Raw genomic sequence first — 72,089 nt, forward strand, 5'->3', positions numbered from 1 at the left:
GTTGTTTAATTTTGTAGAAAAAAAGCAGATCACAGACATGACAGAAAACTAAAGTCATTTCAAATGGCAACTTTCTGGCTTTAAGAAACACTATAAGAAATCAAGAAAAAGATTGTGACAGTCATTAACGGTTACTTTTTTAGACCAAGCAGAGGAAAAAAATATGGAATCACTCAATTCTGAGGAATAAATTATGGAATCACCCTGTAAATTTTCATCCCCCAAACTAACACCTGCATCAAATCACATCTGCTCGTTGACACTGACCCTATGCCATGACATTGACCCTATGTGTCTTTTTGCAAGGAATGTTTTCACAGTTTTTGCTCTATGGCAAGATGCATTATCATCTTGAAAAATGATTTAATCATCCCTAAACATCCTTTCAATTGTCCAAAATATCAACGTAAACTTGTGCATTTATTGATGATGTAATGACAGCCATCTCCCCAGTGCCTTTACCTGACATGCAGCCCCATATCATCAATGACTGTGGAAATTTACATGTTCTCTTCAGGCAGTCATCTTTATAAATCTCATTGGAACGGCACCAAACAAAAGTTCCAGCATCATCACCTTGCCCAATGCAGATTCGAGATTCATCACTGAATATGACTTTCATCCAGTCATCCACAGTCCACGATTGCTTTTCCTTAGCCCATTGTAACCTTGTTTTTTTTTCCTGTTTAGGTGTTAATGATGGCTTTTGTTTAGCTTTTCTGTATGTAAATCCCATTTCATTTAGGCGGTTTCTTACAGTTCGGTCACAGACGTTGACTCCAGTTTCCTCCCATTCGTTCCTCATTTGTTTTGTTGTGCATTTTTCGATTTTTGAGACATATTGATTTAAGTTTTCTGTCTTGACGCTTTGACGTCTTCCTTGGTCTACCAGTATGTTTGCCTTTAACAACCTTCCCATGTTGTTTGTATTTGGTCCATGTTGTTTGTATTTGGTGTTTCTTAAAGCCAGAAAGTTTTGTGTCATGTCTGTCTTTTTTTCTACAAAATTAAACAACTGAATGAACATCCTCCGAGGCCGGTGATTCCATAATTTTTGCCAGGGGTTGTAAAAGATAGCTTTTCAGTTAGCTGATTAGCTGTTATCAAAGCTAACTTTTTGGTTAGCTGTGTTTGGTTAGCTGTGTCACTCAGTTGTAAAAATACGAGGTCTATTAGAAAAGTATCCGACCTTATTATTTTTTTCAAAAACCATATGGATTTGAATCACGTGTGATTGCATCAGACAAGCTTGAACCCTTGTGCCAGAACATGTCCCGTGAGGCTTAATCACGGCATTGCTTTGCGCCATGCGGCACCACCACGACACGCGGAATTCCTCTGCACGTCTGTCTCAATGTGCCGAAAAAGTGCTGATGTCCACGTCTTTTCACAATTCCTGTGCTAGTCAGACAACGTCCCGGATAAAACACAGTGTCCAGTTTGGAAATGAACGGCACATTCCACTGTTACAGGAGTTTTTGTCATGGAAAGAGGAGCGGCGGCTTCGCGCGGTGCCGCATGGCACACAGCAACGCCGTGATGAAGCCTCACGGGACATGTTCTGGCATGTCCAGGCACATCCACAATTTCTCGAATAATCACTCGATGTAAAAACCACCAACAGCTGTCTGAACGCCATCTCAAAGCCGTCCTGTGAGACCAAAATGGAGGTGGTTTTGTCTCGCTCCAGTAGCGAATCCATCATGACGCGCGAAGCCTCTGCTTGGCTTTCCATGACAAAATCTCTTGTTAAAAGTGAAATCTGCAGGAAAATGGTTGATGTCCAGCTCTTGTGAGAACCAGAGAAATGGCACACGATGGTCACGGATCCAGACAGCCATCCGTTTAGAAATGAAATGGTTGTTCAGCCTGTCGATGGCGGCTTCGGAGCGCGGCGTGCCCCACAGCCGCTGGGAGCCGTCCTTAAAGCAACAGTAACAGTCCTTATTCTCTACCAAGCCCGTAACATTTTCACTGAAAGCCAGATAAATTTTTCTAATGGTTTCCAGCTGCCAGTCTCTAATAGTTTCTGAAAAAATTATGATGGAAAAAAAAGCCCAAATCATTCCGCCATTTCCTGACAATGAAAATCCGCCGAGGGGGTGGACCACTCCTCACTCAAAGCCTGCTCACAGGCGAATGACGCAACCGACAGGCGTGGAAAAACTCACGCATGCGCACAAGGGTTCAAGCTTGTCTGACGCAATCACACGTGATTCAAATCCATATGGTTTTTGAAAAAAATAAGGTCGGATACTTTTGTAATAGACCTCGTATAATGAATTTTTTGTTGTTATGCTATTTATAAAGATGAAACATTCCTGAAATGTGTCCATTTCAGCTCTACCTGTGTGAGAGCTCTCCTCAGTCACATCAGTAGAGGAGATGTCAGCTTCTGTTTGAGGAACGTAGAAAAGTTCATCACTGCCAGTGGGTTTATAAGGCAACAAGATAGGGATGGCTGTGGACAGACAAATAACAGCACAAAAACCAATTTGTTATGATGATTGTTATGAAATAACATCGTATTTGTACTCTGATTGGAAAGCTGGTTAATAGGAGAACAACTATTCCAGAACAGCTGGTCAATCGCATACTTTTGTTTTTAATGACTGATGCAGCTGCAGCTCATGTTGAAACATGAGGTAGAAATCACAAAGTATAGCACAATCTCATCTTCTACATCCTCAACTTTAAATACTATCTTCATTTGTGATGTGGTTAAGAAATACAACAGCTTTTTAAAAACTGAAGTCTTACACATTTATATTATAACATAATATCTACCTGGTGTTTCACTGATGAAAGGTCTTGGTGACACTGCAGTCCTGCGAAGTAACTTGAAGGATTGTGGGGATGAGGAGATTATTCCTCCTTTAGGCACAATGGTTTTAAATGGCACAGATGTTTCTGTTCTTTCAGTCCCGGTTGTCTGTTCTGGATCTCTGGACTCACTCAACTTTGGCCGAATGGACAAACGTACACCTTTGTCCGGACTGCTGGCTTTAGAGGGCCAGTGCCTGAGTTTGTCAAATTCTGAAAGTGCCAGGCTTGGATTAGCAGTGGCATGACTGGACTGTACATCAGCAGCCACACTCTGATCAGTAGCTTTAGGTGACAGTGTAAGATGGACACGTGAGATGTGGCCTATCGAGGCTGGAGTTTCAGTGGTTGACACTCCTGTGGCTTGCTGCACTCCATAACCAACACCAGAAACTGAGATGTCCTGGATCATTAACTTATGATTTTCCTGTTGAGATTGTATGTTCTCTTCCTGTACATTCATATGCTCTTTGTCTAACGCTGATGATAAAGTATGACCTCCTTCATACTTGTCCCCTATGGTGTTCAGATAGCCATTTACTAGCTGACTAACTGTAATAGGTGCTGTACCAACACTTTTCTCTTTATCTAGGATGGTGCCGAGCAGTTTTGGATCTGGCTTGACAAGAGGTATTGTGGATTTGGTGGGGGAGTGGGAGCATTTAGAAGTACTAATACCGATGGATGTGAAGGTCCTTGGGTCTGTTCTGGCAAGGATTATCCCTTCTCTGGCAGCAATTTCCAGCACTTGGGATGCGAGGTCTTGATAATGGGGGTGGTACTGTTGCACCCTGGAGTCAGAGAGGTTCATGCTGAACTGCAGCGGCTGAAGGGACGGCTGGATGTTGACACCGCTGACAGTATTAAATGTCCCTATAGGCAGGAGTGACTCCTGCTTCCTAAGACCTCTGAAAGTGGATGACATACCGCTGTCTGTGATTGTGCTTTCCTGGCTCTGGAAGAAGAAGAACAAAGATGTCCATCCATGTCAAAGTAAATTAATTTATCTGATATAAAGAATGCCCCACCTCCAATTTTTTGAACTTAAAAAAAAAAAAAAGTAACACCAATTCAAAACTAATGTCAATCAGTTTAGGTGCAATATGCATGGACAATGGAAAAAACAAACCTAAGGGATAATACTGAAACTGTAATAATTCTATAGATTTAAAAATGCTGGGCACAGTCGACTACAATGAGTGTGCAGAGTAACAGGAAGTAGAAGGCAGCAATCGGAAAAACCAACTAACAGTAACGGTCACAGATGCGTTCTCTCACTTCACTTCTAGTCACTGCAATTGGTACTATAACCCCAACATCATGATCCATAGTGGTGGGCACAGTTCTGCTAATCCGTTAATTATCAAAGCTAATGTTTTCATTATCAGATTAGCTTTTCAGATAGCCTTGAAAACCATCAGCGGATTATAATCTTTCGATAAATTTAGGTCCGATAATTTTTAGACCGCTAACTTTTTTTTTTTTTAGCAGGAATGGCTTAACAGTTAAACATTTGTGAAGTCTAAAATTAAAGATTTTAGTGCCTGCCTGCTACATGTTTTGTAGCAGACAGACAGCCAGCCATGAAAGGCACAGCTCAATCCTCTGTAAACAGAGAAGAGCTGGCTAGAGTAGAGAAAGGAAGCATGAGAGGAAAAAAAGGATCACTTCTCTTTTCACCATACAGACTCACTGTCATGTCATGTCATCTACAGGCATACAGTTTTGACTTATGGTTAAAATTTTAAACAAATTAATTCCAGACAAGTTATTTAAATTAACGTCACATCTGACGTTTTATAAAGTGAAAATATCAGCTATATGTTTTATTTTTAAATTGATGCACTAATTTTGAAAGTTTAAGCATTAGACACATGCCCTCAGTGCATTCTGAGTAAATTAGTTTCCCTGACATGAGTGGTTGGCTGCCATCTACTGGCCAGTAGATGGCAGTGCCCTATTGAGACATCCCATAATCCTTTGCACACCAGAGAGTTGCTGCGGTTGAAACCAATGTCTATGCTTGAAACAGCATAGAGAATCCACATGAACATTATACAACCAAAATGTATAACAAGAGCCTGCATGCATGAGACCCTGGAAACTTAACAACTCTGACGTGCAAACGATTATTGGCTATCTCAATAATGCAATGAACACTGCCATCTACGCTAAAACAAACATTCAAAATAATCCGTGTCTGCTACATTTAATCTGCATGGAATTTAATAAATGCAAACCGAATTTCAGACTTCTTATTATTGATTTGATTGCAACCACTTCACTGCCAGTTTACTTCCGTGCTGAAGTGAAACTCCGCATTTTGTTATTTTCTTTTGTTGAGACCTTAGTGTAGCCTTCAACTATTCAGAGGGTTTGGTGTGTGTTGTTTACAAATAAGTGTGCTTTTGTAAAATATGCATTTTTTTTCATTTGTATTAAAAGACATTTGCAAAAACCAAAAGTCTGTTTTTTTTTTATTGTGATTAGATAACTGTCTGATATAACCAGAGTCAAAATGCAGAGAACACTGCCATCTACTGGCACCCAGATGCTTAGTTTACCCATAATCCCTTTGGGCATCTGTGTTAATGTTACAAAACTTCAGAATTAGTGCATTATTTAAAAATAAAAGATACGTGTTATATTGTAACTTTGTACAAATGACAGAGTTGACATCAATGGAGTTCTTCTACCCAGATTAATTTGATTTATAAATCAAAACCATAACTTAAATGTGGTTTCTTTTTCAAGACCTCTGCTTCACAGCGGGACTGCTGTATGCTGATAAGGGTAATGAGCTGTTTTATTAATTTATTTTTATTTATTTTTTTTTTGTGGCAGCCTAGTGGCCAGGCCGCTTCTTCTGGGATAGAGTTGAGCTCAGCTCTTCTCAGTTGCTTTACTGCTGCAAAATAAGTAGCAAACAGGAGCCTCCAGCAGTGGGCAGGGTGTCATTGTGTTTTCAATCAGAAGCAATCGCTATCGTGTTGAAACTCAAAATCAGCTTGTTAGTAACCAAGAATGTACTGAAGACGGTACTGAAGGTTATCGGTTAGCTGTAGCTTCCAATAAATGTTTTGGTGGGTTATCGGTTTAGCTTTATAAAAGATATTTTTTCAGTTAGCTGATTAGCTGCTACTGAAGCTAACTTTTTGGTTAGCTGTGCCCACCACTGATGATCCATGAAAGAACAGAAAATAAATCCACAACATTGGGTGACAACAGGGGAAGCATATCTGTTGACTAATTACTGCTAGCATTGACAAAGAAAAATTTGAACATCGTGAAAACATTCAAAAAAAATTTCGTCAGGTATTCCAGAAAGTTAAAATTTATATATTCTATACTCATTCCATATACCGTATTTTCCAGCATGTTTTTTTTTTTTTTTTTTACAAGTTTGAGAGGACCTGCGATTTATAGTGCAGTGCAATTTATATACAGGGAGGGGGGTTCACAATTCACAGAATATTCTGAATTTTCACTGTGTGTGTGCGCAAACGAACAGACATTCATGTCTGTGTGTGTGTGTTATTGTTACGATGCACACAAAACAGATAAATGCTGCTGTGAGCTGATTTAAAACTGAACTCAGTGGACCACGCTGTCACTTCCACATGGAATCCAATAGAGTCCAGCACTGGGCTAGAAAATGTCCTTAAAAAGTCTGTGTGATAATCCACATTCATTCATCTCACATATGATCATGTGTTTAATGTCTTTAAAAAAGTTTGTGCTTGTAGCAAATACATTAATCGGCTCTTAGCTTCCGATGGCTAAAGCAGTGTTATTTTTATAAATATATAAATGAAACAACGGGCTTCCAAACACTGCATGGTACATTCATCTGACATATGATCCAGTGTTCAATGGCTGAAAGAAGCAGTTTACTTGCATTTTGTGCCCTTATGGCATTAGTTAACTTGTTAACACCGTATGTGCCTTATAAATAAATAACATGGCGATTAAATCTATTTAGCTGCTTTTTGCATGAAGTGATAAATGCAACTTATACTCCGGAAAATATGATAAACTGAAATGCTCCAAGCTTTCATTTTAAATGTTGATAATTACAGCCTGCAGTAAAAAACAGAAAATGTGTATCTCAAAATGCAATGATATTTTATTTCACATCACCAATGATGCAGGATAAGTATCACAAATCTCTTCAGTCTGGTTCAGTTCACACTACCACAATCATAGGGAAGACAGCTGACTTTTTTGAGTTGTTCAGAAGACACTCATTGACACCATCCACAAGGAGGGTAATCCAAAGAAGGCCATTGCTGAAAGGGTTGGCTGTATAAATGGAAAGCTGACTGGAAATGAAAAGTGTGGTAGGAAAAGATGCACAAGCAACAAGGATGACTGCAGCCTTAAGACTGCCAAACAAAGCCACCTCAAGAACATAGGAGACTTTTACAAGGAGTGGATTGAGGCTGGAGTCAGTGCAACAAGATCCACCATGCACAGACATGTCCAGAAAATGAGCTACAAGTGTTGCATTCCAAGCGTCAAGCCACTCCTGAAAGAGAGAATATCGGAAGAGTCTGACCTAGGCCTAGGAGAAAAGAACTGGAGCATTGCTCAGTGGTCCAAAGTACTCTTTCCAGATGAAAGTAAATTTTCCATTTAGAAATCAAGGTCCCAGAGCCTGGAAGACTCAGAATTCAAGTTGACTGAAGTCTAGTGTGACGATTTGGGGAGCCATGTCATCTGCTGATGTTGGTCCACTGTGTTTTGTCAAGTCCAAAGTCAACAGCCCTCTACCAGGAGATCTGAGAGCACTTCATGTTTCCATCTGCTCACAAGCTTTATGGAGATGCTGACTTTGCTTTTCCAGCAGGAACTGGTATCTACAGCAAACAGCTGCCCTGTGAGTAGTACTAGTAATTGGTTTACTGACCACAGTATTACTGTATTACACGACCCCATAAACAAGACTTCATAGATCATCTGAGGAGTACTGTAAAGAGGAAGATGAAAGACACCAACAGTGTCACAGGCTGATCGCCTTCAAAAGGAGCCGCAAGTAAGTATTCAGTGCATAAATGAATATACTTTTCAGATGTTCTTAATTTCTGTATTATAAATCATTTATTTGAATAGACCTTCTGAGTTATTCTAATATTGTGAGATATTTTCTATTTTTGTTTTACCTATAGGCCGTAATAATCAAAATTAAAATTAAAAAAATGCTTGAAATGTTTTAGTTCATATGTAATGAGTCTTCTTTGTCTTTCGGCTGTTCCCGTTAGGGGTCACCACAGCAGATCAATTGTTTCCATCTCACCCTGTCCTCTGTATCTTCCTCTGTCACATGAACCACCTGCATGTCCTCCCTCAGCACATCCATAAGCCTCTTTTGGCCTCCTCTTCTCCTCCTGCCTGGTGGTTCCATCCTCAGCATCCTTCTCCCTATATACCCTGGGTCCCTCCTCTGCACATGTCCAAACCATCTCATTCTCACCTCTCTGACTTTGTCTCCAAACCATCCAACCTGAGCTGTCCCTCTGATATGTTCATTCCTAATACTCATATGTAATGAGTATACAACACAATTTTTCATTCTGAAATACCTGACAAAAATCTTTAACTTTTGCACAATATTCTTTTTTTTTTTTTTTAGTTCACCTGTACTGATCAAGGTATATTGCTCAGCTCAAGTAATGGCAGTACTGCAAAATGGCTCAGCACACGGCACAAAACAAAAACAACTGTTGTCACACCATGCACAGAACACACCAGTTACCTTACGAATGACATCTATACTGTCCAATTAGAAGCAGACACCAAAACAAAAAGGAAAAACTTTTTTTTTTCAAATACTGCTGCAATTTAAAAAGAAACACATGGCAATAATTAACTTGCACTTACTTTACAATACTGTAAGGCCAGCAAAGACAAACAAAACTATGATCATCATTAATTTGTGTATGAACTGTAATGGAGCTCTTCATCAGTTGTATACCTTTACTGTGTTTTTTAACAACAGTTCTCTCTTGATTTCTTCAATCCGCTTTCTGTCTTCTATGTCCAACTCTAGAGAGTCTCCCTGCTGCCTTGATATTTTCAGTTTTATCCAGTCTGCAAAATTCAAACACTTTGAGTGGATATACAGATTTGGCATTGTGTATTTTTAAAGTGTATCAATGTATGACATCAATGAATGAGTGAGATCAGAGCAATTTTGACCAACACAACAGCAGGTTCTTTATCTGAAGTGCTAGTCGGGTTCCTTGTGCAATTTCATTGGAAGTTATTTGAAAATTTGGTAAACTATACATTTTTAGAAAGTTTATGAAATGAGGAATCCAAAAAAAGCAACAACAACCAATGTTTCCATTTTTTCAAAGGTTGTTATGACTGCCATCTTGGATTTCCAAAATTGCTGACCTGTGGAAACCAACTTTTCACTTTCTGGACTTCTGGTTATTTGTGAGTCAATTTTGTGGTGCACAGTTAAATAACAGCAGCATATATAATATACACAACAGACAATGAGAAATATGTGTATCTAATTAGTAGAGACTCTCCCCACCAAATAATAATTACACCAAATAATAATTTGACTAATTACATAAGGAAACTGACTATGGAAGTAAAATGACATACAGCATCAACCAAAGATTTTGAGCACTGGGAAAATGTAAAAAAAAAAAAAAAAAACACTGTGTTCGTTAGTGGGTCAGCAACAATAACAACAAAACCCTCAAATTTACATCTTTTTTCCCACCAACATAACTGTTTATGTTTTTTTTAAGCTTTTTATTCAGTATGAAAGAAATTTACAATTTAGACACTTCAACAGTTCAAATCAACAGGTGGGTCCACACAAAACCTTGTTGGAATTTACGAAGTCTGACGGCTGAACGTGTTATACAATTACCAACATCACATCTTTCTTTGTATGCCCACACAAACATTCATAAGAAATTTCTTACCTTTGGAGGTGTTCTCCTCTGTGTCAGTGATGATGTACATACTGGACACCGTGGTGGCTGGAGAGTCATTCTGCAGTAATTTGGCCACTCTGGTTGACAGTGGGGATTCTCTGGCAGCCACTCTGGCTGTCTGCGAGAGCTCACTGCTACCATCATTCGTTCCCTGTTCAGTGTCTGCCAGGGTAGGAGAGGAGGAGCTACTCTCTGCAGGAACTGTTTGTGTAATTTGTTCTATCTCCTCTGGGACACCTGCCTCTGCAGGACTCGAAGCAGCCTGTGTGATAATAGCTGCTGAAGGCTTGAGTGGCAGCTGAGTTGGGATGGTGTTATCAGGGGGTACAGCACTGCAGCCCTCAGGCTCCGTCCGCCAAGTTGACTTGGATAGGGTGAGCATCGGCCACACACTTCCACTAATCATACTATCCTGTGGCTTCATGTACGTCACTGTCACACCTGGTATGATAGCATTAGACTGTACTGATGACTGCTTTCTCTTGTGAACCGTGTAAGGTTGTGTCACTTTCTCAGAGGTCAGTATGGAGTCAGACGAGGGAGAGGTCCGAACCATTGAGGCAGGACTTGTGGGTCCCACATCAGTAGAGGAGGAGATAAATGATGAGTCCTTTTGTATGTCAGTTTTCTTCCATGACAGTAATATGTTATCAGAGGACAGACGGGATGCTGCTGGGGACGACACTGGAATCCCAGCAGGTACACAAGTTTCTTTTTGACTGAGTGTAAGATGGGAATCCTCCAACTCCTTGGTACCAACAAGAGAATGTTTTGCCTTTTGTTGCATGCTCACATGCATAGATTGATCAGGGTCTCTTTCCGGAGCACTTGGCAGTTTAACCAGGTTACCTTCAGTGTTGTTTCCCACCTGGGTGGTATCCTGAGTGTTAATAAAACTGCTGTCACTCTGCAGCACAGGAGGAGAGGCGTCATCAGGCTGGGTGCAGGGTGTAAGTCTCTGGTCATTCTGGTTCGGCGCTGCACTTGAAGAACGTGACACACTGATTTGTTCTGGGATTGACACAGTTGGATAAATACTGTCTTGGCTCAGTGATACAGATATACTGGTTTCCACTGACAGGATACTAGACCTGGAAAAGGCTTCTATATGGGAACTGCCAACTACAAATATAAAAAGGGAAAGCATTTAAACAAAGTAAATACTGAATTCCCTCAAGTAAACACCTGGCCTTGAATAGGGGCCTGCCTGATTTAATGGCCAGTTCACAACTTTGTCTGAAAAAATAAATGCCTGCCTTAAGTAAGCGCCTGGGCTGTTAATTTATATTTTTTCTATAACTGCACAATGACACTGACAGGGTGTGACCCTTCCGAAGTTCTCTGTCGCGTTGGTGGGTGTCATAATGCAATTTACAAACAGAATAGTAGGGGAAGTGACATGGACAACAAGGCAGGACTTTCTTTCTGCCTGCACTGCCCTTTTCTGGACCAATATGTCCCCCAACGAGCTCCACTTCTTGTAGCAGGCCACATTGCTATAAGAAGGTATAACTTGACATGAACTGTTCTTAATTCTCAGAGAGGACTGTCGACAATAAAAGACACTTTCATTACACCATATTTCACTCCAGTGAAGATTATTTTTTGGACAACCAAGCTTTGCAGAAATCTCCAAAAAAAACTTTTTAATCTTTAATCTGAAAATACATCTGAGGACTTCGGTACAAAAGTCTCTATAACACTGTAAAGTTGGTCATATTCGCAGACATTTCTGCCAAGTGTTCCTCTATATGATCTATGATCGAAATGTAATCGGCGTGCGTACTGCTAAAACATTTAAAATATGACGGGAGAGGAAGGAACGAAACCGGAAAAGTGACCAAGTACAGTCCTTGCAGTCTCCTTGTTAAGTGTAGTTTAAATTTTTGGCAGGTGCACGTCAGGCTACGGGTAGGGGCTCGGAGAGGGTTTGCAACCATGCAGAGAGATCTGATCTAAAGCGGTTGTCTTTGGTTCACCACACCCAGGGATGTGTGTGAGAAACTTAAAACCATATTACAGAGCAGGCAGCAAGCAGCATTTTGTTAATTGCTGGCCTTGAATAAAGGCCTGTCTCGTTTAGGCGCAGGGCCTGCGTAGGGTTTGAAAAAAATAAACATCATGGTATCACAATACTAATAAAAGTAAATAAATCAATGAAATAATACAGTTCAATAAAGGCCCCATGATACAATAAACTGTTCCACCTCTGTAACCCCTTTATTTTTTATTTTTATGATAAAATGCTGATACTCTTGAAGCTTTGCCAATATTTTCTGCTGAAAAGATTAGATACCTTCAGAAGGTTGAGTGCTCTTGGCTGGTGTTCCAACTGATCCTTTAACTGTACTGAGGTCAGTGAGAGAGAATTCGGGTTCTCTAATAGGCCCTCTGGGTACAAATGGAGTTAGAATGGTTGACATAGACTGCTCAACACCTCGGTTGTAAAGATATAGCTACAAAAAAGAAAAAGAACATGACATCAGAATTAGGCATATATTTTACATACATAAAAATATGCAACTTTTTAATTACCGGTATTCGCTCCTCAATGCTCAGCTCTCGAGGCCTTGTCAGAGCTGGTGGCGTTGTTACTTTTGTATTCCAGTTGGGGATATAATTATGAACCTCCATGCTGATGACTGAAGAAGATCCGATGGATGCTCCTAATTTCTTTCCACTTCTGGAACTGTCTTGGGAACTTGAGAGTGTCACATCACTGATGTGACCAAGACTCAGAAAAGGCAATGGCTTAACTGTGGCTACCATCTGCTGATGGACATCATCCTGTACCAGGCTCTGTCTTTCCCCTGACTTCTGTGTCTGTTGGGCTTTCTGTGTGGACTTAACAACTGTACTGAGTGAGGAATGAGATGTGTCCCTACCAACCGAAGAAGCAAAGATTCGTGCCGCAGACTCGTCATCGCCCTTGTCTTTGGTCACACTGCCCACTGTCTCATTTCTTGGTGAGAACAACATAGATTCACTGATAGATTTTTTTGTGATATTCTTATTTACGTCTGAAGCAGGATGCTGGTGTAAACTCCTTGCCTGTTGATTAAGAATATCATTTAAAGGCCCAGACACTGCATCATAGGCTTTTTTTTTTGGAGAGATGCCGGAAAACCCTTGCAAAACTAGACTATCAAACAGTGAAAGATGACCTGACCTTTGGTTTGTCTGCCAAGCACCTACCTTCTGCATATAAGTAAGACTTGGAAGTGACTGAACTTTTGCAGAAGCAACTTCTTCTTGGCACTGATCTGGTATGTTGTTGTGACAGAACTCAGCCACAGGAACAGCTGACTGTGGATGGCGCCCTGTGCTCGACTGACTCAAGTCCTCCATATTAGAATTTACAATAGACACTTGTCTTGAAGTAGGCTTGACAATGGATTTGCGTGGTGGCTTAGAAACACCTGGTGTGGACTGAGACTGGGGCAAGAAGTTGATGTAGGACCCTTCAATCCCTGTTTGGTTTCTTAATGACCAGACTTCTTGTTCTCTCTGATCCTGTTCTATACCTGCTGAAAATAATCCTGTCAACACAGCCTCACGTAGGTTAGTTCTGGTCCTACTGAGCTTGACTTCAGACATACTTGGTGGACACGGTGTCAGAGATGCTTCAGATGTTGTAGGACCTTCTTGTGGTTGGCTTCTAGGTTGAGCCTCAGATCTGTTGGACTTTTGTGACTCAAGCAGCAGCTCTCTGTGTAACGATTCACTACAGTCATCAGGTTGAGTACTACGGGAACCCATGTTGATGTTAGAAACTTCACATGATGGCATTTGAGATAAATTCTGTGTCTGCTGTTGAGGAAGCGATGCTTCTCCTGCAGGATGTTCGTGTGTAACTGTGATTTTGTCAGCACCTGGCTTGCCAAGCATTGTGCCTTCAACTCTTCCTTTTAAACATTTTGTCCTCTTCAGGGCCGTCTCAGAAGCAGAGGAAACAGCACTGCTGCTGCTTAGCACACCCAAATCTTTCTGATGCTGAGCGGTACTATCCCTACTCACAAGTACTATGCCTCCTTCAGAAACCTCTCCTACCTGTTTGTGTGAAGAAGCAGTTATTGTCTTCTTGTCAGTTTCTATGCTTCCTGTACCACCACCGGACTGCATTCCCTGCCTGTCATCAACAGCAGAACTCAGTGGGGAGGAAGCCATTGCTAATTGTCGCTCATCCTCCTCTGGTGAGACACTGTGTGGAAACAGAGACGGGCAGCTACTGACACCTTCTTCAGAAAATGCAGATTCCTGAATCAAAGGGTACTGGGACAGTGATCCGTACTCTGATGCTTGGGATTCACGATTCTTAGGTGGAAAGTGAAGCTTCTCTGATGCAGCAGAAATGTCAGTGCATGGTCTTTGGGAGAAACAAAAAAGCCATCAACTTCTGAATATAGGTTTTGTGTTATGCAAAATGAGAAAAATAAACTGAGAATGAAGTAAGAGGAAGAAGTTACTTAAATAAATAGCTCAATGGTCATACACTGCAGTAGTTATATATATATATATATATATATATATATATATTTTTTTTTTTTTTACCTTAAAGGGGCAAAGTTTGCATCACTTTGTTGAAATACAGAACACTCAGTGAAATGTGCCACACCAGAGTTTACTGGTAACAGAGAGAGGGCTGGAGACAGGTTACTGTCCTGAAATTCTGGTGAGACAGAAAAATCTGAATGTCAGCATTCAAACTAAAAACAAGACCTATGAACTAAGAAACAAAATGTAAAACATGCTCATGCGTGTTGTTCTGGGCACTGGATTGGAAATTACCGCAGTATTCATTATAGATTATTCTAACTGTGTTGTATTATTTTTATGAACTGGAACTGTAATGAACAAAAATCTGATGTTGAAATTTTCACCGTAAAACAAAATTAAATTAAATTATGTCTAAATTGTGTGAAAACCCCACCTGAAAAACTTATACTATTGTGAGATCCAGCTGCAAACATTTAAATGTGATTTACCATATATCAACAACTGTCATGAAATGAATATGTTAAAAAAATACTACAATTATTTGTTTTCAAAATCTGAAGGGTCACGGGTGGGGGGCTGAGCCTATCCCAGCAGTCATATGGCATGAAGCGGGGTACACACTGGACAGAACACCAGTCTGTCGCAGGGCTACATACAGACAAAGACACAATCACACCTACGGACAATTTAAGAGCACCTTCACACATAGTGCAAAGCTTGGACGAAGTGCACACTTAGTGTGCATGACGCAGGAATTGTGTGCAAACCGTGTACTTTCATCCCTGCTTCTAACGCCTCGTACGCCTGGTGCTACAACTATTTGCGGACACAAGCACCAGAAAGACAAAGTGTGTGCTGTGCAAACACATCACACCCTCTCGTGGCAGGTGTGAGCCAAATTCCAGGTGTCACGCATGAGCATCTAACACCGCTCGCATCGCACTCTTGGTACAACAGCAGACTGTAGCTGACCACTGTCGTACTGGGAGTGAAATTTGTCTAAGTTCCACACGTCTGTGGAGTTGCCTAGATGTGGCGTGCCGTTGCCTTAATTTCATTTTCCTCCAAATCAGCAGTGCAATGTGGTGCACCTCAGCCCATGGAACACAATGCGAGCTGCTGTTCCTGCTCGACAGACACCGTTGCATGCACAAACCGTCACGCACGCCTGCGTGAGGTTTCGTGGTGCGCTAATTTCAAACGGTTTTGCTGTCTGTGTCCACACTTCGCACTATGTGTGAAGGGGCCATAAGGTTTCCAGTCCACCTAACCTGCATGTCTGTGGATGTGGGAGGAAACCAGAGCACTCAGAGGAAACCCATAGAAACAGGGAAAGAACATGCAACCTCCACACAGAAAGGCCACAGGAGGGAATAGATCTCATGACCTTCTTGCTGTGAGGAAACAATGGTAACCACTAAGCCACCATGCTGCACAAAATCTGAAAATTTATCATTCACTTCCACTGACAAAAAGCACTGACATTTTTACATATAGAGATAAATGTGATTGTTCAATGTACCTAGCTGCAGTTCCATGTGATTTTTTGTCCGTCTTGTTTGGCTCTGGTCCTGAGTGGCATTAAAATGACTTTCGACTCCTTGTTGGTTCGTGGATGTTTGTTCAGCAGACTGACTCACATCCCCATGTAATGGCAATGGACTGAATTCTTCTGTGCTCTGTAAACCAAAGTCACCCATTGTTATTGTCATTAAACACCACTGTCAAACCTTATAACAGAGAAATGTCAATATTTAGAGGTTCAAACCTGAATGTTCCCACATTCATGCAACTTGGAATTTATGACATACAGCGGGTTGACAAAATAATGTAAATAATTTCATTAAAATTGAGTCAGGCTTACAGGGGTAACAATAATGACTCTGATCATTTATATTATTATTATTCATCATTTTTATGTGCACATTTTCTATAGGAGTGGTGGCCAAGTGGTTAATGCGCTTGATTTCAGTTCAGAAGGTTACGGGTTCAAATCCCACCCCTGTCACATTTCTCCATGTAATGTGGAGTTGCGTCAGGAAGGGCATCTGGTGTAAAACTTGTGCCAATTCAATATGCAGATCCACCTTTGATTTGCTGTGGTGACCCCGAGTGTAAACAAGGGAGCAGCCGAAGGGAGTTACTATGTGCACATTTTCTTATATGTGAATATTTTGTCATTCTTTACGAATCTGACAACAAATAATGCATTTGGGTTGTGGACAATACAACACATTTACAGATGTAATCTTGGGCTTTGAAAACAGTGATTGGCATTTTTCATCATTTTCTGATATTTTATGGACCAAAAAAATGAACTGATTCATCAAGAAAATAATCAAATACAAATAACTTAGTTTTAGGGTTAAGATCGAGATTTTTAGTACAGTCCTGGTCATAATTATTGGCACCCCTGAATGTTTAATGTGTGACTCAAAAATAAAAGCAAATTAATCTGTTTTATACAATATGACAAGCAGGCAGCTCAGTGGATAAGGACCTGGTCTACCAATGCGTTGAATCCGGCTCACGCTACCTTTCACAAAGCCACAACTGGTCGAGAAAAGGTTGTCGAATGAGCTTTTGACTTTTCCCCATCACAGAATAGCCTGCGAATCAAGAGCACAAAAGGGACGAAAGAGGAACAAAACGAAACTGAAGCTCATGGTGATCTCCATGCTTTAAATGAAACGCGCCTGGAGCCACTGCTGGAGCAGTGTGTGTTCCAGGACTCGGTGCTGGGACGGAGCTCAGCTGCGAACAGAAGCGTGTGATCCAACCCACAGTGGAGATCTGTGCGCACGTCGGTGGATCCACCACCTGCTCTGGTTCCTCGTCCAGAACAAAAGAGGAATCATCTAAATCGTTAGAATCCTCACTGTATGACGACATGTCGTGCACTCCATCTTGCTCCAATTAAAACAAACAAAAAAAAGCTGGTGTGCCGTGGTGACTGCTGTATCATTGTATTACGTTACTAAGCCATATATATTGATTTATAACAGAAAATTGTTAAAAGGGGGAATAAATATAAGTGTAAAGATGACTGAATATATCAGAGCAGTAAACTGATCAGTCCATGTGTGCTATTATTTCCACTGGCTGATCACTGAGCAGCACAATCACTACACTGAATTCTGCCTTCCAGAACAGCTCTTATCTAATCATCTGAATCATCTACCTGTTGCCACATGTACATAAGGGCTGGATTGTCATTCCTACACTCATATTATTATATTTAATATAAAATAATAAGCGCACGCAGGAGGCGATCTCTGCTGCTGCTACATTCAAGTACCATTGGAAAATGATATGACTTTTTTGTTGTTTCAAATTCAGCAGTTGCTTGTGGCAAAATAAATAAATGTATCCACACAATAGATTAATTGTGGCCTATATAAGGTGCCTGAGCCCAGTGAAGCTGACCCACCCAGATAAAAAAAAAAAATGCACTGTATGAAAACATTCAGCTGGTCGAATAAAGTCAAACTAAACACTAATGTTACAAATAATAAATAAATAAAATAAGCAAACGATAAAAAACATCAAGAACGACAGCAAACAACTTCAACTTTTTAAACAGTTTAAATATCCTGACGAAGCGCCAGCTGCAGGAACGAAGCTGCGCGAAGGTTAAAAGATGCCAACGAAAGTCAACTAAAGTCCAGATTTCTTGTTTCATTAGGGCTTTGCTGCCCTTCGTTAAGTGCTGTGTGACTGGGCTATTATACATGGGGCACTATTTGTGCAATACTTTGGACATGTACAGACAAGAGTGGATTACTTCATTAAGTATGATTTAAAACATACCCAATTTATTCTGCTGTTAACATCAGATGCAGTGAGACAAGTACTGACATGAATCAGTGACCAGCTCAAGTTCTAGATATTTTACCTAATTCTAAATGATTAGATAATCACACTCACACACACACACACACACACACACACACCTTCAACCGCTTAGTCCAATCAAGGGTCACGGGGGGCTGGAGCCTATCCCAGCAGTCATAGAGCGCAAGGCGGGGTATACCCAGGACAGGACGCCAGTCTGTCACAGGGCCACAAACAGACAAGAAAACACATACACACCCACTCACACACACCGATGGACAATGTAAAGATTCCAATCCACCTAACCTGCATATCTTTGGATGTGGGAGGAAACGGGAGCACCCGGAGGAAACCCACACAAACACAGGGAGAACATGCAAACTCCACACAGAAAGGCCACAGGTGGGAAATGAACCCATAACCTTCTCGCTGTGAGGCAACAGTGCTAACCACTAAGCCACCGTGCTGCCCTGATTAGATAATCATTAAATGAAATTGTTTTAGCCATCAATGAGTTTTTGTTCAAATTTACTGAACCAAGGTCCAATGATATGATGCACTCACACAAACTCATCTTCAACCGATTACTCCAATTAAGAGTCGCAGGGGGCTGGAGCCTATCCCAGCAGTCACAGAGTGTGAGGCAGGGTACACTCTGGACAGGACACCAGTCTGTCACAGGGCCGCATATAGACAAAAAAAAAAAAACAAAAAAAAAAACCACAGTCTCACCTGCACGCACACCGGCGGACAATTTAAAGTTTCCGATCCACCTAACCTGCGTGTCTTTGGATGTGGGAGGAAGCCGGAGCACCCAGAGAGAACCCACACAAACATGAGAACATGCAAACCCCACACAGAAAGGCCAGGTGGGAATCACACCAATGACCTTCTCACTGTAAGGCAACAGTGCTAACCACTAAGACACTGTGCTGCCCACGACGCTAACAATATGCTGGATTTTTAATTTGTCTAAAAACTGCCTGTTTTCACATCCTCATTTGGCCATGTGGCCAGTTAAATAACGGTTTCATATTTGCATCGTGAGTTCTTATATGTCTGAAGATGATATGATCAAAAGATTGTGTTGTTACTAGCCTTCCTTCTGGAGTAATTATTTTATTTATTTATTGGTATATGAATTCAGGCTTTCTAGTTGTCATGGTGGACATTACAGTGAGAATAATTATATTAATGAATCTAATATTATATTATTAGTAGTAGTATTAATATTGTATTATGATATGTGCAATGGTTTTCATCATGAGTTTATGATGCGACAGCAGGCCAACCCGCACGGAGCAGCCGGGGTTCAGGCCTTATCCCTGGGCAGAGCAACACAGGAAGCCGGGGTGATGTAGACCCACTCAATCTGAAATTTCCCACTTTTTGGATATATACAAACACCCAGTTTGACCAGTGGAGCTTAGTTCTGCAGCTTTCTCGAGGTGAGAATAATTTAAAAATAAAACGTGATATTTACTGCACTGCTGAAAGTTTAATGATCGGCTAACGTTAGCTTAGCTTTTTCGCACAATTGAGCTGAGTGAGCCAGAAGTCAAAGCTGGAGAAGAGACCATCTTCTTAAATGTCCTGAGAATCCAGCAAACCAATACCTGCTTCTAATTACAAAGCTCTTTAAACAGAAACTATATTATTTTTTAAAAAGCTGTTTCATTTTATATTTTAACAAATGACTTGATCATCAAAAATGTCCACAAAATCAAAGCTAAAGCTAGGTTAGGTAACTGTTCAGAAACACTTTTTGTTATATTGGGTGAAATGGCCCATCTATCCTAACACTAGTCAATACATTATGTATCCAGAAAAGGAAAAAAAAACAAAACAAAAAACATGCAGTAGCAGCTGTAGGATCGAAAAAACTCAGACTAATATAAGCCCTGCGGTACGCTCTCAAAAACCCAATTAGATGCCTTCATGTCTAGTTTTTCCTGCTCATGTCACCAGGCTCAACGCCCCCCCTCTCTCCCTCCCTCGTCCACACTCACCTCATTTCACCAAAGACGTTCACTTCGGTACAATGGCAGAGGGAATACAGCCGAAACTACCACTTCCACCGTTATGTTTAACGGCTCACCCCGTTAGAAAGCCAAGGAAAAGAAAGCCGGAGGCAGAAAAGGCTGCGATGAAAAAGGCTTGGGATAAAGCAAGAGGTCAGATGAGAGTCAACATCGGTGTGGCATTTTGTCAGTGGAAACAACTGAGGCATCTGAAGGACATGAAAAGTGACACAGGTTGCTCTCTTTCTGTTGGACAGGTAATTACTTTTGCTTCAGGGGAATTTGTTATTTTCATATAAGATGCATAAAGGTGAAGGACACGCAGGAGCCAAAAATATCGCAGGAGTGTACAGGAGCTCTGAAAAAAATGCTGGTGTGCCGTGGTGGCTGCTGTATCACTGTATTACTTTACTAAGCCATATATATTGATTTATAACACAAAACTGTCAAAAGGGGTAATAAATATAAGTGTAAAGATGATTGAATAGATCATCAGAGCAGTCCTTTTGAACGCCGCACAGATCGCTGCTGTGTTCAAGTACCATCGGAAATTACAGGACTATTGTTTCAAACTCAGTAGTTGCTTGTGGCAGGAGTGCGGTTTTCATTTTATTTTTGGTAAAATAATTCATTGTATCCACACAAGAGATTCATTCTTGCCTATATAAGGTGCCTGAGCCCAGTGAAGCTGAGCCACCCCCCCACATAAAAAAAAAAATCCATGCGAACAAGGTGTAATTTCCAACAGTACATGAACGCAGCAGCAGCAATATGCATGGCGTTCAAAAGGACTGATCAATTTACTGCTCTGATGATATATTCAATCATCTTTACACTTATATTTCAAGCTACGTCACAGCTCAGAGCAGCAGAAGTTGATTGGGTTGAACTTTGACCGCGGCAGCCTGTCAACAAGCGGCAATGCGCGCTCCTGTCAGAAGCATCGCTTTAGCTCGGCTTTTGGCGCGACGCTTGTGACACGTTTAAAAAGTGATGTGTCTCTGTTGGGAAAGTGTAGGAACACGGACCCACAACAGGGGGCGCAAATGAACGGACAATGGAGAAAGTCAAATCACAAAGTTTTACTGTTGTGAATTCACACAACAAACACAACAGATTACAAATACAGCAGTAACCGAATTCCAATGGTGTCGTGTGGGCAGGCTCGACGATAGGAGACGTCTGTCCGAGTCGAACCGGAACCACCCGATTTCCTCTGCCACCGAACCCCGGGGATACTGGAGCCGCCAAGTCCTGAACCCCAGGTGGCCACTGCCTCCGCTCGTCGGATCCGGTACTGCTGGCAAGGAACAGAAACAGTCAGGTGTGGGTGCGGCTGCACCCAGCAACACACAGGGTGGAAACACCACCTCCACCTCTTGTCAGGAAAATACTGGTGAGTGCAGGAGTGTGAGTACTTATCCAAGAAGTCCAATACAATCTCCCGCTGTACTACTCACTATCTGCTATCCAACACACAAGCAACAAAGTATTATCGTCAAGAACACAATCGGCTGACTACGTTACCTCCTTAGTAGAGCGATATCTCGGCAATGAGGTGGAGATGCCGTCCTGCTGATATACCTCCCTGTTGATTGATATCAGCTGTCTCAGGTGATGGGTGACAGCTGTCACCCTGGCTGCTCCTGTGAGGCGGCAGCGCCCTCCGGTGCCTGGAGCCCGCACTCCAGGCAGGGCGCCCTCTGGTGGTGGTGGGCCAGCAGTACCTCCTTCAGCGGCCCACACAACATGTCTCATTAAAAATAATGCTTTTTACACCAATTCGTGACGCCTCCAACGCTGCTGATGCCTCTGGTGTGAAAGGCCCATTCATCTGCATTGTCTCAGTCCATCTAGCTGTAAATCAGGACTGGCCTTGGCTGTGAAAGTAACCTGTGTTGGACTGGTTTCCCATCCAGGGGAGTTACAGATTCTCATCTACTTCAAGCTACAGAATTCGGACTGGCACTAATGGTCCTCAGGGGCTATATAGGACATGCTTCAGTTTATAAGTCATAAAATGTAAGTTTTTTTTAGTAACAACAAAACAAACTAATTTCATATTGTGAAAATAGACAGAAAATGCAGAAATAGCACAGTTACTGGCACCCTTTGATGAATTTAGAGCAAATCATCAATTTCACAGCCAGTTTTCATCAGACAAATCAAGGGAAAGACAACGTTAACATTTCCAAGTCATCAAATGTGTCTTGAACTTCATTAAGATCAGTTATTTTGGACAAACTGGGCATATAGTGCAACTGTTGTCTATTGCATCAATTTTTATTCCAAGAAAAAAAAAAATCAAATCTAGCCTCAAGCCTCTCGTGTGCCTGCTGACAAGCTATACCTGATATTTCACATGCTCTTTTAAGAAACCTATTTTCTGATGTACAAAACTATTTTACATTTATTTATGAACATACGAGGTCTATTAGAAAAGTATCCGACCTTATTATTTTTTTCAAAAACCATATGGATTTGAATCACGTGTGATTACATCAGACATGCTTGAACCCTTGTGGGCCAGCGAGAGTTTTTTCACGCCTGTCGGTTACGTCATTCGCCTGTGGGCAGTCTGAGTGAGGAGTCGCCCACCCTCTCGTTGATTTTTTCATTGTTTAGGAATGGCTCAAAGAGTGCTGCTTTGTTTGATCAAAATTTTTTCAAAACTGTAAGGCACAACTGAGTGGACACCATTCGATAAATTCAGCTGGTTTTCTGTAAAAATTTTAACGGCTGATGAGAGATTTTGGTCTGGTAGTGTCGCCGTAAGGACGGCCCACGGCACCTGACGGTGATCTGCGCTTCGAGGCGGCAGCGTCTCGCCGTTTCAAGTTGAAAACTTCCACATTTCAGGCTCTGTTGACCCAGTAAGTCGTCAGAGAACAGAGAACTTTCAGAAGAAGTCGGCATGAGGAGTTTATTCGGACATTCCATTGTTAACGGACATTTTGTAATGAAAGAACGTGCGGGCAGAGTCGCATGTCGGGCCGGACCCGACCGCGGGAGGTCGCGACAGGAAAAACACCTCCGTTGGAAACCTTAACGGGCAAGTTGGAACATGCCCAAGCTGTTAAACAATTTCTCAGTTACTCACTTGTTGAAAGCCATCAAAAGCCGCCTGAATTTTACAAATGTTTTCAACACAGAGGTGTTTTTCCTGTCGCGGCGCACACAGATTTGCAGAGTCGTCACGGAAACGACTCGGCGAATTTGCGCACACGTCTTTCATTAAAAAATGTCCTTAAACAGTGGAATGTCCGCATAAAATCCTCATGCCGGCCTCTTCTGAATCTTCTCTGTTCTCTCACGACGTCCTGGGTGAATTAAGCCTTAAATTAGGATGTTTTCAGGTCGAAACAGGCCGACGACGGCGCCTGGAAGCGCTGCACGACATCCCGCTCCGTGGGAAGTCCTTACACCGACAGAAACACCCCATAATCTCTCATCAGCCGTTAAACTTTTCACCGAAAACCAGCTTAATTTCTCGAATAGCGTCCACTCGGATATTCCTCAGAGGTCCAGAAAAAATTTTGATAAAGCAACGCGCGCCGTCTCGAGCAGCGTGTGAAACAAAGGAATTCAGCCGAGAGGGCAGGACCACATCTCACTCAAGGCCTGCCCACAGGGAAATGACGTCACCGACACGCGTGAAAAAACTCACGCATGCGCACGAGGGTTCAAGCATGATTGGTGTAATTGCACGTCATTCAAATCCATATAGTTAAAAAAAATAAAATAAAAGGGTCGGTTTATCTAACAGACCTCGTATTTTAAATTCTGTACTTAAAATACAATGTTTGCAATATTTCTGACCAAGGTTGTATTTCACAGATCCACACTAACATTCTATATGTCGTAAATGCATACTTCATGCCACTAAATATAACCAAAAGACCACCTAAGAAATGGAGGCCTTATGATGCAACCACATCTTAAAATAGACAAGAATCTTAATGTTCAGAGGAAAGTTCCATATTCCATTTCCCCTCTTATCTAGTGTAACTTACATAAGGGAAAATAATCCCATTTTACTTACTTTCAAACCAAACAGGAGTACATTTTTGAAAGTGCTTGGTCCCACCAGACTGTATTTTTAGAACCAGTTTAAAATTCAACATGTCTTTCTGGAAATCAGTGTCAGCTATTTGAAAATTTACAAAACATTTTTTTATGCTGTAAATAGGTTTATATGAAAGCTGCAAGGCTTTTGTTTCTGTGTTATTGGAAGTTCATTAACATGTAGGCAAGACACATTCAATGATGTCCAAAAAAAAAAAAAAAAGCAAACACTCTCACCTTCTAGTATGAATGAAGCTACTAGCCCCCTGGGCCAGTGGGAAAATCCTATAATGCATACCCCCTATGCTACCAATTAACTCACTAGAGAATAAACTGCTTTTTTTGTCCACCCTGGTATGAAATACGGAGGGATATAGCAATCAACATGTCCATCTGTCCTTCCGTCCATTTTTGCTTGTTAGCACGATACTGTATCTCAAGAATCAGTTGACCAATTTTAAGCATATTTAGCATAAGAGTGTACTTGGGTGATCCCCGACACCAATCGATTACGGTGACCTTGGGCTCAATTTCAAGGTCACAGCGAGATATTCAAAATGTTGTCATTGCCACCCTTGTTAGCACAATATCTCAAGAACCAGTCACGCACCAGGCGGGACCACACTGGTAGGCAGAAAACTCTTCTGCAGCCACTGACTGTGCGTAATATTTGAAGATGTCACCGTTCAAAGCATGCACTCTGTGATCCATCACACGCTGACAGATCAGTGCTGTGCATAAAAAACACATCATATCCAGATGGATGACAATCTGTTTTAAAGATTTTCATTTTGCAAGCATTTAGTCTCAAGGATCGGATGTGGTTTGACTCAGAATTGTGTCCAGTACAGGTGAGAGAAGGGATCACATGAGCTCACCCTGTGTTTGAACTCATCACATTAAAAACACCTCCCCTAATGTTTTTTTTTTTTTTGCTTTGGTTTTCTCTGTGCAGCTCCACATTTAGGCAATAAGCTGTGACTGAAGTTATTATGAGGGCTGAAAACTAACAACAATCTGAGGCGACTGTCCAAGAACCCATTGTTTGGTTCTAGCTGGTCTGGTGGCTTTCAGGTTGTTAAAATGTATAAACATATGAATACATACATTACACACACAACACATACATATACACACACATATATATTATACGAGGTCTGTCAATAAAGCAACGGTCCTTTTTATTTTTTTCAAAAACTATATGGATTTCATTCATATGTTTTTACGTCAGACATGCTTGAACCCTCGTGCGCATGCGTGAGTTTTTCCACGCCTGTCGGTGACGTCATTCGCCTGTGAGCACTCCATGTGGGAGGAGTCGTCCAGCCCCTCGTCGGAATTCCTTTGTCTGAGAAGTTGCTGAGAGACTGGCGCGTTGTTTGATCAAAATTTTTTCTAAACCTGTGAGACACATCGAAGTGGACACGGTTCGAAAAATTAAGCTGTTTTCAGTGAAAATTTTAACGGCTGATGAGAGATTTTGAGGTGATACTGTCGCTTTAAGGACTTCCCACGGTGCGAGACGTCGCTCAGCGCTCTCAGCCGCCGTCGTCAGCCTGTTCAAGCTGAAAACCTCCACATTTCAAGCTCTATTGATCCAGGACGTCGTGAGAGAACAGAGAAGTTTCAGAAGAAGTCGGTTTCAGCATTTTATCCGGATATTCCACTGTTAAAGGAGATTTTTTTAATGAAAGACGTGCGGATGGGTCCGCGCGTCGGGACGCAGTTGACGCGGTACGGCGGCACAGGAAAAACACCTCCGTGTTGATAACCATTTGTAAAATCCAGGCGGCTTTTGATGGCTTTCAGTGGAGTGAGTATATGAGAAATTGTTTAACAGCAGGACATGTTCCAACTTGTCCTTAAGGCTTTCAACAGAGGTGTTTTTCCTGTGGCGGAGCGTCGCGTCGAGATGACGCGCGGACCCGTCCGCACGTCTTTCATTAAAAAAATCTCCTTTAACAGTGGAATATCCGGATAAAATGCTGAAACCGACTTCTTCTGAAACTTCTCTGTTTCCACCCCCCACCCCGCCTTTTTAAGCATTTTTCTTTATTTGCCTCTCACATGCCTGGAAAAGCTCCTCGCCATCTAACCATGTCCTTTAGGTCCTTCAGACTTTTTTCAGTAAAACGGTTCTTGGGAGCATGAGCATGACTAAAAACCCCCAGACTCCCCACCTTTTTAAGCATTTTCCTTATTTTGCCTTTCATCTTCTGGGGTAACTCTGCCACCATACCCCCCACCTTTTTAAAGCATTTTTCTTTTTTTGCTTTTCAGCTGACCTCCCTAATTACAGCCCTCTTAACCCCCTGCCACTTTAAGCATTTTTTTTTAATGTAGATGGAAATTAATATTCAACGTTTTCAGCTAGGGCAGCGCGGTGGCTTAGTGAGGCACTGTTGCCTCACAGGGAGAGGGTCATGGGTTCAATTCCCGCCTGTGGCCTTTCTGTGTGGAGTTTGCATGTTCTCCCCGTGTTTGCGTGGGTTTCCACCAGGTGCTCCGGTTTCCTCCCACATCCAAAGACATGCTGGTTAGGTGGATTGGAATCTTTAAATTATCTGTAGGTGTGCATGTGTTTGTTTGTCTGTTTGTGGCCCTGCAACAGACTGGCGTCCTGTCCTGGGTGTGCCCCACCTCACGCTCTATGACTGCTGTGATAGGCTCCAGCCCCCCGCGACCCTTGATGGGACTAAGCGGTTGAAGATGAGTGAGTGAGTTTTCCGATAGTTGACAGAAGGGCTGTACAATATGGCCAAATTATCGTATCTCAATATTGTCATATAAATTGTCATGTAAATGTCACTTATATCCGGTTAAGTGTGATGTAACGTGTCATGTGATTTTCAACTTCTGGGTCCAAACAAAATAGGCGCGCTGTCATTAACATTGAGAACAGCACTGAGGTGCTCTGATCAGGCTGCACTTAAACCGTCGCACACAGACAACAACGTTAACATTGCAACATAAAACTCTTTGTATATTGTGCCGAAAACTCTCCTGGATATATTAACTGGGTTTTTAGACATTGTTACTGCGTTTGTTTTATGTAAAAATGCCAGAAGCTCAGGTCGTTTTTCCGTTATTTTCAATAGGAGTTGCTGTGAGCTGTGATTGCTTCCTGTTCATGTCGTTCAGGGGGAAAGTGAAGTTTGCACTTTAATGCCCTGTTTGTTGTCCTTTAAAACACCGTTTGTTGTCCTTTAAAACATTGTTTGTCCTTTTTGGTTCCAGAGTAATACATATGTCTGAAATTCGGTTTACGTTTATTAAATTCCACGCAAGTTAAACGTAGCAGACAGGGATCATTGGTAATATTTGTTTAGCAAGTTTTCAGGATCTCATGGATGCAGTCTCTTATTAATGTAATGAAAGGGATTTAAAAAAAATTACATTTTAGTAGTACAGCAGAACCTTGATTTACGACTTTAATTTGTTCCGTGACCAAGCTCGTAAGCTAATCTGCTCATATTTCAAACGAATTTCCCCCTTGAAAATAACTAAAATGATTTTAATCCATTCCAGCCTTGTAAAACATCCCCAAATCACTCTAAATTATGAAAAAAAAAAATTAACAAACAGACATGAATATTTTACTTGTGCATAATAAATAAAGTAAAAGAAAAAAGTTTTAAGTGTTCTTACCTTAGAAACAGACGAATGCGGTTAACGGGGGTGAAAGGAGGGACGGAGGTTTTCGCACACTGTAAACCCAAACTAAACTTAAACTGTAGATCCTTAAAAGGATCATACAGACGTAACTTTAATTGAAAACTTGCAGGTCTTTGGACCCGGAAACAGATTTATCACGTGATGCGTTAAGTAGGGATGGGTATCGAGAACCGGTTCCTTTCAGGTATCGTTAAGAAATGATTCAATCCACCGACATCAATAAGCTTTTTGCTTAACAATTCCTTTATCAGTGCTTCAGAGTTGTTGAAACATTTCACAAAGAATGCCTCCTTGACATTTGAAACCCAGCCTTAACCGGGGAGGGGGTCTGAGACACGCTTTATCCCCTGTTTACAATGGGGTACTCAGGTCAAAGCAGTTTCAGTCTTTTGTTCATGGTAATGAGTCATTCATGTCATTAGCAGAGTCGTCAAGGGAGCCATCAGGAGAGGGACAGCTGCCCTGTCATTAGGAGGGTGCTAACTAGAGCACAATAGGTGCTAATTAGAGCTATTGCTTAGTCACTAGCCTATAGCAGACTGCCTCTCGGTAGGAGGGGTCTGGTTAGGTTTAAAACTCCAGCTTTTGTGACCTCTTGATTATTTTTCTCTACAAGAGTCAAGACAGGAGTCAGACCACCAGAGCAAGAATTTTAGCTGAGGAAGCTTCTGCGATTTGAAGCGAAACGTCCTTGTGTCAAGCAACCCAGTCCAGTCGAAGATTCAAGCTTCTCTACTATTCCTATTTTTAGTTTTATTTTCATCTTAACAACACTGATTTGTCATGGCTGACAAACCACAGATGGCTTTGTACCAAGTAAATCTAGCTGCAAACTAGGGCTGAAACAATTAGTGTGTGTGTTAGTTTTCGCATCTTATTTAATTACTTAGTGCTTAATTTTAAAGACAGTATCGTTGCATATTATTTAAGCCTTTTCACAAATTAGCATTATTTTAAAAAACTTAAAACATCAGCGTAGGCAACAACAGTTAAGTGTTGAGTTATTTTGTTGTTGTTAATTAATACAGCTGTGATGTTATATTATTGTGTAAAATAGCATTTTGCATAATTTTTAAATAATATCCTAATATAAGGTTTCAAATTAGTTGTAAAACATTATGATTATTTTTATATAACTTGTCCGTAATCCTCCTTTACTGTAATATGACTGTTTTTGCTTGTGACATTTCTCTTTTCTTATCATCGAAAATGCAGCTGTTTTTCTGTTGAGTAGAATTATTGTACATTTTTCAGCATTTTAGAATTATTTTATATTCATTTTTAATGTGTTTTTAATTCATTATTTACTATTAGTCTTATTCAACCTTATTTTTTCTTGTTTACATGATGAAATTATGTAAGATATTTCAGTGATTTGTTGTATATTTGTATCAGATTAGATTACAAGATTAGTTGTGATAGAACTTTACTGATCCACTGATGATTTACTGATGACTGGGAAGACTCCCACAGGGAAATTGTGGTTCCAGCAGCATTGTATAGCAGCACACAGGGTAAGAAGCACACAGAGTATCAAAAGTAATATATATATATATATATATATATATATATATATATATATATATATATATATATAAAAGAAAAACAGTTTGCAATATAAATATACAATATACACACCAGACATGCTAATCAATACTGGTTTACTGTCAACTACTGTTCCTCTCATTCCCATTTTCATATTGCACATAAATAAATAATTTTGCTCATGTTTTTCTCATATGACTTTGATAAGATCAATATTTGTCTATGGGGTGCTGTTTATAGTTGCACAAGGAGGACCTCCTTTAAAAGCTTGCAGGTGATGCAAGCTCCAAGTATATTCATACTCATTGCTTGTCCTATTAAAGGTAAGCATTTTATTTTAGCCTTGACGATTTTTCTGCACAGGCAGGCCTGTGTCATTTCTGTTCAGTTTCTATTCATCATAAATGTCAAATTATTTCTGTGAAGAAAATTGCTAGTCACCAGTGCGCTTGTTTGTAGGACAGATAATACAGTCACTTGCCCGGTTCCAGATCATTGCCAGTTCTGGATCACTGCTGTTGTATTTGCGCCTCTGTTTTACGTAATCAGTGCAAATAAGCTAATACTTGGTACCAATGGAAAGACTGATGTTTTGTCTACAAATGACCACAAGCTCCAGCCATCCTTGTGATCAGCAGAGGAATCAAAACTTCCGGTCTCGGTGGTGTGCGTGCGTTTTCTGACTCACTCATTCCTGCAAGTGTGAAAGTGACGATCTCTATTAAGTAGCAAAGGTGAGTTGGCCATTCAGTGTCACTGGTTCTAGAGTGGGAAAATACTTACTTACTTGGGTAGAAAATGTCAGTGTGTTATGTCTTCCTGTTTAATTGCTGCACGCATTTATCTCTGACGCGAAAATTTGCTGGTTGTGGATCACTGAAGCAGCAGCCTCGTGTCAGTACTTGTGACCCATGTGTACTTTAGAGGTTATCTCAACATCACAAATGGGCATGAATGTGGGGGCTTTTACTTTTTAATTCGGGAGAAATCTCACCTCCACACATTTAAAACCCTACTTTGCTCTCCATCTCTAACAAAATAAGGTGCGAAATGATAGCAAGTTGGGGCATCTTGTCCTATCCTGACCCACGTCACAGAGTTAAAAACTTAGGACAAGCTTCAAGCATTGCGTTACATTTTACCAACATGGGTGTGAAAAAAATGTCAGGAAACCAATTTTTTAGATATCTATTTCATTTTTGTGGCAGTATTAGCAGAAAATAGTTGGCTTTCGATCTATATCCTTTCTGTAGTCATGAAAATATGTTATTAAAAAAGTACTGATATATGGTGAAAATCGCATGAAATTGCTGGTTTTTTTTAGTTGAAAATTCCAGACATTGCCACCTATTTTATCCCGTTATACATTTTCTATTTATATAGGCACCCAAAAAGTTTGCATGGAACTCACAAACCATATTTGAAATTTCAAAACTCCAGTTTTTAGGTATTCCATTACAATTTGTCTAAGAAAATTAATGCCAAATGACAAACAAGCCAAGTTGAAAATCACAACAAAATTTAGACATTGGAGCCAAAAGCAGAACTTCTAATACTTGTGTACTCCAAATTATTCATGGTAAAATTTTGATTTCACACAAACATTGTGAACATAATATGTTAATACACAAAATAATAAATTTTTATCTATTAGTAAATACAGCGTGCAGGGTTCTAGCTAGGATAAAATTTTAGCGTAGTGGTAATGTCGAGGGAGCAAAGCAACCAAGGGGTGGGGGATTTTGAAAATTCAAGCTAAAAATTGGCTATTCTAGGGGTACCCAAAGGGGAAAAGCCAGGTACGACAGCCCAAGTCCCTTCATCATGTCCAGAAGGCAATCTCATTCTGGGTTTACCAGTACATGGCCCTCAGTGAGGCAGTCGGAGTCCGTGAACATTTTTAAGTCAAGACTTAAAAACTATTTTTATTTTCTTTCTTATGAGTAATTTTTATGTTGTTATGTTTTAATTCTTTTACTTCTGTTTTAATTAGGTATTTGAATTTTTTTTATTTTTTATTTTTTTTTATGTTGAACTGTTATGTGTGAGGCACCTTGAGATGGCTTTATAAGCTGATAACGTTAAAATTTATTGAGTCTTAAAATACAACCCCTGGCAATAATTATGGAATCACCGGCCTCGGAGGATGTTCATTCAGTTGTTTAATTTTGTAGAAAAAAAGCAGATCACAGACACAACACAAAACTAAAGTCATTTCAAATGGCAACTTTCTGGCTTTAAGAAACACTATAAGAAATGAAGAAAAAAAGATTGTGGCAGTCAGTAACGGTTACTTTTTTAGACCAAGCAGAGGAAAAAAATATGGAATCACTCAATCCTGAGGAAAAAATTATGGAATCACCCTGTAAATTTCCATCCCCCAAACTAACACCTCCATCAAATCAGATCTGCTCGTTGACATTGACCCTATGCCATGACATTGACCCTATGTGTCTTTTTCCAAGGAATGTTTTCACAGTTTTTGTTCTATGGCAAGATGAATTATCATCTTGAAAAATGATTTCATCATCCCCAAACATCCTTTCAATTGTCCAAAATATCAACGTAAACTTGTGCATTTATTGATGATGTAATGACAGCCATCTCCCCAGTGCCTTTACCTGACATGCAGCCCCATATCATCAATGACTGTGGAAATTTACATGTTCTCTTCAGGCAGTCATCTTTATAAATCTCATTGGAATGGCACCAAACAAAAGTTCCAGCATCATCACCTTGCCCAATGCAGATTTGAGATTCATCACTGAATATGACTTTCATCCAGTCATCCACAGTCCACGATTGCTTTTCCTTAGCCCATTGTAACCTTGTTTTTTTCTGTTTAGGTGTTAATGATGGCTTTCGTTTAGCTTTTCTGTATGTAAATCCCATTTCCTTTTGGCGGTTTCTTACAGTTCGGTCACAGACGTTGACTCCAGTTTCCTCCCATTCGTTCCTCATTTGTTTTGTTGTGCATTTTTCGATTTTTGAGACATATTGCTTTAAGTTTTCTGTCTTGACGCTTTGATGTCTTCCTTGGTCTACCAGTATGTTTGCTTTAACAACCTTCCCATGTTTGTATTTGGTCCAGAGTTTAGACACAGCTGACTGTGAATAACCAACCTCTTTTGCAACATTGCGTGATGATTTACTCTCTTTTAAGAGTTTGATAATCCTCTCCTTTGTTTCAATTGACATCTCTCGTGTTGGAGCCATGATTCATGTCAGTCCACTTGGTGCAACAGCTCTCCAAGGTGTGATCACTCCTTTTTAGATGCTAACGAGCAGATCTGATTTGATGGAGGTGTTAGTTTTGGGGATGAAAATTTACAGGGTGATTCCATAATTTTTTCCTCAGAATTGAGTGATTCCATATTTTTTCCTCTGCTTGGTCTAAAAAAGTAACCGTTACTGACTGCCACAATCTTTTTTTCTTGATTTCTTATAGTGTTTCTTAAAGCCAGAAAGTTGCTATTTGAAATTACTTTAGTTTTGTGTCATGTCTGTGATCTGCTTTTTTTCTACAAAATTAAACAACTGAATGAACATCCTCCGAGGCCGGTGATTCCATAATTTTTGCCAGGGGTTGTAAATTATGGAATCACCCTGTAAATTTTCATCCCCAAAACTAACACCTGCATCAAATCAGATCTGCTCGTTAGATGTTGGTTGTTCACAGTCAGCTGTGTCTAAACTCTGGACCAAATACAAACAACATGGGACGGTTGTTAAAGGCAAACATACTGGTAGACCAAGGAAGACATCAAAGCGTCAAGACAGAAAACTTAAAGCAATATGTCTCAAAAATCAAAAATGCACAACAAAACAAATGAGGAACGAATGGGAGGAAACTGGAGTCAACGTCTGTGACCGAACTGTAAGAAACCGCCTAAAGGAAATGGGATTTACATACAGAAAAGCTAAACGAAAGCCATCATTAACACCTAAACAGAAAAAAACAAGGTTACAATGGGCTAAGGAAAAGCAATCGTGGACTGTGGATGACTGGATGAAAGTCATATTCAGCGATGAAACTCGAATCTGCATTGGGCAAGGTGATGATGCTGGAACTTTTGTTTGGTGCCGTTCCAGTGAGATTTATAAAGATGACTGCCTGAAGAGAACATGTAAATTTCCAGTCATTGATGATATGGGGCTGCATGTCAGGTAAAGGCACTGGGGAGATGGCTGTCATTACATCATCAATAAATGCACAAGTTTACGTTGATATTTTGGACACTTTTCTTATCCCATCAACTGAAAGGATGTTTGGGGATGAAGAAATCATTTTTCAAGATGATAATGCATCTTGCCATAGAGCAAAAACTGTGAAAACATTCCTTGCAAAAAGACACATAGGGTCAATGTCATGGCCTGCAAATAGTCCGGATCTTAATCCAATTGAAAATCTTTGGTGGAAGTTGAAGAAAATGGTCCATGACAAGGCTCTAACCTGCAAAGCTGATCTGGCAACAGCAATCAGAGAAAGTTGGAGCCAGATTAATGAAGAGTACTGTTTGTCACTCATTAAGTCTATGCCTCAGAGACTGCAAGCTGTTATAAAAGCCAGAGGTGGTGCAACAAAATATAACCCCTGGCAAAAATTATGGAATCACCGGCCTCGTAGGATGTTCATTCAGTTGTTTAATTTTGTAGAAAAAAGCAGATCACAGACATGACACAAAACTAAAGTCATTTCAAATGGCAACTTTCTGGCTTTAAGAAACACTATAAGAAATCAGGAAAAAAAATTGTGGCAGTCAGTAACGGTTACATTTTTTAGACCAAGCAGAGGGAAAAAAATATGGAATCACTCAATTCTGAGGAAAAAATTATGGAATCGTGAAAAACAAAAGAACGCTCCAACACATCACTAGTATTTTGTTGCACCATCTCTGGCTTTTATAACAGCTTGCAGTCTCTGAGGCATGGACTTAATGAGTGACAAACAGTACTCTTCATCAATCTGGCTCCAACTTTCTCTGATTGCTGTTGCCAGATCAGCTTTGCAAGTTGGACCTTGTCATGGACCATTTTCTTCAACTTCCACCAAAGATTTTCAATTGGATTAAGATCTGGACTATTTGCAGGCCATGACATTGACCCTATGTGTCTTTTTCCAAGGAATGTTTTCACAGTTTTTGCTCTATGGCAAGATGCATTATCATCCCCAAACATCCTTTCAATTGATGGGATAAGAAAAGTGTCCAAAATATCAACGTAAACTTGTGCATTTATTGATGATGTAATGACAGCCATCTCCCCAGTGCCTTTACCTGACATGCAGCCCCATATCATCAATGACTGTGGAAATTTACATGTTCTCTTCAGGCAGTCATCTTTATAAATCTCACTGGAACGGCACCAAACAAGTTCCAGCATCATCACCTTGCCCAATGCAGATTCGAGATTCATCACTGAATATGACTTTCATCCAGTCATCCACAGTCCACGATTGCTTTTCCTTAGCCCATTGTAACCTTGTTTTTTTCTGTTTAGGTGTTAATGATGGCTTTCGTTTTGCTTTTCTGTATGTAAATCCCATTTCCTTTAGGCGGTTTCTTACAGTTCGGTCACAGACGTTGACACCAGTTTCCTCCCATTCGTTCCTCATTTGTTTTGTTGTGCATTTTCGATTTTTGAGACATACTGCTTTAAGTTTTCTGTCTTGACGCTTTGATGTCTTCCTTGGTCTACCAGTATGTTTGCCTTTAACAACCTTCCCATGTTTGTATTTGGTCCAGAGTTCAGACACAGCTGACTGTGAACAACCAACATCTTTTGCAACATTGCATGATGATTTACCCTCTTTTAAGAGTTTGATAATCCTCTCCTTTGTTTCAATTGACATCTCTCGTGTTGGAGCCATGATTCATGTCAGTCCACTTGGTGCAACAGCTCTCCAATGTGTGATCACTCCTTTTTAGATGCAGACTAACGAGCAGATCTGATTTGATGCAGGTGTTAGTTTTGGGGATGAAAATTTACAGGGTGATTCCATAATTTATTCCTCAGAATTGACTGAGTCCATATTTTTTTCCCTCTGCTTGGTCTAAAAAACGTAACCGTTACTGACTGCCACAATTTTTTTTCTTGATTTCTTATAGTGTTTCTTAAAGCCAGAAAGCCAGAAAGCCATTTGAAATGACGTTAGTTTTGTGTCATGTCTGTGATCTGCTTTTTTTCTACAAAATTAAGCAACTGAATGAACATCCTCCGAGGCCGGTGATTCCCTAATTATTGCCAGGGGTTGTACTAGTAATGTGTTGGAGCATTCTTTTGTTTTTCATGATTCCATAATTTTTTCCTCAGAACTGAGTGAGTCCATATTTTTTTTTCCTCTGCTTGGTCTAAAAAGTAACGTTACTGACTGCCACAATTTTATTTCCTGATTTCTTATAGTGTTTCTTAAAGCCAGAAAGTTGCCATTTGACTTTAGTTTTGTGTCATGTCTGTGATCTGCTTTTTTTTCTACAAAATTAAACAACTGCATGAACATCCTCCGAGGCCGGTGATTCCATAATTTTTGCCAGGGGTTGTAAATAAATATGAAATTGGTCACTGGATCCTTAAACTCTGGACATAATAAACTCTACATGGTGGATCCTTGATCTCTGGACATAAACAGAAATAAAATCTGTTGGTTTTTGTCAAAAGCATTTCCTTTCAGAATTATTGGCATGACTGTATTTCCATACCTATGAGCTGCAGCTCTTACAGCTGCACTGCAGGTCAGGTTTATAAAGAATGCAAGACGTCTCATTTTGGGAGGAAAAAAACGTTTTAGTCGATTGTAGTTTATTGTCTGTATTGCAACGTTTGTAAGAGGTGTCATTTTATTTTAAGCAGCGATTCGTTTTGAAGTTAATTCCGAGCGGACTCTGTCTCGGCAGAGAGCCGCGCAGCGTTTAAAGCTGTGACAACGGAACGGAGGACGATTCTCGTTTCTCGACTGCAACAAGACAAGAGTCCCAGTTAGTGACTTTAATCCACACAAAAGTGACTCATGATATTTTAATGGCTTTCAGAGGAGTTAAGAAGCGGACTTACCGCTTCTGAAGAGCAGCGAATCAAAGAGCCACAAGCCATTCAAACTGGAGTCGCGCTGCAGAAACGGTTGATTACAGACGCTGTATTGAAAATCGTAACGGTCCAAAATTATAGCTTAACGGGCCATAACGCAAGTTTGCGCTAGCTAGAACCCTGGCGTGCTTATATCACAAAGTAGACAGCCAGCCATATCAGAAGTTGAATGCATGAAAAAAATACTGCTCTGTGTAAAAAAATAATCTCAAAAGATTTTCATCCTAGCTCAATGAAAAACATATCTTTCTGTTGCCAAATATATGTCAATTAATGAGATTGTATTTAGATTTCTGCATCTCTTGTATTTTTTGCGATTATTTTTTATTTTTTTTACAAAGGCCTTCACCGTGGTGCTGTAGAGGTATTTTTCAAAACATGGTGTATGTCATGAGAGTTTAGATATATTTCTGAAACAGATATATCTATCACCAGGAATGATGTTCCTGCTCACTACAGAAAAAGCACACTGCTCAAGTCAACCAATGATACTGTCATTGTGCAGTGGTATGGAAATGGGAACTTTCAGCAGGATTAGGTCTTCAAATGTTGATCTCCTAGCTGAGAATAGAGCTGATGCAAGCAGGGCTTCTCGCAATTAAAATACATTGCACCTCTACCATATGGCACTGTCTGAGCTGAGACAGGACTAAAATGTTAAGAATATTGTAGAATTTCAAGAAAATAAGTTCATATGTTTTGATGAATTTAGTTTAAGCAACCTATTGTGAGACCACTGTCTCATAGGTCTGTAAAACTTAGTTACTGCCAAGGTTAGCTATAGCTTCGGTTAAGTTCACCTAACTTTTTTTGGATAAATAAATGGTAAATGAGCTGCATTTATATAGCGCTTTTCCATCTGCATAAGATGCTCAAAGCGCTTTACAATTATGCCTCACATTCACCCAAATGTCAGGGTGCTGCCATACAAGGAGCGCACTACACACCGGGAGCAATAGGGGATTAAAGACCTTGCCCAAGGGCCCTTAGCGATTTTCCAGTCAGGCGGGGATTTGAACCGAGGATCTTCTGGTCTCAAGCCCAACACCTTAACCACGAGACCATCACCTCCCCTTTTGTATTAATTCTTTCAATTAGATATTGATAAGTATTTTCTTCAGCTAGAAACAGTATTTTTATTGTGTTATAAGAAAGTTTATTTTTTACCTTCTATGTCAGTAAAACGTAACTCAGTACTTGAACCATGTCTTAGGGGGAGATGTCAAAATCCAAGAATGTTTATTACCACAGATTTTATTTTATCTTCATTTATTAAGTTATGCCACCCAATTTGAGTAAACACTTCATTTTTTGCTCGTAAAAACGTATAGGTACGGTTGGGCCTACATCACTTCTGCGTTGTTATGCTGCCATTTTGGGTCGCCGCTGAAAGCAAACTGTATGCGCACTCACAACCATTGCTGATATAGTCATCTTTACTGCTGTTTATTTGCGAAGGCCTGCCGATTTGGTCATGCCAAATGGCGTAGGTACGGTTGGACATCCAGGTCCCTGATGTGCGTACACATAGCAACATGCATAGTAACCAGCGAGCCGCTGAAAACAAACTGCTGTCACGTTCATTTCCTACTTAACGTTCATCACGCTTGCATCATTCTGCCACGTTTTTCTGTTTAATATACACCTGTTTTCACAAAGAATGCATCGATTGTGTGCTGCAGAAATAGTGCTTCAAAGGCCGCTGAACGCTACAGCCGCAGCCAAAGCAGAAATGTGAAGCATCTGACCAGCCACGCCCCAGGCCAATGAGGGCAAAGTCGAAGCTTCATTTCGGCTCACCTCCTGCAGCTGCCTCTCTTGGTGAACCTGCTACAGCAGTAGCCTCATCCAGAGAGTTCCTGCCTCCAGCTGACCTGAGTGACCATGAGGACTCGCCTTGTCCAATGTCACATGATTACGTTCACATGGAACAGGTGTCTTAAAAGGAAGAGTTGGAACGCCTGAGAGCAGAGAACTCACAGCTGAAGACAGAATGCGTTCCTGCGAGCCAAGCAGAATGAGGAGAGAAACAGAATGTGGCGCTCTGGGAGCTCGGAAAAAAACGCACTTTTTGATCTTTTAACTTATCGTGGTTGGTACAGCCAACTGCAACACACGATTGTGGCATTCTCTGTGAAAATTGGTGTATATTAAGCAGAAAAAGCCACGGCAGACCGCTGCGATTGTGACAGACGTCCACTAGGAAATGAGCGCGACAGAAGTTTGTTTTCAGCGGCTCGCTGGTTACTATGTGCGTTGCTATGTGCGTGCGCATCAGGGACCCGGATGTCCGACTGTACCTATAACAGTGCCTTTCAAAACTAAGTCAATTCTCATTTAATAAGTAGAATTTATATCATTTTGTGTTCAAAACATTCTCGGGCACAGTGTGTATCATTCTAGATTAGAAGGGCTCCAGCCAGATGCCAGGAATGACCCCAAAGTGACACAGAGTGTCATGATCCAGAACAGGGCAAAGTGATCCATTTCCGGCAAATATTTGCACCACACATAATGTGGCTTCACACTTTAAGTAGAAGGGCTACCCCATCCTGACTTCTTCAGCTAGATAATATCCAAATACACAATACCCAATAAAGGATATTCAGTTGTATTATGGCTCCGTATAGCGGGACTTTCAAAAAAAGTGATCCAGAACTGGGCAACTGACTGTATTTAGACCTTGCTTGTGTGTAGCAGCTTGAGGCAACGTAAGTTGTGATTTAGTGCTGTGTACTGAATTCACTAAGCAGGAATCAAAAGTAATACTTAACCATAACAGATTTTACACGTTTTGAGTTCTGATAGTTTTCTCATATTAAACGGAGTTTAACGCAGTTAACTTAGCTCGTGCTAACAGAGTACATCATGTGATGATTTCCCTACGCTTTTAAGTCGTGCACATTGTCAGCATATCCTATCGTAATTTTCCCGAGTAACGTTAACATTACGTTGAAAAATGAAGAATCGTGTTTAGGCTGGAAAACCAAGTTTACAGAGCTAACGTTGGTTCTCGGCTAGCAAAATTTAGCATCTGCATTAAATAACACATATTTCCCACTTTGGGAATCACTTGAAGACACGCCGAAGATTTACAACCTGGTGTGAATATAAAGTTTAATATGTGCTACCTGTACAAAGTCCATGCTGCTGCTGCTGTTGTTTTAGTGTCCGTCACCATTAGCGCCTGAGCGCGCCTCTCCAACGTATCTAGGAAACTAGCAAACCCGCACTCTCACGAGCGCCACTAGCTTAGCTATGACAAGCTAAACGTGGACGCTCTCGTTATGGCCGAACAACTTTCCAGTTTCTTGGTATTCTGTATTAGTACGTACCCGCGGTGGACGTGCTTGATGAATTCCTGCGCAAAAGATAGTTCCCAGATAATTGTGTTATAGTATACCTCATCTAAATTAATTCTAAAATTTACCAGTAATAAAATGAAGATAACTGAAGTTTTAAGAGTGGCCGTAATAAATATTTAAGAAACTTATATGAGCATTGTAAACATTGACACGATGGAGTTTGGTGCGGAAGAGTTCAGAAAGATACGATTGGAATGATTTGGTTACCATTTACAGTTGGCGGTGAAAGACTTGGATGTTAACTTAGTGTTAAAGTCAGAACAAGAAGATTCTGTGCGTTGTTGCTCCAACGAGAGCAGCACGCTGCGCAACGTACCGAAAGTAGTCCGGCGAGCTCAATCTGTGGGCGAGCTATCCCAATCCAAAAAGCAGAGATGTCGGTCCAATCAGAGACGCACTCTGAGCAGGGTGAAACAAACCTTCTTCCTTGCTTAGTTCTATGACAGCGTTTGGAGGCATTACTGCCACCTATTGTTTTCGTGTGAGAACCAAGGTTTCCTTCTCTGCAGCCGTTCACTCTGTGTTCACCTGATCCCGTCAGATCTCAGAAGTGAAGTACAGTAGGTCCTGATGTAAAATTTGTGCCAAATCTAAATGCAGATCTGTACTGGATCCGCTGCGGCAACCGGGGGCAGCTGAAAGACAAATGGCAATGTTTTAATTGCTTCCTGGAAGATCCCAGTAACTTTCAAACTGAAACACTTTGGAAAATTTGGGGGTGAGATTTGAACTCACCCCCAAATTTTCCCAATTTCCCCTTCATGTTCTTCAGAATACTTTTGGCTGTGTACGAGATATTCATTTATTCATTTTCTTCTGCTTATCCGGGTCCGGGTCACCAGTTGCCTCAACCGCCTTAGTTGGCTCTTTTTGATGTGAAGAAACAGCGGCTAAAATCTGAATCCACCCTGGATATTTCAGCTTCTTACACGGTTCCAAAGTGTATACGGTCAGATACCCGAAGGAGGAGTCTCACTTCCGGTGCTTGTATCCGTGACCTTGTTCTTTTCATCATTATACAAATTCATGACCATAAGTGGGGATAGGCACATAAAACAACTGGTAAATCAAGAGTCTTGCTTGTTATGGCTCAGTTCTTTCTTCATCAGGACACTCTGGTACAGTGTCAGCAAAACATCAGTTGCCGTCCCTCTATCTATCGAGCTCATGCTCCAACTTACCCCCACTTGTGGAAAAAGACATGCTGTAATTCATAATGATGGCAGCACTCACATAACCCTGGAGGATGTTTATTTATCCAGTGCAAGGTTTAATTTATCCTTGTATGTCCCACCCTCAACCTTGTTAAAAATTATCTCCTTTTTCTTGTTCCACACCGTTCCCACTGGTGGTAATGCATAAATGTGTCATCCTGCATGTAGTGCAGGAGATAAATTAATATTTACAGAGGAATTCTTCAAATGGTGATGCAAGCACCATATGTGGCACAAATGCTCCACTTGAATTTTCAATAGGCAGCCAGGTAGGGGTTAATTGCAGAATTACACGGGGGTCAGATTAAAATGCTCCAATCATATTGAAAGGTATTCAATATTATTTGTCTGATCATAAAGATTTCAAAAAGGTATAGTTTGGCCGATCTATGAGTGAATTATATGGAGTTATGGGGTAAAAAAAAATTGCAAAACTGGTTAAAAGGGTCAATTTCACTTTGTACAAGGGTCAGAAGTTAAAGTTGCTCCAATTTTGGTAAAAAGTGGTGCAAATTATTGGTTGAACTAATAGGATTAATAAATGGAACAGTTTTGACTGTGTTGAATACTTATTCTGCAAAGTAAATGTTAAATAATGTCAATGTCCATGTTCCCCGTAACATGATAACTAAGCATGACACATGATGCAAACTGTTCATTTTTAAAACCCTATTAACTCAACCAAAACTCTGCATTATTTTTTTTTCCAAAATTACAACAACTTTAACGTTTGACCCCTGTACAAAATGAAATTGATCTTTGTCACCATTCTTGCTGTTTTTACCCCATAACTCCACAACAATGTCACAGATAGCCCAAACTTTTGGAATCTCTGCAATCAGACAAATGCTGTGGTGTTGTGTGGGCCGCCAGAAGAGGAGGTACTGCTGGCCCACCACCAGAGGGCGCCCTGCCTGAAGTGCGGGCTTCAGGCACGAGAGGGCGCTGCCGCCCCACAAGAGCGGCCGAGGTGACAGCTGTTACTCATCGGCTATGACAGCTGTCACCAAACATCTACGCCTAACCCCTGATAAAAGCAGGACGACACCTCCACCACGTCGCCGAGATATCGTCCTATCAAGGAGGTAATTTGTTCTCAGCCATTGTGTTGTCTACCACAGACAGTATTTGCTTGTGTTATTTTTGCAGTAGGTTTTGTGAGTGCTTGTAGCTGGAGGCTGGGTTTGGACTGACGTCTTCACTCCAAACCTTTGATAAGTACACTTACTACTGCACGTGCCAGCTTTCTGGTGTTAAGGTGGAGGTGTTTTCCCACCTGACTTGCTGACTGTTTTTGCTCTTCGCCAGCAGTACCAGATCCGACACGCGGAGACGGTGGCCACCTGGGGGAACTCGGGACTTGGCGGCTCCTGTATTCTCCTGGTTCGGTGGCGGAGGAAATCGTGTGGTTCCGGTTCTTCTCCAGACGGACGTCTCCTATCGTCGAGCCTGCCCACACGACACCTTGATTGATTGACTTTGTATTCGTTCTGAAATCTGCTGTGTGTAGTTGTGGCATTCACAACAGTAAAGTGTTCAGATTTGACTTCTTCTATTGTCCGTTCCTTTGCGCCCCCTGTTGTGGGTCCGTGTCACTACACTTTCACAACAGTGGTATAGTTTTCAATATGAATGGAGCATGTTTTAATTTTGATCCCTGTGTAATTCTTCAATTGACCTCCACCTGGCTGCCTATTCAACATTCAAATGGACACCCTGCCTTTTCCAAAGGGTAATGTCTAAGGTGTATTTTTGCCACAGTTAGTACTTGCCTCACCATTTGATGGATTTGTTTTTTTTTTAGTTATCCTCTGCACTAATGTCCTGTATCCCAACTCTGCTGCCACTCTGTGAATTTTACTCTTAAGTATTACTTTTGATTCCTGCTCACTGAATTCAATACACAGCACTAAATCACAACTTAAGTTGCCTCAAGCTGCTACACACAAGCAAGGTCTGTCCTACAAGCAAGCACACTGGTGACTAGCAATTTTCTTCACAGAAATAACGACATTTTGTGATGAACAGAAACTGAACAGAAATGACACAGGCCTGCCTGTGCAGAAAATTCATCAAGGCTAAAATAAAATACTTTTAATAGGACAAGCAATGAGTATGAATAGACTTGGGGCTTGCATCACCTGCAAGCTTTTAAAGGGAATGAGAGGAACAGTAGTTGCCAGTAAACCAGTACTGATCAGCATGTCTGGTGTGTATATTGTTACAAACTGTTTTTCTTTTTTACTTTCACTTTTGATACTCTGTGTGCTTCTTACCTTGTGTGCTGCTATACAATGCTGCTGGAACCACAATTTCCCCGAGGAAGTCTTCCCAAGGGATCAATGAAGTTCTATCAAATCTAATCTTACAATCTAATCTAATCTGATACAAATATACAATATATCACTTAAATATCTTACATAATTTCATCAAGGAAACAAGAAAAAAAAAGGTTGAATAAAATTAAAAGTAAATAATGAGTTAAAAACATTAAAAATGAATATAAAATCAATATAAAATGCTGAAAAAGTACAATAATTCTACTCAACAGAAAACAGCTGAATTTTGGATGATAAGAAAAGAGAAATGTCACAAGAAAAAATAGTCATATATTACAGTAAAGGAGGACTATGGACAAGTTATATAAAATAATCATAGCAATGTTTTAAAATGAATTTGAAACCTTATATTAGGATATTATTTAAAATTACGCCAAATGCTATTTTACACAATAATATAACATCACAGCTGTATTAATTAATGACAACAAAATAACTCAACACTTAACTGTTGTTGCCCACGCTGTTTTAAGTTTTTTTTAAATAATGCTAATAATATGTTAAAAGGCCTAAATAATATGCAACAATACTGTCTTTAAAATTAAGCACTATGTAATTAAATAAGATATTAATTAAACTAACGCACACACACACACACACTGCCGCGGACTTTGCTTTACACCGAGCGCCCTCTGGTGGCCATCTTTGGCCGATTAAAACATCGCCGACCTCAATACAAATACATGTAATTTGGCCACTTTTCAAAAGGGTCATACTCCTCAATAAAGTCAATTTAATGTACAGTGGTTCATTTCAGCTCAGCTTGGTGTATAAATCTCACTGTTCCAGGCAATGATAGCTATCAGCTGGCTGTTAGAAGCAAGTTACAGACAAAATAAAACTGTCTGATTTCAATGGATAAGGCAACCCGAGCTTGTGTTCATCTGGCGGCCAGTCGCGGAAGTACGAATTCTCGCCTTCGGATTGGCCACTTCGCCGGAAGTGACGTGCCTCCGTGGCAACTGTAGTTTTTCTCTGTATTATCACTTATAAAAGTGGTCCGTAAATCCCGAAGATACAAACGTTGGAAATATGTGTAGTAAACGCTTGGGACATGATATTTGAACATGATAACTTTACTTGCGGTGCGTGTCCATGGACTATACATGCCCGTTTGCCACATCTATTGTAGAGGTGGGCGGATCGATCCTAATATCGATAATATCGATACCAATGGTGGTATTGATATTGAACAAGCCTCGTAAAAAGCTCGATAATCTTTTTTTTCCTCTCCTGCACGCACTGACTGCTGCGCACGCAGATTCATCAAAGTCTACACTCTGTCTGTAAGAGCAAAGCTGCGCTGTCACACAACACAGAGCAGCGCACCCTTGTATTGCGGTTTGTCAGCCCTCTACCTCAGGAGATTTTGTTTTAAGTTGTGTTGAGTGATATTTTTTAAACAAAAATGTTGATTGTGATAATAAAGTATTTTGTTGTCATGTACAATGTTTGGCGAAATTCTATCCTAGGTCTTTTGGATCCTTTGGATCTATGAAGCTTAAATATGAAAAAGTATTGGTATCAGTATCGACATCGGTGATACTGGGCCTGTATTTACTTGGTATCAGATCAATACCAAAATTCCCGGCATCGCCCACCTCTAGGTCGTGCGCGCAGCGCGGTCCCGTGCCAAGCAGAGCAAATTGTGAAATCCCGTCTCTCTCACCACAATTGACAGTCCATACACCCAATCACAGCCTGTACATTTAAACCAAAAGACGCGTTTGGAGAAGGCGGGATTAATTTCGAGATAGTGCACGGAAAACTGAAAGCAGGAGAACTTTACCTTCAAAGTGTATTAAACTATTATACAGAAAGTACATATAAATAATACCATACCATGCCAAGGAAGAAGGAAATTAAAGGTAAGTCTAAAGCGTTTGTCAGATATTAACAACTGCTTTTTCATCATTGAGTTTCATTTACTGGGAAATCGACAGGCGCTAAGTTAACTAGCTACTCGGTAGCTAACGTCCGCAAACGCGCACGTTGTAGTTGATTACATTTGAAAGAAAAATTGCCGAGGATAACGCAAGAAGTTGTAAAACCTATTTCCATTGTGGTCCTCAGGTGGGAAAAAGCAAAAACGCATGCAAATGATGGGCTTGATTTAAAAGACCTTTATCGTAAACAAAACTACGCAAAAGAGACTGTAAAATTATTTAAAGTCCCGCTATACGGAGCCATAATGCAACTGAATGTCCTTTATTGGATATTGTTGTATTGTGTATTTGGATGTTATCTAGCTGAAGAAGTCAGGATGGGGTAGCCCTTCTACTTAAAGTGTGAAGCCACATTATGTGTGGTGCAAATATTTGCCAGAAATGGATCACTTTGCCCTGTTCTGGGTCACGACACACTGTGTGTCGCTTTGGGTTCATTCCTGGCATCTGGCTGGAGCCCTTCTAATGCAGAATGATACACACTGTGCCCGAGAATGTGTTTTGAACACAAAATGATATAAATTATTACTTATTAAATGAGAATTTACTTAGTTTCAAAAGGCGCTGTTATACATTTTTACCAGCAAAAAATGAAGTGTGGAGGTGAGATTTCTCCTGAATTAAAAAGTGAAAGTCCCCAAATTCATGCCCATTCGTGATGTTGAGATGACCCCCCAAAGTACACATGGCTCACAAGTACTGACATGAGGCTGCTGCTTCAGTGATTCACAACCGGCAAATTTTCGCGTCGGAGATAAATGTGCGCAGCAATTAAACAGGAAGACATAACACACTGACATTTTCTACCCAAGTAAGTAAGTATTTTCCCACTCTAGAACCAAAAACACTGAATGGCCAACTCACCTTTGTACGTCTTAGAGATCGTTACTTTCAAATTTGCAGGAATGAGTGAGTGAGAAAAATCGCGCATACCGCAGACACCGCATGTTTTGATTCCTCTGCTGATCACAAGGATGGCTGGAACAGGTCGAGCTTGTGGTTGTTTGTAGACAAAACATGTCTTTCTAATGGTACAAAGTATTAGCTTATTTGCGCTAATTACGAGAAACGGCGGCGTAAATACTACAGCAGTGATCCAGAACCGGCAATGATCTGGACCTGGGCAAGTGACTGTACGAGTTGAAACATGGAGTTCTTTTAATGGCTTTCTTGAAAGCATCTTTAGTCCTTAACAGCTTGAAAGAAGTAGATAAATCATTCCATAGCTTAACACCAGAGTGACTAAAAACTAGGCAGACATAGTTAGCTAGGTAGACATCAAAATAGTGCATTTTTATTATGGAACATCTATTGCCATCCTACAAATACTGTCTCACTGCTGAAGATACTTTTTAAAGTAACCATCTGCCATTTTAACAATTTTCCTTCTATACAGGTGGTATCTGTATGCCAAGAAATCAACAGAACTCCAGACTTAGGCACACACATGTGAGTATAAGTAACCACATTTAGGCAGATTGTTTCACTGAATTACTCAAATTGTGAGGCAGATCATATGTAAAAATTAGAAGCTGAACTCCCCTCACCCCACCTTCCATCTATTTTGCCCCATATGTGAAGTCGGACATCTGGGCGTTGGTCGTGTGACCTGCATAGCAACCTGGTCTCCATTTTCTAGTTGGTGAACAGGACAGTCTCTGTTTTGTAGCAGTTCCAGTGACATCGGAGCTATGTCATTGGCTATACAGCCAATTAAATAATAATAATAACAATAGGGCCTAACACAATTGACAGTTTTTTTTTTGTTTGTTTTGTTTTTTTTCTGCTGAGCACAAAGTAACACTATAGCCTGTTTAGCCTGTTTTTAATAAATCCACTCGCATTTAATGGTTAAGGTACTCAGACTCATAAAACAAATTCCGATTTGCTGAATCGGTAACAGCTGGCTATCTAATGAGAAGCAGCAGGTCCACAATTAATTCCGTCAAAGCCATTTAAATATATCAGGATATCACCTCTCTGCTGATTAAAGTCACTAACTGGGAATGAGAATCGTCTTCCATCTTATGCCAGACTAGGGATGGGTATCGGGAACCAGTTCTTTTCAGGTATCGTTCAGAAATGATTCAATCCACCAACATCAATAGCTTTTTTGCTTAACGATTCCCTTATTGATCCTTCAGAGTGGCCATTGTTTTGGGGGGGTGATAATTTCTCTACATTGATTACAGAACCCCTGCAGAAACCGTTGATTATAGACCGTAATCAACTGTTTCTGCAGCACGGCTCTTCTTTGAAGCTTGAAGCAATGAAGCAGTAATCTGACCCGTTGCTTCATTGGTTCTTTGTTTTATTTTGCTTTATCTTAACTTTCCCCGCTAAAACCCTAAAGAGCATATGTCTGTGAGGAACCGACCTGTTATGGTCTTCTGAAACAGTTGATAGATGTATTTTATAACTTAAAAATGGGACCGATGCTAACGCATTAGCATGTCTATGGCATTTTCAGTGTTAAAGTCAACATTAAAGTGTTCGCATCTCAGCACATTTGTGTCTGTTTCCTGTGAACACCTAGTGACTCTTACACCTCCACTTCATCCCTGTTTTATTAAAGTTTAATGACAGTTTGTTTCGGTCAAACCATATTTTCAGTTTGTTAATGTAGTGATTTCCTCCAGAGCTATCTGCCAAGCTAGAAAACTGCTGCATCCTCGTAAGGGCAGAATACTACTAGAGTGAATTTGAATAAGGAAAGTTGGGTTTTTCCTCACCAAAATGGATGGTTGCACTCACTGCAATTTATTGTCTGGAATAGTCCCAAATTGCATTTCAGAGCTTCCAGAATTCCAAAATTTTTGTGCGGGTGGCGGTGGGGTTAATTTTGGGTTTCAGCTTTTTTGTTTTTCACCACTTTCATCCCTGAATATGTCAATCGTGAGTCACTTTTGTGAGGATTAAAGTCACTAACTGGGACTCCTGCGTTGTTGCGAGAAAGAAACGAGAATCGTCCTCTGTTCTGTTCACACAGCTCCAAATGCTGCACGGCTCCCTGCCGAGTCAAGTTAGAATGATAGAGTCCAGTCGGAATTAAAAAATTCACAGTGAAACGCTGTTTAAATCAAATGACACCTCTTTTCAAATGTTGTAATACAAACAATGTTGGGAAAGTGTAGTGACACGGACCCACAACAGGGGGCGTAAATGAACGGACAATGGAAGGAGTCAAATTATAACACTTTACTGGTGTGAATGTCACAACCAAACACAGCAGAATCAGAATGTGCAACAGTCAATTAATAAAAGGTGTGTGGGCAGGCTCGACGATAGGAGACGCCCGTCTGGAAACGAACCGGAACCACACGATTTCCACCGCCACCTGAACCCGAGGAATACTGGAGCCGCCAAGTCCCGGAGTCCCCAGGTGGCCACCTTCCCGGCGTGTCGGATCTGGTACTGCTGGCAGAAAGCAAAAGACAGTCAAAGGGTGGGTGTGTGAACACCCAGTAACACCGGTGGGAATGCCACCTCCACCTCTCACTCAGCGCGTTGCAGCGGTCTCAGCTGAAAAGGAGCGCCGTCTTGCACAGCCTCCTCAAAAACGACCGGTTCTCCTGCAAACACTCATTACAAAAGGCTGAGGATATTACCTCCAGATGAAGATGATATCTTGGCAGTTTGGTGGAGGTGTCTTCCTGCTTTTATACCAGATGTGTTGATTAGTGACAGCTGTCACGGATGATGGGTGACAGCTGTCACCACGGCTTGTTCCTGAGGCGGCAGCGCCCTCTCGTGCCTGAAGCCCGCACTTCAGGCAGGGCGCCTTCTGGTGGTGGGCCAGCAGTACCTCCTCTTCTGGCAGCCCACACAACAGGACCCCCCCCCCCTCAACGGGTGCCTCCTGGCGCCCGACCAGGCTTGTCCGGGTGGCGACGATAGAAATCGGCCAGGAGGGCCGGGTCCAGGATGAAGCGCCTCTTCACCCAGGAGCGTTCTTCGGGTCCATACCCCTCCCAGTCCACCAAATACTGGAAACCCCGGCCCATTCGACGGACGTCCAAAAGCCGGCAAACTGTCCAAGCCGGCTCCCCGTCGATAATACGGGCAGGAGGCGGCGCCGGACCGGGTGCACAGAGGGGTGAGGTGTGATGCGGTTTTTCCCTGGAGACATGAAAGACCGGATGGATCCGCAGTGAGGCCGGGAGTTGGAGCCTCACTGCGGTAGGACTGAGGACCTTGAGGATGGGGAAGGGTCCAATGAAGCGGTCCTTCAATTTGGGGGACTTGACCTGGAGAGGAATGTCCTTGGTGGAAAGCCACACCTCCTGCCCGGGCTGGTAAGTAGGGGCCGGGGACCGTCGACGGTCTGCATGGGCTTTAGCCCTCATCCGGGCCCTCAACAAGGCCGAACGGGCGGTGCGCCACACCCGGCGGCATCTCCGCAGGTGGGCCTGGACCGAGGGCACACCGACCTCTCCCTCCACCACAGGAAACAAAGGGGGCTGGTACCCCAGACACACCTCGAATGGGGAGAGGCCAGTGGCAGAGGACACCTGGCTGTTATGAGCGTACTCGATCCAGGCCAGATGTTCACTCCAAGCCGTCGGGTGTGCAGAGGTCGTGCACCTGAGGGCCTGCTCCAACTCCTGGTTGGCCCGTTCGACCTGTCCGTTAGTCTGCGGGTGATACCCAGACGAGAGGCTTACAGTGGCCCCCAGCTCCCGGCAGAAACTTCTCCACACCTGCGAGGAGAACTGTCTGTTGGTATCCCATGCAGCCGGACAACATGGTGGACGAGGAGATCCGCCGTCTCCTGGGCCGACGGGAGCTTCGGGAGGGCCACGAAGTGGGCCGCCTTGGAAAAACGGTCCACTATCGTGAGGATGGTGGTGTGCCCCTGGGACGGCGGGAGGCCCGTGACAAAATCCAGACCGATGTGGGACCAGGGGCGGTGAGGCACAGGAAGTGGCTGTAGAAGTCCCTGTGCCTTCTGGTGGTCAGCCTTGCCCCTAGCGCAGGTGGTGCAGGCCTGGATGTAAGCCCGGACATCAGTCTCCAGGGACACTCACCAGAAGCGCTGCCGGACCACTGCCACGGTCCTACGCACCCCTGGGTGGCAGGAGAGTTTGGACCCGTGACAGAAGTCCAGGACGGCAGCCCTGGCCTCTGGTGGGACGTATAATCTGTTCGCCGGTCCTGATCCGGGCTCCGTGCCAGGGCCTCCCGGACGGTCTTCTCCACGTCCCAGGTCAGAGCAGCCACGATAGTGGACTCCGGGAGAATGGGTTCCGGTGGATCCGACAGCTCGGTCTTGACTTCCTGTTCATGCACCCGGGACAGGGCATCCGATCTTTGGTTTTTGGTCCCGAGGCGGTAGGTGATCCGGAAGTCAAAACGGCCGAAAAACAGTGACCAGTGGGCTTGCCTGGGGTTCAGTCGCTTGGCGGTCCTGATATACTCCAGGTTCCGGTGGTCAGTGAAAACCGTGAAAGGCACTGACGCTCCCTCCAGCAGGTGTCTCCACTCCTCAAGGGCTTCTTTCACCGCAAGGAGCTCTCGATTGCCCACGTCATAGTTCCGCTCTGCTGGGGTCAACCTGCGGGAAAAATAGGCACACGGGTGAAGAACCTTATCGGTTTCTCCGCTCTGGGATAGCACGGCTCCTATCCCCGAGTCAGAGGAAGTCCACTTCAACCACGAACTGGCGACCAGGATCGGGCTGCACCAAGACCGGTGCAGTCGAGAACCGGCGTTTCACCTCCCTAAACGCGGCTTCGCACCGATCCGACCAGGTGAAGGGAACTTTTGGTGAGGTCAGGGCCGTCAGGGGGCTAACAACCTGACTATACCCCTTAATGAACCTCCTGTAGAAATTTGCGAAGCCGAGGAACTGTTGCAGCTTCCTACGGCTTGTCGGTTGGGGCCAGTCTCTCACCGCTGCGACCTTGGCCGGATCCGGGGCGACGGAGTTGGAGGAGATGATAAACCCCAGGAAGGACAAAGAAGTGCGGTGAAACTCACACTTCTCGCCCTTCACAAACAACCGGTTCTCCAACAACCGCTGCAGGACCTGACGTACATGCCGCACATGGGTCTCAGGGTCCGGAGAAAAGATGAGTATATCATCCAGATATACGAAGACGAATCGGTGCAGGAAGTCCCGCAAGACGTCATTAACCAAAGCTTGGAACGTCGCGGGGGCGTTAGTAAGGCCGAACGGCATGACCAGGTACTCAAAATGACCTAACGGGGTGTTAAATGCCGTCTTCCATTTGTCTCCCTTCCGGATCCGAACTAGGTGGTATGCGCTCCTAAGATCCAACTTTGTGAAGATTTTGGCTCCATGCAGGGGGGTGAACACTGAATCCAACAAAGGCAACGGGTATCGGTTGCGAACCGTGATCTCGTTCAGCCCCCGATAATCAATGCATGGACGAAGACCGCCATCTTTTTTTCGCACGAAAAAGAAACCCGCTCCCATCGGAGAGGTGGAGTTACGGATCAGCCCGGCAGCTAAGGAGTCCCGGATGTAGGTCTCCATCGATTCGCGCTCAGGTCGGGAGAGGTTGTACAGCCTGCTGGACGGGAACTCCACGCCTGGCAACAAATCGATGGCACAATCATATGGACGGTGCGGGGGAAGAGTGAGTGCCCGATCCTTGCTAAAAACATCAGCAAGATCGTGGTACTCAACCGGCACCGCCGACAGATTGGGGGGTACTTGGACCTGCTCCTTCGCCTGGGAACCGGGAGGAACCGAGGATCCCAAACACCTCCGATGGCAGGTTTCGCTCCACTGTACCACCACCCCGGACGGCCAATCAATCCGGGGATTGTGTTTCAACATCCAGGGGAACCCCAGAATCACACGGGAGGTAGGAGTCACAAAAAACTCAATCTCCTCCCTATGATTCCCTGACACTACCAGAGTTACTGGTGGTGTCTTGTGTGTGAGTAAAGGGAGTAGGGTGCCATCTAGTGCTCGCACCTGCAATGGTGTAGGTAGCGCCACCAGAGGGAGCTCTACCTCCCTGGCCCATCTGCTGTCCAACAGATTCCCTTCTGACCCTGTGTCTACCAGTGCTGGGGCCTGAAGGGTTAAATCCCCACTAAAGATTGTAACTGGGAGTCGTGCGGCAATATGTGTGTGTCCCACGTGAAGTTTTTGGCCCACCCTAAGCCCAGTCTCTAGGGGCGGGCGTTGGTGTTTAACCGTTCGGGGCAATCGCTCAATTGAGCCACAAACAAAACACGCCCCGCGTGGAAACCTCCTCTGTCTATTAGGTGGTTTAAATGTGGCCCTGCTCGTGTCCATAGCTTCGTCAGCAGGGGGAGCTGTCCCCCCCCCCCGGGACGTAGAGGCCAGGGAGCGTGGGAAGGGCAGACCCTTCTCGGACCCAGAAGGAAGAGGGATGACGCGCGCCCGGCCACGTCCTTCGTCTCGTTCCCGACGGCGTTCCTTCAACCGATTGTCTAACCGTATAACGAGATCAATAAGCCCATCTAATTCCCGCGGTTCATCCTTGGCCACTAGGTGCTCCTTTAGGCCTGACGACAGTCCGTTTACAAAGGCGGCGCGGAGCGCAGCGTTATTTCAGCCGGAACTCGCAGCCGCAATGCGGAAGTCAACTGCATAAGCGGCTGCGCTCCGGCGTCCCTGTCTCATTGACAGCAGCACAGTTGAAGCGGTCTCTCCCCTGTTAGGGTGATCAAACACAGTTCTGAACTCCCTCACAAACCCAGTGTACGTGTGAAGGAGCCGTGAATTTTGCTCCCAAAGCGCTGTAGCCCAAGCGCGTGCCTCTCCCCGAAGCAGAGTGATCACATAAGCTATTTTGCTTGCGTCTGACGCGTACATGACGGGACGTTGTGCGAAGACGAGCGAACACTGCATAAGAAAGTCCACGCACGTCTCCACACAACCTCCGTACGGCTCAGGAGGGCTTATGTATGCTTCAGGGGATGGTGGGAGGGGTTGTTGGACCACCACTGGAACATTAATATCTAGCACAGGATCGACAGGAGGAGGAGCTGCAGCAGCGCCCTGAGCGCTCGCTGCCACTTGCGCGGAGAGAGCCTCCACCCTGCGGTTCAGGAGGATGTTTTGCTCGGCTATTTGATCCATTTGAGCCGTAAAGGCGGTGAGAATATGCTGTAGCTCACCAATCACGCCTCCTGCAGATGCCTGAGGTTCAGCACTGATACTAACTAGCCGATTCAAGAAAAGTGGTTACAATATTTACTTGATTAAAAGCCCGGGCATTTATTTTGTTGAAACCGTGCTCAGACCGGCACCTAAACAAGACAGGCCTTTAGTCAAGGCCAGCGGTTATTAACAAAATGCTGCTTGGTGCTTGCACTGTAATATTGTGTTAAGTTTCACACATATCCCTGGGTGTGGGGAATCAAAGACAAGGTGCTTTAGATCAGAGCCCTATGTGTGGTTGCAAACCTTCTCCATAACCTGGTCAAAACAACAGAGACCAGAAGGGCTGTGATTAGTTACTCTTCCGGTTTCACTCATTCCTCTCCCGTCATATTTTTAAAGTTTTGCAGTGCTCACGCCAGTTACATTTTGATCATGGATGGATTATGGAACAATCAAACATTCCTCAATATCTGACAGTTTATATCGCTTCAAGGTACAACCCCAATTCCAAAGAAGTTGGGATGTTGTGTGAAAAGTAAATAAAAATAGAACACAATGATTTGCAAATCCTCTTCAACCTATATTCAATTGAATACACCACAAAGACAAGATATTTAATGTTCAAACTGATAAACTTTATTGTTTTTGTGTAAATATTTGCTCATTTTGAAATGGATGCCTGCAACATGTTTCAAAAAAGTTGACAGTGGTATATTTACCACTGTATTACATCACCTTTCCTTCTAACAACACTCAATAAGCGTTTGGGAAATTAGGACACTAATTGTGAGTGTCAAGATTGGGTATAAAAGGAACATTCCCAAAAGGCTCAGCCGTTCACAAGCAAAGATGGGGTGAGGATCACCATTTTGTGAACAACTGTGTGAAAATATAGTCCAACAGCTTAAGAACAATGTTTTTCAATGTTCAGTTGCAAGGAATTTAGGGATTCCATCATCTACAGTCCATAATATAATCAGAAGATTCAGGGAATCTGGACAGCTTTCTACACGTAAGCAGCAAGGCCAAAAACCAACATTGAATGCCCGTGAAATTCGATCCCTCAGGCCAGGGTTCTAGCTAGGATAAAATTTTAGCGTAGTGGTAATGTCAAGGGAGCGAAGCGACGGGGGGGGAGAGAGAGAAAACTGACCCACCTTTCGTCAAAAAAGTGACAGCTGCCAATCAAAATCGGCCACGTCACTAAGCCCCGCCCCCTCTATGACGTCATAGCCAATCAGAATCGATGACGTCACTATGTCCCGCCCCTAAGCCCCTCCCCTAGTCCCGCCTCCAAGCCCCGCCCCTTATGACGTCACAGCCAATCATAATCGATGACGTCATTATGCCCCGCCCCTAAGCCCCGCCCCTGATCCCGCCTCCGAGCCCCCGCCCCTTATGACGTCACATCCAATCAGAGTCGATGACGTCAGTATGCCCCGCCCCTAAGCCCCGCCCCCAGCTCCTCCCCTAGTTCCGCCCCTGGCTCCTCCCCTAGCCCCACCCCCAAGCTCCTCCCCTAACCCCGGCCAAGCACCGCCTCCAAGCCATACCTCCCCTCCCACCCAGGGTCTAATATTTTAATGTCATTTTATTTCATGAATTAAAGAACGATTAAAAATACCTAGATCTTTTTAATGTATTAAAGAATTAACTAATTCTGAAATAATTAAACATAAATCACTGTCTATTATTTAATGACCCTTTAATATCTTTAATTCTTAAATTATTACGTTTCCTTTTCTGTTTTTTAATTCGTAAATTAAAGAAGGGGAACAAATACCCGTCTCTCTCGGCTGTAAGTCTTTGCAGCAAGACGGTCAAATACCCACGCATAGAGCCGCTCGCGGAAACATGACCCTGTGTGTGTGTGTGTGTGTGTGTGTGTGTGTGTGTGTGTGTGTGTGTGTGTGTGTGTGTGTGTGTGTGTGTGTGTGTGTGTGTGTGTGTGTGTGGCGGGACACCCGCTGAGCGGAGATGCTGCCCCGAGGTGATGAACCCGAAGAACAATAAACAATGCTCCTTATCACTCACGCCAGATGATGTTTTCTTTTAAGATATTAGCCGATCGATCATGGGGCGCGGGACACCCGCTGAGCGGAGATGCTGCCCCGAGCCCGAACAATAAACAATGCTCCTTATCACTTACGTCCCTGGGAACGAGTCAGCGAGCATTTCCACTACGACCGGTGAAGAGTGAAGATGCCTGGACCCCCAGCTATGGGTATAAAATAGAATAAATTTGCGGAAAAAATCCTGGAAAACCATGTTGTTTAATTAAGTTTTCTTGTCTTCGAGCAGAGTGCGAAAACCGCATCAGCTTTCAGGGTAAGTGATTTAAGTAATCTGTTTTGATAGAAATGAGTGTTTTTAAATGATGCACGCCGTCTGAAACTGTTTTTTTTTATTTTTTTTTAGACAAAACCACGCAGACGGTCCAGAGCGCGTTCGGACCCGTCCTCGGTAATATATTTGAAATAGTACAGAATATCCGCTTGCGAGGGTGATGCTTTGTATTCATTTATTTATGTTAATTCTAGAAATCAAGTCAGAGCCCCCTGAAGAAGTTCGAAGGCTGGAAGCCCCGACTTCACCACGCAGATGTAAGTACAGCGATCGAGATTAAATCACGATTAAAACTCTGGAATAACCCGATTTTTTCTGTCACAGCCCATGGAGAAGCGGGTCAGTGGGAGAGACCCGTAAAACGATCCGCGGATGTACACGGTAAGGAGTCGGAGTTATGTATTTATTTATTTTAAATATTTAATAACTAACGATTTTCTCTTTTTTCAGCACGCGGTGGAGGGAGACCGTCTATTTTCCACAGAGACGCAAGGCTCGAAGATATTCTGAGCTGGGATTAACCTCATCACGCAACTTTCTTGAAAATGTGTAGTCTGTTTTTATTTTTTTATTTTTTCTCTTATTCCGGTGGAACGGGAGAATTCATTTTGAAGAGGTATATTAACTGAATTTCTTGAGGTAGATTCTTCCTGCTACAGATTTTAAAAGATGGAAGGAGAGAATTCACATCGGGAAAATAACTTCGGACGTGTATTGGATTTAAACGCTTCAATAATCGACTCAGCGGGGAGCGCTCCTGGAGCAGATGGTCCATTACCCGAGGCGTTAAATTCGCCGCCTCAAAATAACATCGAGTCCGGAGAGAGACTTTTAAGCCGTGTTCGTTTAACACCGTTAAATGAGGCTCTTAACAATTTAGCGGCTGAACGAGAATCGGAAGAAATTAACCCCTACATCATTTCTGCGATTAACGCTATAAATTCGACGGTCCAGTCTGATACTGAAGAGCCCCCTGACCCCCCGCACACCTCACCTCCAGACGAGTCCGGTCCCGCGGCGTTGAACCAGGTACGTCTGACTCCGTTAAATAACGCCGTAAACCTCCTCGCGTGTGAAGTTAATCCTCACGTCCAATCCGCGGTGGATGAATTAAATCAAACGCCTAACGACGCTCGCGCTTTTTCACCTTTAAGAAGTCCCTCCCCGCGCAATGCGCGCGGAGAAGAGATTTTAAACAGAGCTCGTTTAACCCCGATAAACGCGGCGATCTCTGTTTTGATGGAAGACGGAGATGATGCACGACCGGGACCCAGCCGACACTCTCCCATGACGGGTGGTGGGGCTGCTAACGTCATCAGGAGACCTGCTTTTAACAATATCGAAATCAGGCTGCCTCTCAATTTCCAGCGCGCCGACGAAATTCCCGACTACGCGGAATTTTACCGTAACGTCGTTGGGGCTCTTCATAACTCGGTCGAAAAGGCTTTAACACACGCCAGGGCCGGGGACTTTATCCAAATGGAGATTCGTGGGGACTCAGTCTACAACGAGGCCGCTTTGATCAGCTCATATAACGACGCTGGCGATGTGACGGGCTTCCAAAATCTGTTAGAACGATTGATACAATCAAATTCCAACGTTTAGCCGACGAGTCTCTGGAATTAGTGGTTCAAGTCATCCGCAACCAGAACGGCGCGGGGAAGCGCAGAATAGATGACCTCCTCCATCACGAGGTTCTGAGGAAAAAATCCAAATGCCTTAATATCGTGTATAATCCTGACAACAGTTTATGTTTCGCGATAAACCTCGTTCAGTTATTGAATCCTCATCTGAGTACGCACGAGGCGGAGCAGCGCGGACTGGCGTTACAAAATAGCGTCGGATTAACGGAAGCTACGCCGGTATCTTTAGAGCAGGTGGGAAAATTTGAAAACGCTCTGGGTTGTAAAATTGTGGTGTTTTTCAGAGCCGAAGGGGAGAGAAAGCTGACAAAATTCCAGACAGGAATACCGGCGCAGCAGAAAACTCTTTTCGTTTTTCTGTTTAATAATCATTTTTACGGAATCATCGATTTAAAGAGATTTTTGGGAGTGAAATATGTATGTAAGTTTTGCTTTGAGGGGTACAATAACCACGCCTCCCATAATTGTCCGTCATATTGTAAAATTTGTGAATCCACGCAGTGTTATGAGAAAAATAACCCTGTATTCTGCAGCGAATGTAACAAGGAGTGTCGCTCTCCCACCTGTTACAGCCTGCATAAACAGCCGAAGTATCGTCCTTCCGCCGGTAAGTTCGTTAATGTGTGTGATAACAGAAAAAATGCTCTCGATGTAAACGTGAGTATTACATAGCGTTTTCTAAAAACAGCGCTCCGCACGTGTGTAAGCAGAAGAGGTGTCATATATGCGGCGAGGCTCTCCAGGAGCCGAGCGAGGGTCACCTCTGCTATATGACCCCGCTCAAAGCTGAAGAGACGCATTCAGAGAAATATGTTTTTTATGATTTTGAAACGTATGTCGATAATAACGGGGAACACGTACCGTTTTACGTCAGCGCTGTAACAAAGACGGGTGATTTTTGGAGCGCATGGGGGACAGACTGCGTAGCCCGCTTCTTTAAACATTTTAGAACGAGAAAATTCAAAGAATACGTGTTCATCGCTCACAACTCAAAAGGTTTTGACGGCTATTTGCTTCTAAAGTATTTAGTCCAGCAGGGCGTAACCCCGCTGTGATTATGACCGGGAGTAAACTATTACTCATGACAGACGCCGCCTTTAAACAGAAATATATAGATTCGTTATCTTTCCTTACAATGCGCTTATCTCAGATGCCTAAAGCCCTGGGGATCCGGCTGAAAGACGAAATCATCCGCAAAGGTTACTTTCCCGCACCTGTTCAGTTCAGAAAAAAATCTGAACTATGTCGGTCCGTACCCTGACTCAGCGGCTTACGGGGTCGCAAATATGTCAGAGGGAGAAAGAGAGGAATTTAACGCGTGGTACGTGCGGAAAAAAAACGCAATTTTCGATTTTAAAGCCGAGGCCGTTATGTATTGTGATAACGACACAAAAATCTTGGCTGCAGCCTGCTCCAAATTTATGTCTGAATTCATCGCTGAAACACTCGTGGATCCTTTTACCTGCGTTACAATCGCCTCGGCGTGTATGAAAGTCTTCCAAACTAACTTTCTTGCTCCAAAAACGCTGGCGATCCCCTCCGCCGACAATTATAGAACGAGGCATAAAAAATATTCGGACGTGGCCGTGCAATGGTTAGAATGGGTTGCTGAGACGCAAAACATTATCATCGATCATGCTCTAAACAGGGGCGAGAAAAAAATAGGAGGTTATTATGTTGATGGGTATGCTCAGATTGACGGCCGGATAAAAGTGTGGGAGTTTCTCGGATGTTTTTACCACGGGTGTGCAAGGTGTTTTACACAGCATGAAATAAACCCTCTCACAAACACCTCATTTGGAGAGCTCCACGCAGCGTGTCAGAAAAAAATAGCCTTTCTGCGGGCTATGCCGGGCGTCACCCTCAACGTAATTTGGGAGCATCAATGGCTTGAAATGAGGCTGAGGGATGAGAGCGTTCGGTGTTTCCTCGCCCACAGGGGGTTACCGCCGCCCCTCGAACCTCGCGACGCTTTATACGGCGGTCGGACTTGCGCGGCCCGTCTGAGGTACACGGCTGAGCAAGATGAGACGGTCTATTACGTCGACGTGACCTCGCTGTATCCTTACGTTAACGTAAATTTCACATATCCCACGGGGCATCCGGAAATTATAGAGAGAAATTTCAGAGACCCCAGGACTTATTTCGGGCTCATCAAAGCCATCGTGTACCCGCCCCAGGGGCTAAAATTCCCCGTCCTCCCACACAGAACTCCTCACGGTAAACTGGTGTTTACTCTGTGTCGCACCTGCGCTGATGAAAATAATCAAGCTGCAGCGTGCACACACAGTCAGCAGCAGAGAGCTCTGTCTGGGGACTTGGACGACCCCGGAATTCCACAAAGCTCTGGATACAGGCTATGCTGTAGCTAAGATTTTTGAAGTCTGGCATTTTGAGGAAAAAAGTGATAAAATCTTTGAGGGGTACATAAACACCTTCTTAAAACACAAGCAGGAAGCCTCTGGTTTCCCTCCCGAATTTGATAAAGACTCCGAGAGCAGAGAAAAATACATCACGGACTACTGGCTGAATCAGAAGATTCGTTTAGACCCAGAAAAAATCAGTCACAATCCGGCAAAACGTCAGATGGCTAAGATCTGCCTCAACTCCTTCTGGGGGAAATTCGCCCAGAGGGCAAATCTGACGCAGACCGCGCTCGTTAAAAATGCTGACGATCTGTTCAGGTATCTGTTTTCTGAAGAGTACGAGGTCACATATCTAACATTCCTCAGCAGTCAGGCGGCTATGGTTCAATGGAGGTACGGCCCGCGGCACGTCAGCCGACCGGGTAAAACCGTCAATATTTTCATCGCGGCGTTTACAACGGCGTACGCGCGTTTGACCTTGTACGGTTTTATGGAGGCTGTGGCAAATCCTGACAGGATTCTGTATTATGATACCGATAGCCTGATTTACGTTTGTAGGCGGGGTGAAACCCCGCTGCCTACCGGTAATTATCTGGGGCAGCTCACCGACGAGTTGAACGGCGACGTCATCACAGAGTTTGCAGCGGCGGGACCTAAAAGTTACACATATAAAACCGCACGAGGTAAAACGGTCATGCGTGTGAAGGGGATCACTCAAACCCACGAAAGCTGTCAGAAAATAAACTTTGACAGCGTCAAAGATCTGGTCGAGGGTTATATAAAAGATCCCGCCCTCGCTGCATCTATCATAACGCCGCAGCAGGGAATTAAACGTCATAAAAGCAGTTTCAGTTTGACAAACGTGTCATTTCAAAAATCCTTCAGGGTGGTGTATGACAAGCGGCGTCTTTTAAAGGACGGGGAAACCGAACCGTTCGGATTTTGAAACATGTCTCACTCTGGAAATACGGTGGAGATTGACCCCAGACTTCAGCTCCCATTCTCCTGTCTCATCGTTGGACCGAGTGGTTCGGGAAAGACTGTGTTTGTGAAAACATTGCTGGAAAATTGTAGCCACGCTATGAGACATGTGCCTGACAACATTGTATGGCTGTATACGTCTGAACAACCTCTGTATTCTGAACTGAAGAATAAAAATATTAAATTTGTAAGAGGACTCCCTGACTCATTTCTGGACGACAGCCTTTTCCCTGAAGGCTGTCGTCCAGAAATGAGTCAGGGAGTCCTCTTACAAATTTAATATTTTTATTCTTCAGTTCAGAATACAGAGGTTGTTCAGACGTATACAGCCATACAATGTTGTCAGGCACATGTCTCATAGCGTGGCTACAATTTTCCAGCAATGTTTTCACAAACACAGTCTTTCCCGAACCACTCGGTCCAACGATGAGACAGGAGAATGGGAGCTGAAGTCTGGGGTCAATCTCCACCGTATTTCCAGAGTGAGACATGTTTCAAAATCCGAACGGTTCGGTTTCCCCGTCCTTTAAAAGACGCCGCTTGTCATACACCACCCTGAAGGATTTTTGAAATGACACGTTTGTCAAACTGAAACTGCTTTTATGACGTTTAATTCCCTGCTGCGGCGTTATGATAGATGCAGCGAGGGCGGGATCTTTTATATAACCCTCGACCAGATCTTTGACGCTGTCAAAGTTTATTTTCTGACAGCTTTCGTGGGTTTGAGTGATCCCCTTCACACGCATGACCGTTTTACCTCGTGCGGTTTTATATGTGTAACTTTTAGGTCCCGCCGCTGCAAACTCTGTGATGACGTCGCCGTTCAACTCGTCGGTGAGCTGCCCCAGATAATTACCGGTAGGCAGCGGGGTTTCACCCCGCCTACAAACGTAAATCAGGCTATCGGTATCATAATACAGAATCCTGTCAGGATTTGCCACAGCCTCCATAAAACCGTACAAGGTCAAACGCGCGTACGCCGTTGTAAACGCCGCGATGAAAATATTGACGGTTTTACCCGGTCGGCTGACGTGCCGCGGGCCGTACCTCCATTGAACCATAGCCGCCTGACTGCTGAGGAATGTTAGATATGTGACCTCGTACTCTTCAGAAAACAGATACCTGAACAGATCGTCAGCATTTTTAACGAGCGCGGTCTGCGTCAGATTTGCCCTCTGGGCGAATTTCCCCCAGAAGGAGTTGAGGCAGATCTTAGCCATCTGACGTTTTGCCGGATTGTGACTGATTTTTTCTGGGTCTAAACGAATCTTCTGATTCAGCCAGTAGTCCGTGATGTATTTTTCTCTGCTCTCGGAGTCTTTATCAAATTCGGGAGGGAAACCAGAGGCTTCCTGCTTGTGTTTTAAGAAGGTGTTTATGTACCCCTCAAAGATTTTATCACTTTTTTCCTCAAAATGCCAGACTTCAAAAATCTTAGCTACAGCATAGCCTGTATCCAGAGCTTTGTGGAATTCCGGGGTCGTCCAAGTCCCAGACAGAGCTCTCTGCTGCTGACTGTGTGTGCACGCTGCAGCTTGATTATTTTCATCAGCGCAGGTGCGACACAGAGTAAACACCAGTTTACCGTGAGGAGTTCTGTGTGGGAGGACGGGGAATTTTAGCCCCTGGGGCGGGTACACGATGGCTTTGATGAGCCCGAAATAAGTCCTGGGGTCTCTGAAATTTCTCTCTATAATTTCCGGATGCCCCGTGGGATATGTGAAATTTACGTTAACGTAAGGATACAGCGAGGTCACGTCGACGTAATAGACCGTCTCATCTTGCTCAGCCGTGTACCTCAGACGGGCCGCGCAAGTCCGACCGCCGTATAAAGCGTCGCGAGGTTCGAGGGGCGGCGGTAACCCCCTGCGGGCGAGGAAACACCGAACGCTCTCATCCCTCAGCCTCATTTCAAGCCATTGATGCTCCCAAATTACGTTGAGGGTGACGCCCGGCATAGCCCGCAGAAGGCTATTTTTTTCTGACACGCTGCGTGGAGCTCTCCAAATGAGGTGTTTGTGAGAGGGTTTATTTCATGCTGTGTAAAACACCTTGCACACCCGTGGTAAAAACATCCGAGAAACTCCCACACTTTTATCCGGCCGTCAATCTGAGCATACCCATCAACATAATAACCTCCTATTTTTTTCTCGCCCCTGTTTAGAGCATGATCGATGATAATGTTTTGCGTCTCAGCAACCCATTCTAACCATTGCACGGCCACGTCCGAATATTTTTTATGCCTCGTTCTATAATTGTCGGCGGAGGGGATCGCCAGCGTTTTTGGAGCAAGAAAGTTAGTTTGGAAGACTTTCATACACGCCGAGGCGATTGTAACGCAGGTAAAAGGATCCACGAGTGTTTCAGCGATGAATTCAGACATAAATTTGGAGCAGGCTGCAGCCAAGATTTTTGTGTCGTTATCACAATACATAACGGCCTCGGCTTTAAAATCGAAAATTGCGTTTTTTTTCCGCACGTACCACGCGTTAAATTCCTCTCTTTCTCCCTCTGACATATTTGCGACCCCGTAAGCCGCTGAGTCAGGGTACGGACCGACATAGTTCAGATTTTTTTCTGAACTGAACAGGTGCGGAAAGTAACCTTTGCGGATGATTTCGTCTTTCAGCCGGATCCCCAGGGCTTTAGGCATCTGAGATAAGCGCATTGTAAGGAAAGATAACGAATCTATATATTTCTGTTTAAAGGCGGCGTCTGTCATGAGTAATAGTTTACTCCCGGTCATAATCACAGCGGGGGTTACGCCCTGCTGGACTAAATACTTTAGAAGCAAATAGCCGTCAAAACCTTTTGAGTTGTGAGCGATGAACACGTATTCTTTGAATTTTCTCGTTCTAAAATGTTTTAAAGAAGCGGGCTACGCAGTCTGTCCCCCATGCGCTCCAAAAATCACCCGTCTTTGTTACAGCGCTGACGTAAAACGGTACGTGTTCCCCGTTATTATCGACATACGTTTCAAAATCATAAAAAACATATTTCTCTGAATGCGTCTCTTCAGCTTTGAGCGGGGTCATATAGCAGAGGTGACCCTCGCTCGGCTCCTGGAGAGCCTCGCCGCATATATGACACCTCTTCTGCTTACACACGTGCGGAGCGCTGTTTTTAGAAAACGCTATGTAATACTCACGTTTACATCGAGAGCATTTTTTTCTGTTATCACACACATTAACGAACTTACCGGCGGAAGGACGATACTTCGGCTGTTTATGCAGGCTGTAACAGGTGGGAGAGCGACACTCCTTGTTACATTCGCTGCAGAATACAGGGTTATTTTTCTCATAACACTGCGTGGATTCACAAATTTTACAATATGACGGACAATTATGGGAGGCGTGGTTATTGTACCCCTCAAAGCAAAACTTACATACATATTTCACTCCCAAAAATCTCTTTAAATCGATGATTCCGTAAAAATGATTATTAAACAGAAAAACGAAAAGAGTTTTCTGCTGCGCCGGTATTCCTGTCTGGAATTTTGTCAGCTTTCTCTCCCCTTCGGCTCTGAAAAACACCACAATTTTACAACCCAGAGCGTTTTCAAATTTTCCCACCTGCTCTAAAGATACCGGCGTAGCTTCCGTTAATCCGACGCTATTTTGTAACGCCAGTCCGCGCTGCTCCGCCTCGTGCGTACTCAGATGAGGATTCAATAACTGAACGAGCTTTATCGCGAAACATAAACTGTTGTCAGGATTATACACGATATTAAGGCATTTGGATTTTTTCCTCAGAACCTCGTGATGGAGGAGGTCATCTATTCTGCGCTTCCCCGCGCCGTTCTGGTTGCGGATGACTTGAACCACTAATTCCAGAGACTCGTCGGCTAAAACGTTGGAATTTGATTGTATCAATCGTTCTAACAGATTTTGGAAGCCCGTCACATCGCCAGCGTCGTTATATGAGCTGATCAAAGCGGCCTCGTTGTAGACTGAGTCCCCACGAATCTCCATTTGGATAAAGTCCCCGGCCCTGGCGTGTGTTAAAGCCTTTTCGACCGAGTTATGAAGAGCCCCAACGACGTTACGGTAAAATTCCGCGTAGTCGGGAATTTCGTCGGCGCGCTGGAAATTGAGAGGCAGCCTGATTTCGATATTGTTAAAAGCAGGTCTCCTGATGACGTTAGCAGCCCCACCACCCGTCATGGGAGAGTGTCGGCTGGGTCCCGGTCGTGCATCATCTCCGTCTTCCATCAAAACAGAGATCGCCGCGTTTATCGGGGTTAAACGAGCTCTGTTTAAAATCTCTTCTCCGCGCGCATTGCGCGGGGAGGGACTTCTTAAAGGTGAAAAAGCGGCGAGCGTCGTTAGGCGTTTGATTTAATTCATCCACCGCGGATTGGACGTGAGGATTAACTTCACACGCGAGGAGGTTTACGGCGTTATTTAACGGAGTCAGACGTACCTGGTTCAACGCCGCGGGACCGGACTCGTCTGGAGGTGAGGTGTGCGGGGGGTCAGGGGGCTCTTCAGTATCAGACTGGACCGTCGAATTTATAGCGTTAATCGCAGAAATGATGTAGGGGTTAATTTCTTCCGATTCTCGTTCAGCCGCTAAATTGTTAAGAGCCTCATTTAACGGTGTTAAACGAACACGGCTTAAAAGTCTCTCTCCGGACTCGATGTTATTTTGAGGCGGCGAATTTAACGCCTCGGGTAATGGACCATCTGCTCCAGGAGCGCTCCCCGCTGAGTCGATTATTGAAGCGTTTAAATCCAATACACGTCCGAAGTTATTTTCCCGATGTGAATTCTCTCCTTCCATCTTTTAAAATCTGTAGCAGGAAGAATCTACCTCAAGAAATTCAGTTAATATACCTCTTCAAAATGAATTCTCCCGTTCCACCGGAATAAGAGAAAAATAAAAAAATAAAAACAGACTACACATTTTCAAGAAAGTTGCGTGATGAGGTTAATCCCAGCTCAGAATATCTTCGAGCCTTGCGTCTCTGTGGAAAATAGACGGTCTCCCTCCACCGCGTGCTGAAAAAAGAGAAAATCGTTAGTTATTAAATATTTAAAATAAATAAATACATAAACTCCGACTCCTTACCGTGTACATCCGCGGATCGTTTTACGGGTCTCTCCCACTGACCCGCTTCTCCATGGGCTGTGACAGAAAAAATCGGGTTATTCCAGAGTTTTAATCGTGATTTAATCTCGATCGCTGTACTTACATCTGCGTGGTGAAGTCGGGGCTTCCAGCCTTCGAACTTCTTCAGGGGGCTCTGACTTGATTTCTAGAATTAACATAAATAAATGAATACAAAGCATCACCCTCGCAAGCGGATATTCTGTACTATTTCAAATATATTACCGAGGACGGGTCCGAACGCGCTCTGGACCGTCTGCGTGGTTTTGTCTAAAAAAAAATAAAAAAAAAACAGTTTCAGACGGCGTGCATCATTTAAAAACACTCATTTCTATCAAAAACAGATTACTTAAATCACTTACCCTGAAAGCTGATGCGGTTTTCGCACTCTGCTCGAAGACAAGAAAACTTAATTAAACAACATGGTTTTCCAGGATTTTTTCCGCAAATTTATTCTATTTTATACCCATAGCTGGGGGTCCAGGCATCTTCACTCTTCACCGGTCGTAGTGGAAATGCTCGCTGACTCGTTCCCAGGGACGTAAGTGATAAGGAGCATGTTTATTGTTCGGGCTCGGGGCAGCATCTCCGCTCAGCGGGTGTCCCGCGCCCCATGATCGATCGGCTAATATCTTAAAAGAAAACATCATCTGGCGTGAGTGATAAGGAGCATTGTTTATTGTTCTTCGGGTTCATCACCTCGGGGCAGCATCTCCGCTCAGCGGGTGTCCCGCCACACACACACACACACACACACACACACACACACACACATACACACACACACACACACACACACACACACACACACACACACACACACACACACAGGGTCATGTTTCCGCGAGCGGCTCTATGCGTGGGTATTTGACCGTCTTGCTGCAAAGACTTACAGCCGAGAGAGACGGGTATTTGTTCCCCTTCTTTAATTTACGAATTAAAAAACAGAAAAGGAAACGTAATAATTTAAGAATTAAAGATATTAAAGGGTCATTAAATAATAGACAGTGATTTATGTTTAATTATTTCAGAATTAGTTAATTCTTTAATACATTAAAAAGATCTAGGTATTTTTAATCGTTCTTTAATTCATGAAATAAAATGACATTAAAATATTAGACCCTGGGTGGGAGGGGAGGTATGGCTTGGAGGCGGTGCTTGGCCGGGGTTAGGGGAGGAGCTTGGGGGTGGGGCTAGGGGAGGAGCCAGGGGCGGAACTAGGGGAGGAGCTGGGGGCGGGGCTTAGGGGCGGGGCATACTGACGTCATCGACTCTGATTGGATGTGACGTCATAAGGGGCGGGGGCTCGGAGGCGGGATCAGGGGCGGGGCTTAGGGGCGGGGCATAATGACGTCATCGATTATGATTGGCTGTGACGTCATAAGGGGCGGGGCTTGGAGGCGGGACTAGGGGAGGGGCTTAGGGGCGGGACATAGTGACGTCATCGATTCTGATTGGCTATGACGTCATAGAGGGGGCGGGGCTTAGTGACGTGGCCGATTTTGATTGGCAGCTGTCACTTTTTTGACGAAAGGTGGGTCAGTTTTCTCTCTGGGGAGTTTTTAAAAATTCAAGCTAAAAATTGGCCAATCTAGGGATACCCAAAGGGGAAAAGCCAGGTATGACAGCCCAAGGCCCTTCATCATGTCCAGAAGGCTGGGGAAGTTTGTTGAGTGGGCAATCTCATTCTGGGTTAGCCAGTACATGGCCCTCAGTGAGGCATTCGGAGTCCGTGGACATTTGGACATTTTTAAGTCAAGACTTAAAACTTATTTTTATTCTCTTTCTTATGAGTAGTTTTTATTTTGTTTTATTCTTTTACTTCTGTTTTTAATTAGGTACGTATTTGAAATTTTTTATTTATTTATTTAATTTTTTTTATGTTGAACTGTTCTGTGTGAGGCACCTTGAGACAGCTTTTGTTGTAATTTGGCGCTTTATAAGCTGATTAAATTGAACATTTTATTGAGTCTTAAAGTAAATAAATATGAAATTGGTTACTGGATCCTTAAACTCTGGACATAATAAACTCTACATGGTGGATCCTTGATCTCTGGACATAAACAGAAATAAAATCTGTTTTTGTCAAAAGCATTTCCTTTCAGACATTATTGGCTAAGGCTTATAGTTAGGGCTGGATCAGGTGACCCTGGACTATCCCTTGGTTATGCTGCTTTAGACGTAGACTGTGGGGGGGTTCCCATGATGCACTGTTTCTTTCTCTTTTTGCTCTGTATGCATCACTCCGCATTTAATCATTAGTGATCGATCTCTGCCCCCTTCCACAGCATGTCTTTTTCCTGGTTCTTTCCCTCAGCCCCAACCAGTCTCAGCAGAAGACTGCCCCTCCCTGAGCCTGGATCTGCTGGAGGTTTCTTCCTGTTAAAAGGGAGTTTTTCCTTCCCACTGTAGCCAAGTGCTTGCTCACAGGGGGTCGTTTTGACCGTTGGGGTTTTTCATAATTATTGTATGGCCTTGCCTTACAATATAAAGCGCCTTGGAGCAACTGTTTGTTGTGATTTGGCGCTATATAAAAAAAAAAAGTTGATTGAAGTTGATTATTGGCATGAATGTATTTCCATACCTATGAGCTGAGCTCTTGCAGCTGTGCTGCAGGTCAGGTTTATAAAGAATGCAAAACATCTAGTTTTAGGAGGGAAAAAAAACGTTTTAGTCGATTGTAGTTTCTTGTCTGTATTGCAACGTTTGTAACATTTCATTTACTCTGTCTCAGCAGAGAGCCGCGCAGCATTTAAAGCACGGAATGGAGGACGATTCTCGTTTCTCGGCTGCAACAAGACAAGAGTCCCAGTTAGTGACTTTAATCCAGACAAAAGTGACTCATGATATTTTAATGGCTTTCAGAGGGGTTAAGAAGCGGATTTACCGCTTCTAAAGAGCCACAAGCCATTCAAACTGGAGTCGCGCTGCAGAAAAGGTTGATTACAGATGCTGTATTGAAAATAAGTGTAACAGTCCAAAATTATAGCGTAACGCAAGTTTGCGCTAGCTAGAACCCTGCCTCAGGCATTATTGCATTAAAAACCGACATCATTGTGTAAAGCAGTGTTTTTCAACCTTTTTTGAGTCGCGGCACCCTTTTTATATTTACAAAATCCTGCGGCACACCACCAACTAAAATAATATTATAATGCTATTACCTCTGGTTTTGCGCAAAACCCAATTATCGCAATAGAAAATCGATACAGAAAACATCGAAAATCCTCAAGCATTTTGCACTCTGATCTCAAGTAGGGCTGTCACGATTAGAAATTTCTGGAGATGATTAATTGTCAGACAAATAATTGCGATTGACGAATATATTGTTTGTTTTTTTTTCTTTTTTTCCCCTTCTTTATATTCTACTATTGTAGTATAATTACACAACTCTGGAAGAACATTTGGCTTCTGTGAGTGGAGAAACTGGGAATGGTGCAACATTTTTATTTTTATCTTCATTTTAACATACAGCCCCAACTTTTTCTGATATGTGGTTATTTCTGTTGCATTTCTGAAATTGTTTCTCCTCATCAGTCACGTTTTGTGCTTAAACACTACATTAAGCTCAAGACTGAACAAATAAATACCTTTGGAAAATAACAGCTGTTAAAGTTCAGAGTTCTCACCTGCTTTTTGTGATCTGTGCGTCTGAACATTTTTTTTTGTGTGTGTATCTCAGTTCATTCATATATTCTCATTTTTAAAATATGTTTTTAAAGATATTTGACCGTTTATTTCATCTCATGATCTCATAAATTCAGCATACGACGCGCACATGGTGTGAACAGGACGGTAACGGCAGAATCACACCTTTAGAGAAAGTACAGAGAGAAGTAAAAGCTTCACGTTTTCGTTTTGTTAACATGTTCACTCCATTTAAAATCCTCTCTCTGCTCCGCGCTCGCTGCGCACTGAACGAGTCGCGCCTGCATTCAGGAATCTCCCTCACCCACCCCCTCCCTCGCAGTCTGCAGCCTGTTAACTCCGCGCGCGTGCACACAGGCACAGACACACACACCGACAGCTCCGCATTTTAGACGGCTTTTGAAGGAGACGGCACTGTTTTAATCGGCCGTCAGCCTCCATGTTATTGTCCCGCCTTAAGACGAGAGCGAGGCTGCAGCACAATGACGTCGGATTCTGAGTCGTTTTATGCTTTGTGGATAAAATAAATAATTCACAGTAATCGCGAATATGAAAAATACCCACGGCACCCCTGACGATCGATCACGGCACCCTAGGGTGCCGCGGCACCCCGGTTGAGAATCACTGGTGTAAAGGATCTTACCGCGTGGGCTCAGGAACACTTCAGAAAACCATTGTCAGTTAACACAGTTTGTCGTAACGTCTACAAGTGCAAGTTAAAAGTCTACCATGCAAAGCGAAAGCCATACATCAACAACATCCAGAAATGCAGACGCCTTCTCTGGGCCCGAGCTCATTTGAAATGGACAGACGCAAAATGGAAAAGTGTGCTGTGGTCTGATGAGTCCACATTTCACATTGTTTTTGGAAATCATGGACGTCGTGTCCTCCGGACAAAAGAGGAAAAAGAACACCCAGATTGTTACCAGTGCAAAGTTCAGAAGCCAGCATCTGTGATGGTATGGGGGTGTGTTAGTGCCCATGGCATGGGCAACTTACACATTTGTGATGGCACCATCAGTGCTGAAAGGTACATCCAGGTTTTGGAGCAACACATGCTGCCGTCCAAGCAACGTAATTTTCAGGGACGTCCCTGCTTATTTCAGCAAGACAATGCCAAGCCACATTCTGCACGTGTTACAACAGTGTGGCTTCGTAGTAAAAGAGTGTGGATACTAGACTGGCCTGCCTGCAGTCCAGACCTGTCGCCCATTGAAAATGTGTGGTGCATTATGAAGCACAAAATACGTCAATGGAGACCCCGGACTGTTGAACAACTGAAGTCATACGTCAAAAAAGAATGGGAAAGAATTTCACCTACAAAGTTTCAACAATAAGTGTCCTCAGTTCCCAAACGCTTATTGAGTGTTGTTAGAAGGAAAGGTGATGTAACACAGTGGTAAACATGCCACTGTCCCAGCTTTTTTGAAACGTGTTGCAGGCATCCATTTCAAAATGAGCAAATATTTGCCCAAAAACAAAAAATGTTATCAGTTTGAACATTAAATATCTTGTCTTTGTGGTGTGTTCAGTTGAATATAGGTTGAAGAGGATTTGCAAATTATTGTACTCTGTTTTTATTTACATTGTACACAACATCCCAACTTCATTGGAATTGGACACTGTATCATTGAACCATTTACAAAAACGTGGAGGTGCTACAGATTTCCATTGTCTCAGAATTGTTCTTTTTGCAATAGCCATGTCAAACATAATTGCTTGTTGAACTGAATGAGAGCAAGACGATGTCTGATCAACGGTTGGGCGAATAGCCTTTGCCTTTATATTACATGCCCAATATTAGTGTCTCAAAACAGGCACGTCAAGTCCACCTTCTGATGTGGGCTTCATCAGATGTACTTTAGAAGTGAGTGAGGTCATGTCAGCCCAAAAAAATTATACAAGAATCGAGTCAACTGCCTTGAAAAGGGAGGATGTAAAGATTGGCAGATTTTGAAAAAATAGAGAAACTTATAAGTTAACCATTCTTACAATATTCACCCATCTAGACAAAGAAAGTCAGGGGTTGAATTAGTACGTGCATGTGCTAGTTTGTGCACGTATTATTCGAGCGGTGCATGTAATTTTATACTGCACTAGCACTGTTGCAAGTAACTTTATCCAAGTTTTATCAACTATAAGCACCAGTAGAATGAACCAGTAAAGGAATAAATGAGGAAAAAAAACAATTTCCAGTGTGTTGTCTTCGCCTTCCCTGCATTTTATGACTCTCACACACGGAGTGAGTTGCTGTGCTCTATTTGTTGTGGAAAGCTGACAAACGTCGCCAGCGGCGCCATCCCTGGGTTCCCAACATCCTCATGAGACGTTCCCAATTCGGGGAGTTTCATTATTTGCTGCAGGAGTTGCAGCAAATATCTGGAGCTGCAGGAGCTCCAGTTTGAGGACCTCCTGTCCCGTTCGTGCGCACATGTAAATAAAGAAAAGGAAAAAAAAAAAAAACTTGACTGCCGCTGCAGTTCCTCGCTCTCTCTCTCCCCTCAAACTCTGTCATCATTGTGTTAT

The 72,089-nt window shown here is 43.0% G+C and overlaps 1 protein-coding gene across 1 annotated transcript; it reads right to left on the reverse strand.

The window, feature by feature from the left end:
• Positions 1-2,317: 2,317 nt before the first annotated feature.
• LOC117506112 lies at positions 2,318-39,752 on the reverse strand (the record flags this gene model as incomplete). The annotated part of the gene is made up of 9 exons (XM_034165620.1): positions 39,634-39,752; positions 15,802-15,958; positions 14,334-14,451; positions 12,318-14,148; positions 12,079-12,238; positions 9,771-10,904; positions 8,798-8,913; positions 2,788-3,778; positions 2,318-2,461 (listed from the first exon to the last, which is right to left on the reverse strand). Coding segments are annotated over exons 1-9 (4,666 nt in total), but the record flags the coding sequence as incomplete, so codon positions are not given.
• Positions 39,753-72,089: the final 32,337 nt, after the last annotated feature.

The sequence above is a fragment of the Thalassophryne amazonica genome, unplaced genomic scaffold, assembly GCF_902500255.1.
Source record: "Thalassophryne amazonica unplaced genomic scaffold, fThaAma1.1, whole genome shotgun sequence".
NCBI lineage: Eukaryota > Metazoa > Chordata > Actinopteri > Batrachoidiformes > Batrachoididae > Thalassophryne > Thalassophryne amazonica.